The 72089-nt window shown below is 42.6% G+C and overlaps 1 long non-coding RNA gene across 1 annotated transcript; it reads right to left on the bottom strand.

Annotated features, from left to right (window-relative positions):
- Nucleotides 1-24281: 24281 nt before the first annotated feature.
- Nucleotides 24282-45554, bottom strand: LOC133559863 (uncharacterized). Its single transcript, XR_009808298.1, has 3 exons — nucleotides 45419-45554; nucleotides 31306-31392; nucleotides 24282-24420 (listed from the first exon to the last, which is right to left on the bottom strand). It is a non-coding gene; the product is annotated as an uncharacterized LOC133559863 (long non-coding RNA).
- Nucleotides 45555-72089: the final 26535 nt, after the last annotated feature.

The raw sequence follows: 72089 nt of genomic DNA, 5'->3' as shown, positions 1-72089 counted from the left end.
TACACAACAATACAAATATTAACCAAAGATTAGGTAACATACTTGATCAGATCTGGCCAATCACCACAAGGCACACATTCTACCTAAGGCTTGGCGGTAAGTGGAGGAAGCAAAAATAGTACCTGCCATTCAAAATGTATTAAAAAGTGTCTCCACCAGAAAACTTCAACATCACACCTCTGATGAAGCACTTGATTTTTAGAAAAATGGATTCTAAAATATTAAGCAGCTTTTGCTGGTGGGAGAAGTTCAACAGTTTCCTCCCCACAAGGTGTGGCGATGCATTACAGCCCAAGTTGCTCTTTGCCTGCCCTTTCTCTGATGCACCCCATGAATGTTGGATGTGGCGCTTCTTAGACTGCTGATGCCCACCCCACCCACACACACACACAGGGACGCCTATTTGTGTGGCTTGCATGATTTCGAGCCTACTTAGTAGCTCCCCTCTCCATATCCCGTGTGGGTTTTAAGGGAGGATCGGCGGTGGCAGGGAGGACATGTTGAGGCTTATGCCGCTAAAACAAGGAGCTGTCCTAATAAGCGCCACAGGGGGCGAGAGATCAAGCAGGAAGTCTCAGTGGGATGACAGGAAGCTTTTCTGGAGTCTCCTCTAACAGGCAAGTTAGAATAAAAGACTGTCTCGGCTCTGTAAACCCACCAGCCACTTTATTAGGTACAACAGCGTCCGGTGCATGTAGTTATTGTTTATACAACATTTAATGTAGTCATGCTATACAGTTAGAATATGACATTTGTGGCTCCTCCTAGAGCTTGTCATAATGCTTTGTAATACATACTAGCATACATTCCACGCATACACAATATGGCCAAAAGTATTTGGCCACCTATCAAAATGATGAGAATCAGGTGTCCTAATCAGTTGGCCCGGTGTATAAAATCAGGCACTTAGACATAGTGACTGTTTCTACAAACATTTGTAAAAGAATGGGCCTCTCAGCGATTTCCAGTGTGGAACTGTCGTAGGATGCCACCTGTGTAACAAATCCAGTCGAGAAATTTCCTCACTCCTAAATATTTCAAAGTCAACTTTATTAAAAGAAAAGTGAAGAGTTTGGGAACAACAGCAAGTCAGCCACCAAGTGGTAGGCCATGTAAACTGACAGACAGGGGGTAGGGGATGCTGAAGCGCACAGTGCAAAGACTTTCTTCACAGTCAGTTGCTACATAGCTCCAAACTTCATGTGACCTTCCAATTAATCTACGAACAGTACAAAGAGAGCTTCATGGAATGGGTTTCCATGGCCATGCAGCTGCATCTAAGCCATACATCACCCATCCAAAGCAAAGCGTCGGATGCAGTGGTGTAAAGCAGGTCACCACAGGACTCTAGAGCAGTGGAGACGCCTTCTCCGGACTGATGAGTCACACTTGTTCATCTGGCAATCTGATGGACCAGTCTGAGTTTGGAGGTTGCCAGGAGACCGCTACATTTTGGACTGCATTGTGCCGAGTGTGAAATTTGGTGGAGGAGGAATTATGGTGTGGGGTAGTTTTTCAGGAGTTGGGCTTGGCCCCTTAGTTCCAGTGAAAGGAACTTTGAATGCTCCAGGATACCAAAACATTTTGGACAATTCCATGGGATGGCACTTCAAGTTCATGCTTTATCATCATTTTTATGTTATATCATCTGGAGCGGTGTGGTTCGATTGGAGATAGGCCCCAGCGACCCCCCGCGACACCAACATGGACGAGCAGTAGAAAACGGATGGATGTTTTGTTGGTGTTTTGCAAATTATTCCTAAAAAATAATAATTTTGAGTGCGCTTGTTGAAACAAGCCTAGTCAACAACAAGAAGATCCATCAAGTATCATCCAATAAAAGCAAAGTGAGGCTCTAAAAGGCCTGCAGACCTTTCACACTAAACTCTCGATGATTTCCGCCAAGAGTTACTTGACCTCGACTTTAACAAGATTAATAGAATCAATGATGACACCGTCGGTCCAAATCTCAAACCTCTTGTTCCTTGGGGCCGAACCAAACGATTCTTCAGCTACAAACATCTCTTTCAACTGCGCCCTTGTGTCCTGCGTGGGAGGTGCCGAAAAAGAGGCCATTCCACTCCATTTCAACCAACACTTTTTTCAAAAAAGGACATTTCTCTCGCTCTTCTTTTTCCGCCCCTCGCGTCGGCTTCAAAGCATTTCTCCCTTTGTGTCTTCTTGTCGAGAGGGCTTTTAGCTCGCTTCGATGGCCGGCAAACGTGCCTCGCGCGGTGCAACCCAAACAAGAAAGGGCGCTCCATAGGCCCACGCGGAGGTGTCACATTTGTGTTAAGAGCACCCTCGACGCCGCTCTGCACTCTCGTAAATATTTGACGACCTTTTGACCTCATTGGTCATGATGGAGAGAACACTCGTATGTCTTAGTCACTCACTAGACGTACAACTTTGTGTGTGAGTGTGTGTGTGTGTGTGTGTGTGTGTGTGCGTGCGTGTGTGCGTGTGTGTGTGTGTGTGTGTGTGTGTGTGTGTGTGTGTGTGTGTGTGTGTGTGTGTGTGTGTGTGTGTGTGTGTGTGCGTGCGTTGGATCAGAGTCACGACGTTGCTTCAGCCCCTGACCTCTAGGCAGGCGTTGTTACGACCGCCTCTCGCTTCAACAAAGGCCCTTTGCCAGAGGAGAAGTCAATATGGAGGACTCAGAAAAAAAGTATAGGGAGTTATTTATAGGTCCACTCTGTCCCTGGGCTCCTATTGACCCCACAAGTCGTGCTTCCTCGCAGCTGAATGTCACCTCCATCTGGGTCAGGCAAGCCGAGGTGAAGCAGCTAACGGATAACATTTTTAAAAATATGGCTATGCAAATGTACCTGCCCTTCAAATACAGTGGAACCTTGATTTAGCAATTTAAATAGGTCTTGAAGCGAAAAGATTGTATATTGAAGCAGAGTTCACCATAGGAAGCAATGTAAACTAAATAAATGGTTCAAGCCTCGGCAAAAGTCCCTATTCTCCCTACTTTGAAGACACTCTTGTCAGAGTTATTTGGTGACGAACCCCAAGATCCAGAGATGGAGGCAGGCATTGAATGAGAAAACATGATTTAATTCAATACTAAGACAAAACCAAAACCAAAAGGGTACAAACACAAAGCGCGCATGAGGCGGATAATCACACAAAAGGAGCTAGCCTTGGAGCTAGAAAATAACGAACATGAGCTTAGCGTGTAAGCTAGCGGGGAGCGAACAGGCAAACAGAAGTCGTACTTGTATAATGAAAAATAAAACGGAAGCAGGGAACAAAAAACAGTAAGCTACAAACATCAACTGAATATAGCTTACCGCTACACTGCAAAGACAAGGTACGACACGACAGGAGCGATAACACATCACACAAGAGCGACTAGACGTGACATCGACAAGACAATACAATGATCCAGCAACTGACACAAAACAAAGCAGGTACAAATAGGTGCGGGCTGATTGGCAACAGGTGTGGCTAGGTGCCAATCAGCCGCAGCTGAGGAGGAACACAGCACTCAGGGAACAAGACAGGAAGCTGACAAAATAAGAGCACTAGACAGGAACTAAGGACAGGAAATACTAAACACAGAAGAAACAGACAAATGTAGAGGAAAAAACTAAAACATAGACAAACTGTCAGGGGAAAGCCTGACAACTCTGTGAATATACAGTCGTGGTCAAAAATTGACATACACTTGTAAAAACACATAATGTCATGGCTGTCTTGAGTTTCCAATAATTTTTACAACTCTTATTTTTTTGTGATAGAGTGATTGGAGCACATGCTTGTTGGTCACAAAAACATTCATGAAATCTGGTTATTTTATGAATTTATTGTGGTTCTACAGAAAATGTGACCAAACATGCTGGGTGAAAAGTATACATACAGAACTGTTAAAATTTGGTTACATGTCCCTTGGCAAGTTTCACTGCAATAGGTCGCTTTTGGTTGCCATCCACAGATTCTGGTTAAATTTTTGATCACTTTGCTTGACAAAATTGGTGCAGTTCAGCTAAATTTGTTGGTTTTCTGAAATTGACTTGTTTCTTCAACATTGTCCACACATTTAAGTGATGACTTTGGGAAGGCCATTTTAAAATCTTAATTTTATTTTGATTTAGCCATTCCTTTACCACTTTTGACGTGTGTTTGGGGTCATTGTTCTGTTGGAACACCCAACTGTGCCCAAGACCCAACTTCCGGGCTGATGATTTTAGGTTGTCTTGAAGAATTTGGAGGTAATATTCCTTTTTCATTGTCCCATTTACACTCTGTACAGCACCAAATCCATTGGCAGCAAAACAGGCCGAGGGCATAGAACTACCACCACCATGTTTGATGGTAGGTGTGGTGTTTCTGGGATTAAAGGCCTCACCTTTTCTCCTCCAAACATGTTACTGGGTGTTGTGGCCAAACAGCTTAATTTTTGTTTTATTTGACTACAGAACTTTCCTCCAGAAGGTTTTATCTTTATCACTGGGATGTCAGAAGCTTGTGGATGACTACAATATGTGCCTTATTGCAGTGAAACTTGCCAAGGGACATGTAACCAAATATTAACATTGTATGTATACTTTTGACCCAGCAGATTCGGTCACATTTTCAGTAGACCCACAATAAATTAATTAAAGAACCAAACTTCATGAATGTTTTTTGTGACCAACAAGTATGTTCTCCAATCACTATCACAAAAAAATAAGAGTTGTAGAAATTATTGAAAACTGAAGACAGCCATGACATTGTTCTTTACCAGTGTATGTAAACTTTTGACCACGACTTTATGTATATACTCATATAGTTAAGTCATTATTTTTGACGGCCCTAATGTCACATACATTTCTTTTGTCACCTATAACACAAAGCTAACATGGATGTTCTGTTCAGCTAGCTTAGCATACGTATATTGACCTACATTGGTTTGCTTTCAGCATCATTGATGTGCAAAATGTATCGATGTGGCCCCTGCATCCTTCGTTTTTACTGAATATGGCCCGGTGGCACGTACCCTCAAGTCTCAGTTAGCAACTGGAGTCGCCACTTCAAAATCTGGCTGAAAACAGAATATTCCTCGCAGTGGGAGTGGCGCAGTGGGAGAGTGGCCGTGCGCAACCCGAGGGTCCCTGGTTCAAATCCCACCTAGTACCAACTTCGTCACGTCCGTTGTGTCCTGAGCAAGACACTTCACCCTTGCTCCTGATGGGTGCTGGTTGGCGCCTTGCATGGCAGCTCCCTCCATCAGTGTGTGAATGTGTGTGTGAATGGGTAAATGTGGAAGTAGTGTCAAAGCGCTTTGAGTACCTTGAAGGTAGAAAAGCGCTATACAAGTACAACCCATTTATCATTTATCATTATTAAATAAGTTTCAAAGAGTCCGTCCACTTCCCACAGCTTTGCGTGTCAAAATGAAGCTTGTTAAATGAATTCATTAAAGTGGACCCCGACTTAAACAAGTTGAAAAACTTATTCGGGTGTTACCATTTAGTGGTCAATTGTACGGAATATGTACTGAACTGTGCAATCTACTAATAAAAGTATCAATCAATCAAAATAAGTGAATTATATTTATATTGCGCTTTTTCTCTAGTGACTCAAAGCACTTTTACATAGTGAAACCCAATATTTATTTTACATTTAAACCAGTGTAGGTGGCACTGGGAGCAGGTGGGTAAAGTGTCTTGCCCAAGGACACAACGGGAGTGACTTTGATGGCGGAAGCGGGGACCGAAACTAGAACCCTCAAGTTGCTGGCACGGCCGCTCTACCAACCGAGCTATACCGTCACAAATAACAATTGAAAAAATTCAAACTGGTTCAAACACTACGGCTGAGTGAAAACACTGCAGGATAGTTCCATTAATCAGTGTTCTTCAGAACACAGATGCAAAACAAAAGTTACTGCAAGTCAAAAGTTCCTATCTACCTTATTTCTCTCTGATGTCAAGTATTTTGGAAAAGTAGATAGAAAAGAAGAAATGCATAAATTAAAGCATAGCCGCATACTGTAATGGCCGCGGAAATTTTGAACACAAAGTTTTAGTAACGCTGCAAACGTGTTTAACCAATCAGTGTTCGACAGCAGAGCCTGCTCCTCAAGTTTCTCAGGAACTTTTAAAACTCCCACTAATCAACTACAGTAGGAACTAAGATAGTTCCTGTGTCCACTTTATTTACTCTGATAGTTTTTGGCACAAATGCAGGAGGTTATTTCATTTATAAGGGCAAATCGTAAAGTTCCTGTATACATTCCTAAAGACGATCTTCATTCTGTTTGTTTTATTCTATGTAAAGTTAAAGTTAAAGTACCAATGATTGTCACACACACTCTTGGTGTGGCGAAATTATCCTCTGCATTTGACCCATCACCCTTGATCACCAAATGGGAGGTGAGGGGAGCAGTGGGCAGCAGTGGGTAGCAGCGGTGCCGCGCCCGGGAATAATTTTTGGTGATTTAACCCCCAATTCCAACCCTTGATGCTGAGTGCCAAGCAGGAACCCAATCACGACTCGGGATAATTTAGTGTCAATTTCTACAACCATGAGTTTTACATGCACACAAACAGGGTTGAAGCTTTGCTTTCTTTATTTAATCTTCATTTTTTTTCCTCGTGACAAGAGGACACAAGTCAGGAGTAATTTTGTATTAAAATAATTTTGCAGCAAGTGATCGGCATTAAAAAGACTGGAGCATGGTTTTCTCTGAAAGATAAGCAAAATATTTTAATCAGGCTTTTTACTAATCATTTTAAACTCTTGGAATTTTAATTTATATTCTCTTGTCTTATACTTTGTATATTACTATCAATACTATTATTATTATCATTATTATTATCGTCACTACCATATTTATAAATAATTGTTTTTATATATATTGTATTTATTATCCACTTTAAAACTAAGGGACAAGCGGTAGGAAATGGATGGATGGATAATGCTAAGTTTCTGAATTTTTACAGTGTGAAAGTCTTAAAGATGGCATTTTGCTCAATCTTTAGTGCCCTGCTAAGTTTTGTTATTGTCAATAGTGTTGCGTGAGCATGCGTGTACAGTATGTGTTTATTTTTGTTTTTAAAGTGGTTTACAGTTTTTTTTTGCAACAAGCCTGTGCATGAAAAGTGCTGTTTGAATAAAGTCTGATTGATTTATTTTTTGTTAGTTTTTCTTTTAGCTACAAAACAGGAGGAGAGGAATAACAGGTGATAGAAGTGACAACACAATCTTCAAAGTCTCATCAGGTTTTCAACAGAATTTAGGAACAAATTCCACAAAAAAGTACAGCAGATCTAATTTGTTGAACACCTCTAGGTTTGTGAAAGTGAATATGAATATAAATCATGCCTTATCTCACCTTGATAGTAAAATAATGAAGACATCAACTGAGAAGTTGGTCAACTCTAACTGCCAAAGACCTAGAGATGGCAAAAAAGACGCTGGTTTGCACCCTTTGCGAGGAATATGAGTCAATCTTCATCTAAACGGGAATATTAAACATCCCAACAGCTGGCATCCTAGAAGATGAATTAGTCAGTGTTGGTAATAACGGTGTTAAGAATATAAACGGTGTTACAATTTTTTCTCAGTAACGAGTGATCTAGTTAATTACTATTACTATTGTTACAACGCCTTTGCCGTTACCACAGTTTGGTTGAATGAAGCGCAAGGTGTCTGGTTTCGACCACACATCAGCTGTTGATGATTGGCTTGTTGGGCGGAACCTTGGGGTTGTGTTTGATCCGTCAATGTCTTTGGAGGGTCACTGTCGTCCATTGACTAAGAACTATTTTCATCACCTGGCAACACCTGCTGTCTGACTTTTGACCGGTGCACCCAGGGCAGTCCACATTACCTCCATTCTATCCAGTCTTCATTGGCTCCCAGTCAAATTGCATATTGAGTTTAGGATTTTAGTCCTGACTTTCCATGCGTTGCATGTTGGGCCCCTCAATATATCGCTGATTTGTTGTGCCCCTACACACACGGTCTTCAAGCCAGGGTCTCCTAAGGACCCAAAAAACCCATTTTAAACCTTTGGCAACCTGGCATTCCAGACTGTCGCCCACAGACTCTGGAATGACTTGCACTAGTCCCTCCCTGAGCTTGACTGTGTTGACTCTTTTAAAGAAAACATTTGAAGACTTTGCTTTTTAGTAAAAAAGTTAATGAACCCTTTAACTATCTGTTTTACATCCACTTTATCCTTTTTATGATGTTGCCCCTGTCGTTTAAATTTAATTGATGTTTTAACTCATCTATGTTTTGTGCAACACTTTGGGATTTCTATCGCTAAAAAGCACTTTATAAATAAAATGTACTTACTAAACTTCTTTCAGGCTGTATTTTGGTATCCAGGTGCAGAGAATTGCACTAATTAAAGGCCAAATGTTCCTTTGCGTGTTTTTACCTACGTTTACATATTTGGTACCGTATTGAGTTTTGTACTTTTAATATTTAATGGTGTTACTTTACGAAATAATTTTATTTATTTTTATGCATATTTCATGACACATTGCAATCTACTGAGCTCAGATAGATGCTAAATGTTGTAAAATACTGTAAATAGTTGTATTCTTCAATTAGTTAATATAAACATCTTTGACTTTAAAGATGTTAAACGTAATAGTGTGAAACGCAAAACTATGTGCTGCCGCTAGGCAATATTAAAGGCAAATATGGCGTTAGCGTTCACTGTTATGCTGATTATACCCAACTCTACAGGCCCCTAAAGCTGACCAACATGTCATATTGTAGCCATCTGGAGGCGTGTCTCAATGAAATCAAACAATGGATGTCCGCTAACTTTTTGTATCTTAACGCTAAGAAAATGGAACCATTGATTATTAGTCCTGCTAAACACCGGCACTTATTTAATAATACTACCTTAACATTTGACAACAAAACAATCATACAAAATGAATCGGTGAAGAATATCTGCATTATTTTTGACCCAACTCTCTCATTTGAGTGACACACTAAGAGTGTTACTAAAACGGCCTTCTTTAATCTCCGTAATATCGCTAAAATGTTTCCTGTTTTGTCCACCAGTGACGCTGAGATAATTATTCATTCGTTCAGTACGTTCCATCTCGATTACTGTAACATTATTTTCGGGCCTCCCTATGTCTAGCATTAAAAGATTACAGTTGGTACAAAATGTGGCTGCTAGACTTTTGACAAGAACAAGAAAGTTTGATCATATTACGCCTATACTGGCTCACCTGCACTGGCTTCCTGTGCACTTAAGATGTGACTTTAAGGTTTTACAACTTACGTATAAAATACTACACGGTCTAGCTCCATCCTATCTTGCTGATTGTACTGTACCATATGTCCCGGCCAGAAATATGCGTTCTAAGGACCCAGGCTTATTAGTGATTCCCAGAGCCCAAACAAAGTCTGCGGGCTCTAAAGCTTTTTCTACTGGTAACAGAGATGCCACCTCAGTAAAAGCATCTTAAAACTCATTTGTACATGCTAGCCTTTGAATAAACTCATTTTTAGACTAGTTGATCTGCTGTTTCTCTTTTCTGCTCTACCCCACGTGCGGTAGAGCACGGATCAGTTTCTACGAAGGAGGTGCTAACTCTATCACCTGGGGTGGACCACCCCTCTTTGCATCAGTTGGTGACGTCTATGCGCTGCCGACTTGTTCACATGCAAGAGGACCCTCCTGCTGCCGTCCCTATGAACTAAACTCTCACATCATAAACCGTACCCACTCAGCATCCATTGTAAATCTGGGCTACTATTTGGGAGCACGGTGGGGGAGGGGTTAGTGCATTTGCCTCACAATACGAAGGTCCGGGGTTCGATCCTGCGCTCGGGATATTTCTGTGTGGAGTTTGCATGTTCTCCCCGTGACTGCGTGGGTTCCCTCTGGGTACCCCGGCTTCCTGCCACTTTCAAAGAAATGCACCTGGAGATAGGTTGATTGGCAACATTAAATTGGCCCTAGTGTGTGAATGTGAGTGTGAATGTTGTCTGTCTATCTGTGTTGGGGTGGTGAATTGTCCAGGGTGTACCCCGCCTACCGCCCGAATACAGCTGAGATAGGTTCCAGCGACCCCCCGCAACCTCAAAAGGGACAAGCGGTAGAAAATGGATGGATGGACGGGCTACTATTTTGAGGTCTATGATTTCCCTACTGATTATCTGATGAAACAGACTGAAGTGTCCGTTCAACCATCAAAAGATTGCGTAACAGAAACCCCTGGAAACGGCTGCTGTTCCTAAAAGTGGCGTCTGCTGTGTGTCAAAGTGTCTATCAGGGACAACAAGAAGACATGCACTTGTAGATTGCTGACTCCCCTTTACCACCCACCCGGCGAGCCCTAACAATGTTAACGTCAAAAACATGTTCTTCAGAGCACGGTGATTGGCGTAACATGGCAGGAAAAAAAGAGAAGAGATGTTTGTTGGAGCAGAACCAAGGGCTAAGTGGATTCCATCGGTTCATGACGAGGTTATAGTATACATCTAAAGTGGACATGGTGGCAGGCTGCAATGAGTGCAGACAGCCTTGGGGACGCAGTCTTATGACACCAGCTCGCTCTCTCTCTCTCTCTCACTCTCTCTCTCTCTCTCTCTCTCTCTCTATGGTTCTGCTGCGCCCTTCAACACATCCTCTCAACTGTGCATCATCAAATGTGTGCAGAACAAAGTTTACAGGCAGGGCAGCCTCTTATGAATAAATTAGAGTGAAGATGAGCAGTCACACTAAAATGCCACATGACAGTCTCTACAATTGATGCAAGCTACAGCTGACACCACACACAACATTATTATTATTATTATTATTAGTATTATTAATATTATGTGGAATGTTTCACCTGCAAAATGACTAAAAACGTGATCATATGCATGCAGTGCCAATAGGCACTTCATATTGATAAAAACGGTCTAATGTATGTTACACCATCATGACAGTCAGTCAAGTGCATGTTGCACCTCGTCGAATTTGAGAATAATCTGATAACGAATATGTGAAAATCAGGGGTGTGAGGATAGACTCATCTCATGAGACAAGACCATGCACAATATTGGGTTCCCAAAAACAAGCAGAGATTTTAACAATCTTTAGCACGGTATAGTTGGGACAATTCCAAAGGACCCTGGCTGACAGGGTTTTTCCCTCCATTGTTTTAAGAAAAAACTGATAAAACATATGACTGGGAAGGAAACCTTTGTATTTAGCTGGGTCACAAAACCCAAACAGACACTAGCATGGAGTCAGTGATGGGCAGTAAAAAGCTAGATGTAGCCTAACTACATTTCCCGGTAGCTTGGCGGTAACTTCACTACTTTTTAAAACAAATAGCAATTCTAGTAGCTTAGTTATTTTTAGATCAAGTAGCTCGGTAGCTTTCATCAAATCTACAAGCGACAAAGAAAGAAAATGGACAGCGAATCCCGGCCAAAAAAGTACAAAAAAATACAATGACCTGGATGAATGAGAATCAATCGACGTTTATTTATATAGTCCGAGTGTCTCAAAGGGCTGCAATCAGATCCCATATCAAGGCTAGAGAAAACTCAACCCCATGGGATACAATGAGATACCTTGGAAGGAACGTCCATTCATACAAAACGGAGAAAATCCATGATGATGGTTGGTGTTTGTATGATAAGCTAAGGTTAGGGCAAAACATTTTAAACTGACCAATCAAAGGCACGATAACTTGGGTCATATAAACTGGGAAGCAAAATCACAACAGGCACACACTCATGTCACATGATGATGAGGGAATCGGAGACAGAGGGATGCTTCATGCTGACGACTTAAAAAAAACAAAAAACAACAACATAGAATTCTCTCCCGCAGATTAGATTTTTCCTTTAGTGATAAAGACAACACCCAGGAAACGTACAATAATGCCCGTCCTTGGCCATTTTTAAACAAATGTATGCGTTTAGAGAAAACAATGCCCAAAACCTTAGTTTTTAGTTGTTCACTCTGTAAACCAAACTCATAACTGCTCTCCTCATCTAAGACGCGCAACATACATTTAGGAACACACATTAAGATGAGAAGAGTTCATGAAAAGTTTTACTGCACATAACCATTACCAACTGTTTTTTGTTAAAATATATATACATTCAAGCCATTGAAATAGGTAATATAGTTCAAGGCTTACGGTAATTTGAAAACAGCACTGCATATCATAATGGTCGCAGTTTCGATGTTGAAGGTCTAAAAAAATATTTGGAAATGTCCGGCAGGCCTTTTTTTGTCAAGGTCTGAGCTAAATGGACTAAATAACTCCACTGTGAAGTTTTGTTGAATTTACCAAACTGGAACATTACAAAAACATAGCATTGAAAGTTTTTAATACTAACACAGACCCTCATAATCGGTTAGCATATTCGCTTATGTAAATGTTGCTAGCATAATTACATTATGGTAGGACATAAAAATATGCATGAAAATACTGCTACAGACATGACACATGGGACGGTTTAGTAAGTGTAAATTTTTTTAGTTATATTGTAAAACTTACAAACGTTACATGGAGTGCTGAATGAAGAATCCATACGTGTACAATGCCTATGGATGACTAGAGGACAGAAGGGTAATTGTACTTCCGGTAAAAAGCACTAAACAGAAGGAAATACTATGGTTGTTCAACCCGCAGCACCTACAGTGAGCGAACTCATTTAAATGGCCATAGCACAAAAAATAACACAGCTTTTCAGTGTTGGTGAAAAAAATGTTTTGATTTCAAAACATTACAGCTGTTAGCAAGGAAAAAATAAAATTTAGCCGCACCATTTTGTGAGTCGCAGGGTGCAAAGAGTAAGAAAAAGGTTACGCCTTACAGTCCAGAATACGGTAAATACATATGTATACATACATGTACCGCTACAACCCGAATATATAAATTAACCACACTGAATCACATGCTCCATGCTAACAAACGGTTAAAATAACTTTGCCAAAACAGCTCCTTTTACTTAAATATGTTATAGCTGTTGCCATGGGCTTCTTTACCCTTGTGAGATTCTGGTTTTGCCTGCTGGACTTCCCGCCCAAAGTGACTGACATTAGCATCAGAAAGCAGCCAAGCGCTACTCGACTTCCTGGCACTCCTCTCAGCCTCATCTGGCCTCGTGACACCAAGCAGCAGCACACTTTTTTAGGGTTAGCCAGAGCAGACGTCCAGCTGGGCTTTGGTTTGGCCTTTGACTTCTTGCAAATCCGCTCTTTGGGAGACTTAAGGGACACCGCGGGTCACGGTCATCCCGGTTCGAATCAAGGCCGCGGATTTGATTCCTCAGTGAGGGCCAATAAAACCGAGGCAAAACATACAGAAGGATTGCAGACGAGCTTGCATGAGGATCCTCTTTACAAAGACGCAAGACCAAAAAATGACGTCTTTATGTGAATAAACTTGTAGTTTTACATGGATACATTTCAGTTTTTTAATTGCAGTATGTAAAATTTCTCACACAACGCAGCAGTCTGAGCCCACCAGCAGCTGTGTCTCTCGAGAAAACGGTTTTAATTAGTGGATGATATTTTTTTTCTCCCCTATTACGCTGTTGATGATCCAACTATAAAGTCCACTCCATGTGTTGTTTTTCTCATTGGGAAAAGACACACAGAAGAGAAACAAATGATGATATGCTGTTAATGTGCCAAAATATTCAGTATTACAAACCCCGTTTCCATATGAGTTGGGAAATTGTATTAGATGTAAATATAAACGGAATAGAATAATTTGCAAATCAACCCATATTCAGTTGAATATCCTACAAAGACAACATATTTGATGTTCAAATTGATGAACCTTTTTTTTTTTTTGCAAATAATCATTAACTTTAGAATTTGATGCCAGCAACACGTGACAAAGAAGTTGGGAGAGGTGGCAATACATACTGATAAAGTTGAGGAATGCTCATCAAACACTTATTTGGAACATCCCACAGGTGTGCAGGCTAATTGAGAACAAGTTGGTGCCATGATTGGGTACAAAAACAGCTTCCCAAAAAATGTTCAGTCTTTCACAAGACAGGATGGGGCAAGGTACACCCCTTTGTCCACAACTGCGTGAGCAAATAGTCAAACAGTTTAAGAACAATGTTTCTCAAAGTGCGATTGCAAGAAATTTAGGGATTTCAACATATAATAATATAATCAAAAGCTTCAGAGAATCTGGAGAAATCACTCCACGTAAGCGGCATGGCCGGAAACCAACATTGAATGACCGTGACCTTCGATTCCTCAGACGGCACTGTATCAAAAACCGACATCAATCTCTAAAGGATATCACCACATGGGCTCAGGAACACTTCAGGAAAGCACTGTCACTAAATACAGTTTGTCGCTATATCTGTAAGTGCAAGTTAAAGCTCAACTATGCGAAAGCCGTTCATCAACAACTTTCAGAAACGCCGCCGGCTTCTCTGGGCCCGAGCTCATCTAAGATGGACTGATGCAAAGTGGAAAAGTGTTCTGTGGTCTGACGAGTCCACATTTCAAATTGTTTTTGGAAATATTCGACATCGCGTCATCCAGACCAAAAGGGAAGCGAACCATCCACACTGTTATGGACACAAAGTTCAAAAGCCAGCATCTGTGATGGTATGGGGGTGCATTAGTGCCCAAGGCACGGGTAACTTACACATCTATGAAGGCACCATTAATGCTGAAAGGTACATACAGGTTTTGGAACAACATATGCTGCCATCTAAGCGCTGTCATTTTCATGGACGCCCCTGCTTATTTCAGCAAGACAATGTCAAGCCACATTCAGCACTGGTGGCTTCGTTAAAAAAGAGTGTGGGTACTTTCCTGGCCCGCCTGCAGTCCAGACCTGTCTCCCATCGAAAATGTGTGGCGCATTATGAAACATTAAATACGACTGCGGAGACGAATGATGATATGCTGTTGATGTGCCTGTTGAACGACTGAAGCTCTACATAAAACAAGAAAGGGAAAGAATTCCACTTTCAAAGCTTCAACAATTAGTTTCCTCAGTTCTCAAACCTTTATTGAGTGTGGTTAAAAGAAAAGGTGGGTTAACACATTGGTGAACATGCCCTTTCCCAACTACTTTGGCACATGTTGCAGCCATGAAATTCTAAGTTAATTATTATTTACACAAAAAAATAAAGTTTATGAGTTTGAACATCAAATGTCTTGTCTTTATAGTGCATTCAATTGAATATGGGTTGAAAAACATTTGCAAATCATTGTATTCCATTTATATTTACATCTAACACAATTTCACAACTCATATGGAACGGGAATTTGTATTTCACTTTAGTTTCCTATTTTATATTAGCTCCATTCATATTATTGCACTTGTAGAGTTAAACTTCCCTCTCTTAAAAAATGCCTTGACCTATTATCTCACATGCATTAGACTCAGCTTAAGTTGCTCATGTCGACATGACCAACTCATCAAGTTCTGGTTTACCGTGTTCATATTACTAAACTGTGCCTGCTTAAGTTGACATCACCATTTATGGTTGACCGCTTTGTCGAAATAACATTTCTATGAAATGTCAACATGTGGGCCACAAATATGGAAGAAAGCTTTTTATAGCAAGAAAACAATTCACATCATGGCAAGATTATCCTAAAAAGAGTAAATAATTCAATATTAACCGAGACTCCATATATAAACACCATGCATCAATGCAACAAATGACCATATTAGTGGCGGATATATGGAGTAAATAAATATATTTCAAGATGCAAAATGAGTGGTACCTGGTTCCATTATATAAGTGGCCGCTATAGACAAGGTTTACAACATTATTCTTTTCCCTGCAGGGGAAATTTCAGTGGCCGCTAACACGGCTTCAATTGTATTTGGAAATTGTGGAGTGAAAGGACAGGAATGTGCATGAATTGTGACTCTTGTGCTACCAATACTACATCCAGTCTCTCAAAGCGCCTACAACGGCTGTCGCCCCGTCCCTGAGCAATGACTCAAGCTTAGAACAAGACTCCATTTTGCAAGGAAAATGTTGCCTGATTCTACAGTGGAGTCACATCAAAGGGCCTGACTTACTGGAAACCCCTTGTGCTAAAGAGCGTGTGTGAACTATGCAATGGCGTTTAGTTTTAGTGGGGGTGTTCTGTGCGATTTACTAAGACTGTTGGAAAGTGGTGCAGACCGAGGGTTTTGCGTGTACTCTACAGGGCATCACTATGAAGACACTCTTTTACTGCAAAATCATGTTATCATGCTCCTACCAATGACGTTTTGTTATGTTTTCAGACATGCAGGAGACATTTTTTATGGGCATTTTAGAAGCAGTCCTGCATTGCATCGAAAGTGAAACCATCCATCCATCTTCTACCGTTTGTCCCTCTCGCGGTCCCGAAGGGTGCCGGAGCCTATCCCAGCTGCATTTGGGCGAAAGGCGTTGTACACCTCGGACAAGTCGCCACCTCATCGCAGGGCCAACACAGACAGACAGACAACATTCACATTCACATTCACATTCACACACAAGGGCTAGTTTTAGTGTTGCCCATCAACCTATCCCCAGGTGCATGTATTTGGAGTAAGCCGGAGTACCCGGAAAAAACCCACGTAGTCACGGGGAGAACATGCAAACTCCACACATAATGACCCCAATCCTGGGATTGAACACAGAACCTTCTTATTGTGAAGCACACGCACTAACCGCTCTGTGCGATGAAACTTTTTTCTTTTTTACAGCCGAAGGTGAGCTCATTGTAGAGAGGCAAAAAAATGCATACTTAATGAAGTTTTTTTATTAATATATAATCTAGGTGGAAAAAAACACGTTATTAAACATACTAAAGGACACCAAAATACAACAATTGAATTTGTTTTAATCAGCTCTTCTAGCAGCTATAAAATTATTAAATGATGTTGAGGAATAGATGAAACGTCTAATATTTTTTATTTCTGATCCTCCAAAATGTTGACACACACACCCACCCACGTAGGACTGAGGATTCTCATCTGTCCAACAACTTGGGGGTCTCGGGTTCAATCCCCGCTTCCGCTATCCTAGTCACTGTTGTCTCCTTGGGCAAGATACTTTACCCACCTGCTGCCAAGGCCACCCACACTGGTTTAAATGTAACTGAGTTAATGGGTTTCACGATGTAAAGCACTTTGAGTCACTAGAGAAAAGCGTCATATAAATGTAATTCAATTCACAAAATGGTGGTGAGTTTTGATAAATCACATTGCGTATACTAAATAATTATATTTGCAACTTCTCCCACTATTGTGAGCATTGTGATGATCAGCTTATATTTTGCATATTAATGAAGACAGCGACGCAAAATGAATTGCACGCCTTATTTTACTCACTTAACAGGCGCAATCCACTTTGCACACATTTAGTAGATCAGCTTTGCGTGTGCTATCAGGTTTGCACGTGTTTTAGTACACGCAAACCTCTGGTAAATCAGACCCAAAGTGTTTAATTAAAGTGTTCATTGCTTATTGGACATACAGCGCATTTCAGGTGACAAAGGGATACTTATTGATACAGCATAATTAAAAAATGTTTTTTAACCTAGGAGTGCAACTCATTACTTTTAGAAGTGATTACTTGTGTTTGAGTAACTACCACAACACTGGTCAAGACACAACAAAGTATAAAATATAGGAAAGCAGAAGAATCTAATTAAATACGCACAACAAACCTTCTTTGAAAAGGTTCCATTTTCCTTACTTTTCTGGTTTGTGCTCTGTATTGAATTACTTCTGACCATACATTTCTACAATTCGATAAAACTGCAACAAGAGGTATTGAGCGGTCATTAAGGGACATGATGGTGTCACGTGATCAGCCATGTAATTATTTCTAATGAATATTGACATCTAACAATTATTAAGCAACCAATCAGAGCCTCTTTATGACTACACAGCCTCCTTAATTATATTATGTTCAACAACAACAATGCAATGCGTGTCTTTCCAACACCTTCTGTGGCTTTACTTAACTGCAACCTGAGAGAAGAGTGATACAAGAAAAAAAAGGAGCACGCCTTAAGGCACAGCCCTTAGTTGATGTTGGCTTAGGCAACGCTGTTGACATGGGCGCCCTGCAGCCACTCGGCCTGCAGCTCCAGGCTAAAGAAGGACCACACTGGCCTTCAAATTGGCGGCGCACAGCTGCGGGAGAGGACGCATGCTGGTGTGTGATTAGAAAAACATTTGCTCTACTGGTGTTGTGGTTTGTAATCTATTAAAGATGAGAAGATGGTTCTATTATTGATAAGGTAGCAATAAATAATAAAAGGTTGGAACTTACAATACAATATTTAGCCTTACAATAACTAACACGTGATGGTCAAAGCACTGCGAAAAATAAAAATAAAAATAAAAATACTTAAAATCAAAGATGCTGATTAAACAGCAAGATTATTGCACAGGTGTGCCTTAGGCTGCCCACGATAAAACGCTACTCTGAAATGTGCAGTTTTGCTTTATTGGGAGTCTGGGGTTGGAGGGTGGGGGGTGGGGTGCAGGCAGGGGCGCCGCTAGGGATTTTGGGCCCCATGAAAATAATTTTTACAGTGCCCCTATATCTTTACAGGACCCCTCTGTATTATAATTTCATCATCATTAGGGTCCTCTCTGGGCCAGGGGCGTCGCCAGACATATTTCACAGGGGCACGTGCCCCACTGTTGATCTTCAGTGCCCCAGTAAAAATTTCACCAATAAAAAAAAAACGCTTCAGAGTTTTAAGTCCACATAACATAGACAACAGCGCACATACTACTTAGTATGGTAATTGATTGCTACTGTATTCCCTCCACGAAACAGTGAGCACATGGCTACTTAATATGGTAATTTATTCACGTGTGGATCGAGACTTCGGTTGAGAGAGAGAGAGAGAGAGAGAGAGAGAGAGAGAGAGAGAGAGGGAGGGGGGATTCGAATCACTGCGTGAGGCAGGTAACTTTAGCCAACAACAATTTGTAAATTATATTATTTTGATTTTGATTTGACTCAAACTGTAACTCCTAGATGGATTTAAAAAAGTTATTCGCGCGCAGCAGGGAAGAAGAAGCGAGGAAAGAGAGATGTAAGTGAAGACCTAGCTAGCTAGGCAACATCATTGTCTTAAGTTGATGCTAAGTTAGCTAACGTTCTTGCTTGTATCAAGACAAACATATTCATTTGCTGTACGAGCTGTCGGCAGAATTTCCAATGAACATGAAACATAATGTTGGTTATTGTCTGCTGGTTCTGCATCAATGATGATTTGGAGTAAGCATGTGTGAGTTGAGTGCTTCTCAAATGGTTTATCTTCAGGAAGAAAAACATTTTTCCATATCATCAAGTCGTGAGCCAAATTTTTAAATCATTCAAGTTTATTTCACAGAAAAATAGCACAGTAGACTTGTCTTGTTAATCGGTGTGACTTTGACTAAAATAATCTTGTTTTGTCACCAGAAAAATGGCTACAGCTAAAGCATCTGGTTTTGTTTCCAGAAAAAATAGTAACATTTCTGTATTTGTTTTCAGAAAGATGGCTGAAAATATCGGGTTTTGTTGCCCCATTTAGATTTTTTTTAAATATATTTCCATGTCTGTCCTGAGTCGTCCTCCAACTTGTTAGTTGGTTTGCCTTTTGCTAAAATACTCACTAATAGTCACTAAAAAAAAGGCTAAAATAATCTGGTTTTGTTAACACAATTTGATTTTTTCCTCCTTAAACTTTTTTTTTTTTCATGCACACATCTGACTGCGACTCACTGAAAATGACACACAATCCACTTTTATGTCACGACCCAGCAGTTGGGAACCACTGGTCAACTGTATAACAGTTACTGTAATATTTCCATGTCTGTCCAGAGTGATTGACTACTTTGCAAAAATGAAAACGAGACGTTACAGTTTACTTCTCAGAAAATGATTCCCTGAACAGACACACACCAGTTGTTCATTTATTCTACTACTGTGGCTTTATTGTTTTGTGTATATTTTCTAGTTTTGTGTATCTGAAATAGGATTAGCCACATTGCCATAAATGGAAATTAAATAATATAAAAGAACCCAGAGATGTAGGGGTGCTTTATTTTTTGTTTTACTTTTGTAGATGTTAAATTTGCAGATGATTACTGCAATAAATATTTCAAAAATATTCATTGCTCTTCCTTTTTGCTTTTACCAGTAGCAGTTTAGAAGTCTGGAGTAAAAAAGTGCACAAGTAGGTCAAATGCATTAGTTAATTTGAGGTGGTTAACAAAAGATCCATACAAAATAATCTGATATGATTTCATAGTTTAAAGCACTATTTATGTATTTTTTATGATAAAGAAGTGCTAAAAATGTTTTTGCTTGCGCGCTTTGCACGCTCACATGAAGTATTTGTGCCCCAGGTGTGCCCCAGTACAGTATTAGGTCTAGTGACGACCCTGCTCTGGGCCCCTAGAATCCGTCTCCTTTACCCCCCCTTTTCGGCGCCCCTGGGCGCGGGGAGAAAAACAGTCATTATCTAGTGTGACCACCGTTTACTGTACCTCACACAGTGCAACACATCTTCTTTGCATGGACCTGATCAGGTTGTTGATTGTGGCCTGAGGGATGTGGGTCCACTCCTCTTCAGTGGCTTTGCAAAGTTGTTGGATATTGGCAAGAATTGGAACACACACTGAAAAAAGTAACTTTTTGGTGCTGTAAACTCTATTAGAGTAACTGTCATAATTTAAACCTAATATTTTTAGCATTCAGTAAGAACTAGAGTTTCTTAAGTAAAATTAAACATTTTATTAACGTAATACATGAATTATGGGGGAAGAGTAAGTTTTACTTATGTTTCTTCATACTATTTAAATGTTTAATAGTTGTACATACATAAACCTAAAAATATTACATTAACTTTACTCTGAAAATCTAGTGTTTTGAAACGCATGCACGACGACGCATGCGCACAGCACAACAGGCTCTGGCCGACTGGCTCTGCTCCGGCCGTTAGGATTACTTCACAGAGCACTGCAAGGTGGCATTACGGGTAATTCTTATCTTGCGTCTATAATGTGTTACAGAGTCGATGTTCTCCAGAAATGTATTTGGTGTGGGTTCACAGAGTGTGGCGCATATTAGTAAGAAAGTTAAAGTTGTTTATATCACAACCGTCAGTGTAAAAGGTAAGGCTGTTGACCAAGTATGCATTGCAATCTTGTATAGGATGTGTCGTATGTGTCCTTCCGTCACGTAGACATTATGGTGTAGAAGTGGGCACGATGACATGCTGAGGTATAGTGGTCCCCAACCACCGGGCCACGGCCGCAGAATCATTTTTTATTAAAGTCTTTTTTATCACACTCAATTTTTTACTGCACGCCATTTATAAGCGCAGGAGTGAGAAAAGGTATTAAAACAATTAGCGCTTCGATGGCTATGCAAGGAACTACGGTATATAAAATTTACTTAAAATTTTGAGTAAAATGATGTCCCTGCCGATGAAAAACAAGTAGACTTTACTTAATTTGTTTAAATAAATCTACCTTAAAACTTGGATGTAATTAAGTAACTGTTACTTAATATCTTCACAACTGTTATGTTATATGGTAAGTAGAATTTACTTGATACTGGCAAGTGAGTGTTACTTGATTTGCGTGCAAATACTTACAATAATTTTTTTAAGTAATTCTTATGAGTTATTTTTTTCAGTGCACTGTCATAAGCACCGATTCACAGCATCTCATACATGCTCAATGGGCAGTGCTGGGCAAGCAGCTTGTAAAATGTAGTAAGCTAAGCTACAAGTTACTCTCGCTTAAATGTAGCTAAGCTACAGGGGAAGCTATCCTCAGATAATTGTAGCAAACTACACTACAACCTGCCCAGCAAAAGTAGCTTGCTACATCAAAGTAATATTTAACAGAATTTATATCTATAAGCCCACATGTGTCATATCAATGTTAATGTAACTGAGAGTGCACCACAGGCGATTGCTCTAAGACGGCAAGGGAAGCTCAGCTTCCCCTAAAATGTCAAAAAATAAGTGATTAGATATATAGTGTTGTGTGTACATGTTTTTGACTAAATATGCGCTACAACACGCTGTTTTGTTCAGAATCAGCTTCTTATCCCTGGTAACGACACGGCTTTCCTCTCTCATTCCCGCAGCTTCACGGTGCTTTAAAGAGTGTAGGAGCTGGCCGTCCAGAGTTTAATGGGCAAGCGAAACGAGACGGGTCATTGGATAATTGCTTGGCTTCGTCCCACCCATCGGACGCTCGATGTCTCTGGGGGTCTGTGGGTCAGTGGACTTCAGCATAAAGATTGGATGATCGGTCTAAGGCTGATTCCCTTTTTGATTGACAACGAAATGAGCGAATCATCGATCTTGTGTTGTAAACATACATGCGAGCATTTTTCAACATTCATTCTGTTGTTCTGAGTTGAACCGGAGACTTTCCTGATCCTCTTAGCGATATTTTCTTTGTTGAAAATGACTAGCGACGATGAAAACTTTCATTTCTGGTGGTTTTTTTTGTGTTTGGAGACTGATTTCTTTCACTCCGCAGTTTCTGTGCCTACCGAGCAGCGGGTGCTGCTGAGTCCCTCCACCGTGTCAAAACACTCGGCGGCCACACTTTGCACTAGCTTCGCGGCAGTTTCAGCTAGCAAGCTAGTGAGGTGGCAAACTGCACATAAGGGCAGATAATTTGAATGTTTTGGACCGGATTTTGGCAAACACATTTGATGGTCTTCTTTATAAAGAAAAACAGGAGGGCAGATCAACTCCTCGGATTAAAAAGGAAAAATCTAATCTGAGGGAGAGAATCCTTCTGACAATTTCAAGTATGATTTTTATTTTATTTTGAGTCGTCAGCTTGAAGTGTCCCTCTGTCTGACTCCCTCGCTGTCATGTGACATTAGTGCTGGACAGTTATGATATTGCTTCCTGGTTTCGATAACCGCTTTATATTGCCTCTGATTGGTCAGTCTGTAATGTCAGCCAATTATGACTCATCATACGAACACCAACCCATCATCCTGGATTTTTTATAAGTATGATGATCTCATTCATCCATGTTCTCCATTTGTTGGGGCGGTCCGGATTTGCAGACCATTTTCTCTCTTTGTAGCGTGTAGCTTTGATATAAGCTATGTCGCTGCACGGGTAAAAGAGTAGCACATTTTACTTTGCTTTTAAGTATACACAGTTTCAAAGAAATATAAGCTGCAAAGGCATTTTCTAACAAGACATCCACATTTCGAGCACTTGGGCTCTTGAAACTGCCTTCCTCTTCATTATGTAGTTGAAAAGCCCGGCCAAGTCCTACAATTGTATTACATTGCCAATGCCTCTGAACATCGCATTTACTCGTTTAAAAAGTAGCGAAGCCACACCCAAACTACTAGGAAATGGAGTTAAGTTTGGTAGCTTTGCCGCTTGTAACAAACTACTGCCCAATACTGTATGTACCGCACATATTTTATTGTGTTATTTTACTTAAGTACCTTTATAATTACAGAATGCTACTCATGATGTAAGTTGTTTATCTGTAAAATTAAACCTCGATTTACCCCTCATTGTTTGAACTTTCCGATTTAGAAACTACAGACCACAAAATACATGATTTAGTGTAAACGTTTCATTCACCGATTGTGTGCCTGCAGCGCAGCCATTTTGTGCCCGGCAGCACATCCATCGTTAGCGGGCTGATAGCTCTCTGGTGCTCATTCAGTGTGCTGCAGTTAGCTACTTTGTGTGCCTTTTAAGTGTTTTAGCCATTTTACGAATTGTTCTGGTTTTGCTAACTCAATACAAGTCCAAAGAAAGCAATGGATAAGTGATGTGTGGTTTGAAGCATTCAAGAAGTATCCACAGCGTTGTCTACACCTTCTACTCCTAGTTCCTACTTCTGATGCACGTAAAGAAGATTAAGTTAAGTAGATTAAATGTTTTGTTTTTAGTCATTGTAGTGGCCTGGCTATTAAAGTTAAGGATGTTTGTGATTTCAAACTGAGTGCACCACAGAGTTAGTGTGTGTGCGTGTCTGTACATGAGGACAGCTCAGCTCGTTATTGTCCTAGCTTTGTTATTATCTAGAAAGTTGATCCATCACCCCCTTGTTAGGCTTGTTTGATATACAGTACTGTATTATGCATTATATGGTGTGCAAAGTGTACAAGAATTTACTAAAATATGAAGTTTTGTTGAGGCTGGAACCCATTTTTCATGTTTACATTGTTTCTGATGGAGGAACTTGCTTCACTATACATGTTTCTATTTACGAACAATATCTACAAAATCCAGGTTGTAATGTGCATTCAACATTGTATTCCAATTTCTATTTTTACCCTTTAAGGAGCAGTACCTTCAGTAACTAGGTATCAAGGCCCTTTGACCACCATTGCAATGCAATACTTTGCTTTATTGATATGTCAGGTGTCAGTGTGTCATCCTCATGTTGGTAGCCAAAGTCTTCCTCCAAAAAGATCAGAAGGTCTGCGTTCTCCTCTCTCGCTTCCTCAGACCTGAGCGGGTAACATGCCAAAGACAATATATATAACTCAACGTCGGGAAAAGCCTGAGATTAGTTTAACCACATGTTTCGTATGACACCGCTGACAGCGGTCATGAATGGCTGTAAAAAGAAAAGTCTTCTCCACACATTATAGAGGCAGGCCCCCTGACATATTCATCGACTTTAGTGGATCTTTGCAACCATGACCTCATGCAGCCTGCTTCTAGGGGGAATTTAGTAGGATTTAATATGAAATGTACAGCAGTGTCAGAGTCAGCTCCCAGTGGAATAGTTTGCTAGAATATTTTTACTATTATGAACACTGTGAGGGTAAAGAAGATTTGTTGTCGGGCTATTTGTGAAAAGGGGTTAGTACATTACGCAGTGGTTTGTGTTGTGGTTTGTGCAGCCCTTTGAGACACTAGTGATTTAGGGCTATATAAGTAAACATTGATTGATTGATTGATTACATGAAAAAAGGGCCTGGTGTACTCCGGTTCAAATACCACACGCCAAAGAGCATGTGCAAACTGTACAATTGCATGTACTATTAGTGGGCGTCTTGCGGGTGGTCTAACACTATGGGCTTGATTTACTAAAATTTAAATACCCTGCGCTAAACAGCTTGTGCAATCTATAAAATAGCGTGTAATATTAGTGGGTGAGTTGCGGGCGATCTAACACAGTGTGTGCAATTGAAAAGTGTTGCAGACCGCCTTATTTAAATGAGAATTTTGGTGTACTACACATACAGTGCCTCAACCCTCACTTAAAGTGTGAATGAAGAATGTGTGAAGAATGCACAACCGACCTGATGAGACCTGATAAGCCCAAAAGAGAAAGAGGTGATACAGATGTATCTGCTCCCAGAGGGTATCTGGTGGATTTTCGAGCACACTGCAGCTAGTACTGCATGGTCCCACTCCTTAATGCTTCAGTCACATGCAGGATTCTCACAGGAATGAGGTAAAAATACAACTTCACCTACCGTATACAGGGCATTACCAAAAACACACGCTCATTTACTGCAAATTCATGATATCATGGTCATACTGTACCTGTGATGTTTTGCTATGTTTGCAAAAGACCAGGAGACGTATATCACTTTAAACGATCGTCATTAAAAAAACACATACATTTAATTTGTTTTAATCAGCCCCTTAAGTCATCTAGCAGCTCTGAAATGATACAAGGATGTTGCTAAATTTACAATGTGTCTAATATATATATATATTTTTTCCAACCGCCCACATAGGTCTTTGCAACGCGTGTGGAAGTGTGTCAATTTGACAGTGTGCGTCCTTTTCAAAAGGTGCTAAATAAAATGCAAAATTGTGCTCTCAAAATGGTGATGAGTGTTAAAAGTCATCACTTTACGTCTGACGTATGATATATCTGCATATTCTCCCATTGTTTTGGGAGTTTTGATGATTAGAATATATTTTGCACATGAATGATAATAGAGACGCAATCCACTTTGTATGCTTTGACTTTGTACTATCAAGTTTGCACGTGCTTTAAAGGGGAACGTTATCAACATTTCAGAAGGGTTAAAACCAATAAAAATCAGTTCCCAGTGGCTTATTTTATTTTTCGAATTTTTTTTCAAAATTGTACCCATCATGGAATATCCCGAAAAAAGGCTTTAAAGTGCCTGATTTTTACTATCTGTGAAGCCACCGTCCATTTTCCTGTGACGTCATCCAGTGATGCCAATACAAACAAACATGGCGGATAGCACAGCAAGATATAGCGACATTAGCTCGGATTCAGACTCGGATTTCAGCGCCTTAAGCGATTCAATAGATTACGCACGTATTGAAACAGATGGTCGGAGTATGGAGGCAGATAGCGCAAACGAAATTGAAGAAGAAATTGAAGCGATTGAGCGAATAGCTATTGACGCTATTCAGCGATCGCTTTCTAACCAACGATTGAGTGTCGCAGGATATCCATACATCCCTGTGCCATGTCTGCCTTAGCATTGCCGGTAAAATGTGCCGGAGCAACTTAAATCCGTCAATTGGTAAGTGTTTGTTTGGCATTGAATGTGGGAGGAGGGAAACGCTGGATGCAAATATAGCTACAAATGTACATACAGCTAGCCTAAATAGCATGTTAGCATTGATTAGCTGGGAGTCATGCCGCGACCAAATATGTCTGATTAGCATATAAGTCAATAACATCAACAAAACTCACCTTTGTGATTTTTTTGACTTTATCGTTGGAATTGCATCTGCAGAATATCCATACATATCTGTGCCATGTCTGCCTTAGCATCGCCGGTAAAATGTGCAGACCAAACGATCGGGACTTTCGCATCTTGTGACACTAGTGCAACTTGAATCCATCGATTGGTAAGTGTTTGTTTGGCATTACATGTGGGGGGAGGGAAAGGCTGGCTGCAAATATAGCTACAAATGTACATACAGCTCGCCTAAATAACATGTTAACATTGATTAGCATGCCGTGTTAATCGATGCACACTCCACGTAAGTCAACTTGAATCCGTCCCTGATCATGTTGTTACACCCTCCGACAACACACCGACGAGGCATGATGTCTTCAAGGTACGGAAAACATTCGAAAAAACGGAAAATAACAAGGCTGATTTTACTTGATGTTTGTAATGTGTTAGAGAAAATGGCGGTTTGACTACCTATGTGACGTCACGAGTGCGAATAATAGAAAGGCGTTTAATTCGCCAAAATTCACCCCATTTAGAGTTCGGAAATCGGTTAAAAAAATATATGGTCTTTTTTCTGCAACATCAAGTTATATATTGACGCTTACATAGGTCTGGTGATAATGTTCCCCTTTGAAAAAACAAGCAAACCTTAAGCAAATCGGGCCCTAAGTGTACAATTGATAACAAGTGCAAACGTGATGCAGACATACCTATTTAATTGAGGGTTTTGCATGTACTTCTGGCTGTGTCCAAGGAGACCCCAATTTCCCTAATGACATCTGATGTGTGAACCTATGTTGTTTTTTTATGTTGCAAAAAATGCAGCAAACACCACCTTTTCTGAGAGACATACTGTATACATGTAATCTAGACAAAATAAACTATTTTTAACACGCCAAAAGTGTTGTGATAGTGTGTTTGGAATGACCCAGAAATGCATTTAAAAACACATAAAAATGTATGTTGCAAGAAATATTTCATATAGGAGATATCTCCGATATGAAAAACAGGCAAAAATTAATAATTTGATTTTTTTTTGTTGAGCCAAATTGCTCATAATTCACACACTTGTGCTTTTAAGTTTGTAAATAAGTGTGGACCAAATGTAGTGGTAATTCCACAAAACACATTTTCAAGCGACAGTTGGTGTTTTGTTGAGCTGTTTGACAAGTCAAATCAATCCGACTTAAAAAGGAGATGGAATTTTGCCTCTCGCTCACATGAGAAAGAAGAACACATTTCTTTTTCTTTGTTGTGCATTCTAAAAACAAAACAAAAATTGGTCCTAGACAACTAAAAATGCAGCCAATGGGATTCATCTGTTAAGCCTACAAAGCCCTCTAAAAAATGTTCCAACCATCGCCAAAATACTGTATTTACATGTTGTGACCTGAATATTAACCAGGTTTAGCACCATTGTTATTATAAGACCTAACACAGAAGAACTTTTTATAGTAACATGGCGCATTAATCACAGAGGTAACATAGCTAATACACTTTTTGACATACCGAGCTGCTGTGTCGCCTCTGAGTTAGTAAAAGCTTGTGCTAAATTAAAAATCATGTCTCACAAGGGTGTGGCCATAAGCTGAGAAGCATAGCTCATCATTCAAACAGGGAACGCAAATATTGTGCTGAAAGATACAAACATCCCATCAATCGGCATCCCAGTGAGAGCAGTCATTGTACAGTGAGTGATTGTTTTATTGCGTTCGTACTTTGTTTTTCTTCCTTAGCACTTAGCAATACTGCTACATGAGGCTTAGTGTTTCACTCTGGCTGGATCTGCTAATCACGCAGCTTCTAAAACTTGTAGCTCGTCCTCTGTATATTCAGGTTCAAATAGACAAGGTTCTGGATCATCATTTGTCCTAAAGTAGTTGTCGTTGACTCTCATGAAGTCTGCTTGAATGAAGTAGTGTTCTTTGCAATGCGCCCGCCCCCCCCCAAAAATCAAAGTATGTAAATATTACATGTTATCAATGTGCTTAACTTATATACTTACAGTGTGTATATAAAACTCAGAAGGGGTTTTTTGGATATTTTCAGAGGGCTTTACAGGCAGAACAGATCAACTATCCCCATTACCTGCATTGTTAGCTGCCTCTTGCAAATTTTTTTCCAATTTAGAATGTAAAAAAAAGATAGAGACATACATTATGTAATTTTGTCTCACATATTGATTGTAATTAATAATTCACCGGGATTAAAATTCTAAAAAAATTGCAGTTCCCTTTTAATGGCGTCAAACTTTGAGTTGAATAACAGTGCCAGCTTGTAGTGTATTTGTCGGAAAAATAATAGCACTGGAAAAACAGAATCTTCCATATTTTGATTGATTTTAACCTTTTTGTAATGTTTTCCAGTAAATTCTAATAACCGTTCTAATTACTCATTGAGTAAACATTAGAACTTGTGATTGGGACTTCTTTCTTTATCTCAGTTGAAGGTTGTACGGATGAATCCTGCTGTTGTTGTCAGGATGTCATAAAAAAAGTCAAAAGAAACTTATTTTGACCTTGCACAGCAAACTTTTTGCGTTGACGTCTGTCTGGCATTTCCATCAAAAAGTTGTCTTTGGAATCCAGTCAATTACCTCAAACCGGAGGACAATCAATGTCTCCAGTCAAAGGTAAAATGTGAAGGACGGAGCTAACCTGTGGTTGTGTCATCTTTCTCCCCCTACCTGCATTGTTTGTCTAAAAGGGGAACGTCTCCATTTAATTAATTAGAGCGGGCTGCGACTCCCTGACCAGCTCTCTTTTATTTAAAACAACGATGGCTGTCAACAGCTTTCTCTTTACACTCTTTTTCTTTCTTTATCCACTTACAATAAACACCCTGCCCTAAGCTTTCTCTCTGTTTGGATATACTACTTTGTGAATGCAAGATTTTCTTACTATTAAATGAAGAAGTAACTGCCTTTGTTTCAGCTCAATGGTAGTTAGTACACTGGTCTCTCGCACAGGTGATGTGGGTCCAAGCCTCGCTCGGAGCAGTGGGACAAAACAAAGCAGTGGGGAAAAAAAAATCACACACAATCGCTAGACGAAGCTGAGCTGTTTTCGATTGGCAGCTGTAAACACCAATCATTGCATTCTGCTTTCAAAATTGGGGCTTCCTGATTGCGTGAGGCCCCTGGGCTTCAGCCCAGGTAAGCCCGGGTATTAAGTCGGCCTTGCCAGTAAGTTTACCCAGCAGGCACAAGACATTAAAACAACATTGAGAACGTGTTGAATTAGGTCATGACATTGAGCAACTCAAACATAACGTTGAAACATGCTTTTTGACGACGTCTAATCAATGTTGGGTTCTGACGTTTATTTGACCATTGAATTTTGGCCGTTTCCCAACCAACAGTGTGGATCCAACGTTGGATTTCAACCTTGTCTCACTTTATGAATACAATTATTTTCCAACGTTGTTTTAAAGTCAATTTTAAAGTACATATCAACCAACGTATCAATGTCTTGTGCCTGCTGGGTAGGGTACGTTTACAACCACCTACAATGCAGGAGTGCTTGATTTGTTTCACCTTAAAAAGGGAATTGCCCTTTTTTGGGAATTTTGCCTATAATGCACAATCTTCATGCCTTACTTGTAATTAAAAGTAATCTTACAATGGAGTCAATGGGAGGTCCACTATTCCGCCCATAAATCGAATAAATAACCATCTAAAACCTGCCAACATTTATATCACGTAACCTGAATATTAACCAAGTATTAGTGATATTGTTATTATAAGCGCTAACGTTAAGGATGCATTGTCAAAGAGCGCTAAATAGCTTGTGCTGCTGTACTGACATCATCAGCTGGTAGCACACTTCCTCGCCTCGACTAATTAATTCTAGGTTCTAAATAATGTCTCTCACTTAAATAGTAAAGGGATTAGAACATCATCCAAGAAGTTGGTCAACGTTGACATACAATTTAGATCCGGAGGTGGCAAAAAATACCAAAAAAAATACGCTTCGTTCCACCCCCTTTTTTCTTCGAAAGAAATTATGAGTAAATCTTCATCTAAACGGGAATGTATCAACATCCTAACAGTCGGCACCCCAGTGGGAGCAGACGTTGTACAGTAAGTAATGTTTTATTGTGTTTGTTGTTGCTCATGAAGTCTGCAGTGAGTAGTAATCAGTGATTTTGTCGGAAGGAAAAATTTAACATTGTGATGCGTTGCCGTATGCCTGAAGTCAACAAAATACGTAAATATTATGTTACAGGCCTACTGAAATTAGGTTTTCTTATTTAAACGGGGATAGCAGGTCCATTCTATGTGTCATACTTGATCATTTCGCGATATCGCCATATTTTTGCTGAAAGGATTTAGTAGAGAACATCCACGATAAAGTTCGCAACTTTTGGTCGCTAATAATAAAGCCTTGCCTGTACCGGAAGTAGAAGCCGATGTGCACGTGACGTCACCGGTGTGAGGGCTCCTCACACCCGCACATTGAATACAATCATTTCCACCAGCAGCGCGAGCGATTCTGACCGAGAAAGCGACAATTTCCCCATTAATTGGAGCGAGGATGAAAGATTCGTGGATGAGGATAGTGAGAGTGAAGGACTGGAAGAAAAAAAAAAGACGACGGCAGTGGGAGCAATTCAGATGTTATTAGACACATTTACTAGGATAATTCTGGAAAATCCCTCATCTGTTTATTGTGTTACTAGTGTTTTAGTGAGATTATAAAGTCATACCTGAAAGTCGGAGGGGTGTGGTGACCGCCAGTGTCTCCGAGGGAAGCCTTGGAGGAGCCAAGACAGTCGCAGCTGCCTCTTTGACAGCTGCAGGAAGAAGGACACAAGTTCCGCTCATGTTTACGGTAAGAGCCAATTTATTACCACAATTTTCTCACCGAAACCTGACGGTTGACATGTTGTAGAGAAACATGTTTGCTTGATCGCTCTGTTCCATATTAAAGCTTCACAACAAACAAAGAAACACTGGCTGTGTTTGTGTTGCTACAGCCGGCCGAAATACACCGCTTTCCACCAACATCTTTCTTCTTAGTAGTATCCATTATTAATTGCACAAATTGCAAAAGATTCAGCAACACAGATGTCCAGAATACTGTGTAATTATGCGATTAAATCGGACGACTTTTAACCATGAGTGGTGCTGGGATAAAATATCCGCTACAACCAATAACGTCACAAGCCAGCGTCAACATAAGCATCATCACACCGCGACGTTTTCAACAGGACACTTCTCGGAAATTTAAAATTGCAATTTAGTAAACTAAAAAGGCCGTATTGGCATGTGTTGCAATGTTAATATTTCATCATTGATATATAAACTATCAGACTGCGTGGTCGGTAGTAGTGGGTTTCAGTAGGCCTTTAATGCGAATGTGTGATGTGCTTGTAGATAAAATATTACTAGAGGTGTTTGGATGTTTTTTTAGGCACTTTATAGGCAGAATAGATCAATTTCCAGAGGCGCCATTGTAAGCTAACTTTTGCTCGCATTTATTTACAAGTTAGAATGCATAAAAACAGAAAATCATGTGTTCTTGTGAATGATAGGCGAAATTCTGAAAAAAAGTGCACTTTCCATTTAAACTACTTCCAGACCGTAGAAGTAATCTCACCACATTTTTTTCCTAATCCGTTGTTGGAGTTATGTCTTAATGCTATTGGATTTATTGGTGTGACATCATACAGTAATTCCAAATAGACTGATAGTTGTTGTGCATTCCTACTTCCCAGGATGTTTAATTTAATACTGAAGTCTGATATTGAATAATAACTTTATTAGATTATTCTCACCTTTTCTTTCAATGACTTTCTTCCTGTGTCTGGTCCATATCAGAATCAGACATCAATCAATCAATCGAGCGGGTCTAACCTGATACTGTGATAGTTCAATCCATAGTGGCTCCAACACAGCCGCGAGAGTTCAGTTCAAAGCGGATCCAAGACAGCAGCGAGAGTCCCGTCCACAGGAAACCATCCCAAGTGGAGTCGGATCAGCATCGTAGAGATGTCCCCAACCGATACACAGGCGAGCGGTCCATCCTGTGTCCCGACGAGCGGTCCATCCTGGGTCCCGATTCTGGACAGCCAGTACTTCATCCATGGTCATGGACATACTTTACTAATCCCCGAGGGGAAATTAAAATTTTCAGCACAAGATCAGACAAACATTACAGGGAGACAGAACAAGATGGCTAACGGGTCTGCCAACTTTCGGCGCCCCTTACAAAAAAGGTGAGACACAGGTAAACAAGTGGGGGGAATGGGAGAAAAAAAATAAATAAATAAATAAAATAAAATAAAATAATCGGTGCCAAGTGCACATATGGACACCCTTATGTTTAAACATGGTGTTTGTAATGGACAAACTGTGACGAGCACAAAAGTCCAATAACAAAACACCACTCGGGTTCAGATCCGGGCAGCCATTCTTCCCAATCACGCCTCTCCAGGTTTCACTGTCGTTGCCAACATGAGCGTTGAAGTCCCCCAGTAGGACAAGGGAATCACCCGGGGAAGCACTTTCCAGTACTCCCTCGAGTGTACCCAAAAAGAGTGGGTACTCTGAACTGCTGTTTGGTCCGTAAGCACAAACAACAGTCAGGACCCGTCCCCCCACCCGAAGGCGGAGGGAGGCTACCATTTCGTCCACCGGGTTGAACTCCAACGTACAGGCTTTAAGCCGGGGGGGCAACCAGAATTGCCCCCCCTGCCCGTCGCCTCTCACTGTCGGCAACGCCAGAGTGGAAGAGGGTCCAGTCCCTCTCCAGAGAAGTGGTTCCAGAGCCCTTAAGGTGCGTCGAAGTGAGTCCGACTATATCTAGCCGGAACCTCTTCCACTTCGCGCACTAGCTCAGGCTCTTTCCCCCCCAGTGAGGTGACGTTCCACGTCCCAAGAGCTAGCTTCTGTAGCCGAGGATCGGACCGCCAAGTGCCCTGCCTTCGGCTGCCGCCCAGCACACATTGCACCCGACCTCTATGGCCCCTGCTATGGGTGGTGAGCCCATTGGAGGGGTGACCCACGTTGCCTCTTCGGGCTGTGCCCGGCCGGGCCCCATGGGGACAGGCCCGGCCACCAGGTGCTCGCCATCGTGCCCCACCTCCATGCCTGGCTCCAGAGGGGGACCCCGGTGACCCGCGTCCGGGCGAGGGAAATCTGGGTCCATGTTTTGTCTTCTTCATAGAGGTCTTCGAGCTGCTCTTTGTCTGATTCTTCACCTAGAACCCTAGGCCGCAGTTCCATGATCGACTTTGTAGTTGTGTCATCGGATTTGCGGCCTTATGTTTTGGACACTCGGGTGAAGAGAGGGGCGGAGCTTTCTACCGATTACCACCTGGTGGTGAGTTGGCTGCGATGGTTTGGGAGGATGCCGGACAGACCCGGGAGGCCCAAACGCATTGTGAGGGTCTGCTGGGAACGTCTGGCAGAGTCTCCTGTCAGAGAAAGTTTCAATTCCCACCTCCGGAAGAACTTCGAACATGTCACGAGGGAGGTGCTGGACATTGAATCCGAGTGGACCATGTTCCGCACCTCTATTGTCGAGGCGGCTGATCGAAGCTGTGGCCGCAAGGTAGTTGGTGCCTGTCGGGGCGGCAATCCTAAAACCCCTTGGTGGACACCAGCGGTGAGGGATGCCGTCAAGCTGAAGAAGGAGTCCTATCGGGTCCTTTTGGCTCATAGGACTCCGGAGGCAGTGGACAGGTACCGACAGGCCAAGCGGTGTGCGGCTTCAGTGGTCGCGGAGGCAAAAAATTGGACATGGGAGGAGTTCGGGGAAGCCATGGAAAACGACTTCCGGACGGCTTCGAAGCGATTCTGGACCACCGTCCGCCGCCTCAGGAAGGGGAAGCAGTGCACTATCAACACCGTGTATGGTGCGGATGGTGTTCTGCTGACCTCAACTGTGTATGTTGTGGATAGGTGGAAGGAATACTTCGAAAACCTCCTCAATCCCACCAACACGTCTTCCTATGAGGAAGCAGTGCCTGGGGAATATGTGGTGGATTCTCCTACTTCTGGGGCTGAGGTCGCTGAGGTGGTTAAAAAGCTCCTCGGTGGCAAAGCCCCGGGGGTGGACGAGATCCGCCCGGAGTTCCTTAAGGCTCTGGATGCTGTGGGGCTGTCTTGGTTGACAAGACTCTGCAGCATCGCGTGGACATCGGGGGCGGTACCTCTGGATTGGCAGACCGGGGTGGTGGTTCCTCTCTTTAAGAAGGGGGACTGGAGGGTGTGTTCCAACTATCGTGGGATCACACTCCTCAGCCTTCCCGGTAAGGTTTATTCTGGTGTACTGGAGAGGAGGCTACGCCGGATAGTTGAACCTTGGATTCAGGAGGAACAGTGTGGTTTTCGTCCTGGTCGTGGAACTGTGGACCAGCTCTATACTCTCGGCAGAGTTCTTGGGGGTGCATGGGAGTTTGCCCAACCAGTCTACATGTGCTTTGTGGACTTGGAGAAGGCATTCGACCGTGTCCCTCGGGAAGTCCTGTGGAGAGTGCTCAGAGAGTATGGGGTATCGGACTGTCTTATTATGGCGGTCCGTTCCCTGTACGATCAGTGTCATAGCTTGGTCCGCATTGCCGGCAGTAAGTCGAACACATTTCCAGTGAGGGTTGGACTCCGCCAAGGCTGTCCTTTGTCACCGATTCTGTTCATAACTTTTATGGACGGAATTTTCTAGGCGAAGTCAAGGCATTGAGGGGTTCCGGTTTGGTGACAGCAGGATTAGGTCTCTGCTTTTTGCAGAAGATGTTGTCCTGATGGCTTCATCTGACCGGGATCTTCAGCTCTCACTGGATCGGTTTGCAGCCGAGTGTGAAGCGATCGGAATGAGAATCAGCACCTCCAAGTCCGAGTCCATGGTTCTCGCCCGGAAATGGGTGGAATGCCATCTCCGGGTTGGGGAGGAGACACTGCCCCAAGTGGAGGATTTCAAGTACCTAGGAGTCTTGTTCACGAGTGAGGGAAGAGTGGATCGTGAGATCGACAGGCGGATCGGTGCGGCGTCTTCAGTAATGCGGACGTTGTACCGATCCGTTGTGGTGAAGAAGAAGCTGAGCCGGAAGGCAACGCTCTCAATTTACCGGTCGATCTACGTTCCCATCCTCACCTATGGTCATGAGCTTTGGGTCATGACCGAAAGGATAAGATCACGGGTACAAGCGGCCGAAATGAGTTTCCTCCGCCGTGTGGCAAGGCTCTCCCTTAGAGATAGGGTGAGAAGCTCTGCCATCCGGGAGGACCTCAAAGTAAAGCCGCTGCTCCTTCACATCGAGCGGAGCCAGATGAGGTGGTTCGGGCATCTGGTCCGGATGCCACCCGAACGCTTCCCTAGGGAGGTGTTTAGGGCACGTCCAACAGGTAGGAGGCCACGGGGAAGACCCAGGACACATTGGAAAGACTATGTCTCCCGGCTGGCCTGGGAACGCCTCGGGATCCCCTGGGAAGAGCTAGACGAAGTGGCTGGGGAGAGGGAAGTCTGGGTTTCTCTGCTTAGGCTGTTGCCCCCGCGACCCGACCTCGGATAAGCGGATGAAGATGGATGGATGGATGGAAAATAATCGGTCTAAGCCTGGGCCCCTGGACAGGGGCTCCAGACCGAGGCCAAGGGAAAAACACAACTCATAGCCATAGTACATATCCCTCTTACATGTGTGGAAGAGGGAAACATCAGACATCAAAGATGTCTGATGTTTATACAGCTTTTGTTTTCATGGTGTATCGACTTTTTCTATATAATGTTTTTTTTTCTCCCCACAGTGAAGAAAAGCATGTTGTGAATGTGTGCAGCTGATGGCTATCTTTTGGAGAGAACTTTATTGATTTTGTCCAGGGGTATATAATCGGCCGGGTCTACAAGCTGTCATATTCAGGCTGATTGCTGAGCACTGGTGGTCTTGAGGAGTTATCTTCCCCAAATATCCCTCCCTGATCCTTCTTTAGCCTCCTTACCTTATCTCTACATTTATTGATCGGGACGTTTTCCTCCCTTTATTTTGGCTTTTAATGACAGCCTGTTTGCACGTTATCTTCTTGCCCTTGTTTGCTTTTTTCCTGCAACTTAAAAAAAGAGTGGAATAAAGAACGAGGACATTTGGAGGGGTCAAAACCGTTTCTCTATTCAGTCCCTCTTGGATTTTTGTGGGCTTTTTTTGAATCTTCGACAGCATTTTCAAACTGTTGCACCAAAAGTAGCAATGTTTCAAGGCTTGCTTTTTCATCAACAATACATCCCTTTGTGATTTTATGAATTTGTGATCCGTTTTTTACATGTTTTTTTGTAACCCTAACCCAAAAAAGCACAGGATTTCAACACATCTAACAGAATATTCCATATTTGTATCTTAAATTAAACGTTTTTCAATATTGACAGCAATCTAGCAGTGCCCTGAGGATCTTGCAGGCCTGTTTTAATAGTCCCGAGTTTAAAGTTTTCCCCCAAAAATTGCAATGTAAAGTGCAGTTTTTTGCAAAAAACTTTGGAGCAACACAACAGAAACTTTTTTTTGAAAATCAATTTAAAAGAGAAATGAAAAATGTTGATCTTTAATACTTTACGAACTTAATTGGTTCTTGAACATGGTTTGTAAACTGAAACTTTTGTATAGCAAAACAGCGTTCACCATAAGAATCGATTTAAACATGAAGAATTGCTTTTAGCGTTGACAAAAGTTCCTAGTCTAGTAAGTCTCTTTGGTGCCTTTTAAAACGTTAACAAACACGTTGCTACAAAAAAAATAAAAAAAAATGAAATTCACCTTATACTTTGTGCTGCCAAATATTTGTGGCATTTTTGAATACTCTGGGATCATCTTATTGTCACCGCTACCAAAAACTAGCATGTATGAGGCGATCCTTCATCAGCTTGTGTCCCGGTAGTGCCTTCTGCTTTGGGTAAATAAAGGTCCGCTGTGGCATGTTTTATCCAATAACTACTAAAGACTTGCTGCAGTACAAATACCCATTCGCTGATAAAATCCTTGTAATGAAGGGGCCACAAGCCACAGACTAACTAGCTAAAATGCTAGGTTCCCTAGCAATCCAAAGCTATACTGCTAGACTGAGAGAGTAAAGGTTTTCTGATCACACAAAGTGATCTCCAAAACAGGCTGACAACTCTGACCAGCATAGGGTACGACAATTGCAGAAATAAACAAGTTTGAAGTGCTGCAAAGCTAACAATGCCAAATCAGCAATACGTTTGTAACTGGGGCCAGCCAGAGTGGTTGCAGCTACGTTTACCAGACAACTTCCAAGAGTATACTAGCCGCTGTGTTTGCAGCACGAGCTTTAGGCTAGCACACTTATCTCACAATCGGGCAACGGTCATTACACAACATAGAGCATTACATGTGCACCATTGCCATACTCCTCGATGATAGTGAATCCCTCCTTGTTTCCAGGCTGGTTTGTTGACTTTTGTGATAGATATAACTTGGTAAAATGGCAAGAAAAGCCTCACGCTGAAGCACTTGCAAAGTGATGATTGAGGGATGACTGTGTAAACAGGATGTGACATTGGGCGCCCTCCTGTTCATTATAGCTATGCCCGTGTCTACTGGATGTGAACAGGTTGGGACGTAGGGGGCACCGTCTCTTCATTTGTTTTTTTATTTGAACAATTGACTTGTCCGTACCCCCTTCAACAAGTTCACTTATATATTCACAAATGTCTCAAAGGGCTGCACAAGGCACTACGGCATCCACTATGACAACTCAACCCAATGGGAACAACGTGAAACAGCAGATGTTTCACCCCCCTTTGGGTGACTGATGCAAGGAATGCCGACTGGATACGGTTAATAATGTAAAGTCCAGTACAGAGTGAGGCCAGCAAGGGATACTTAACATGATTTACATTTGGACTTATCTAAAAAAAACTTGGGCTTCACGGTGGCAAAGGGGTTGGTGCATCTGCCTCACAATACGAAAGTCCTGAGTAGTGCTGGGTTCAATCCCAGCCTCGGGATCTTTCTGTGTGGAGTTTGCATGTCCTTCCCGTGACTGTGTGGGTTCCCTTCCTCCCACTTCCAAAGACATGCACCTGGGGATAGGTTGATTGGCAAAAATAAATTGGCCCTAGTGTGTGAAAGTGAGTGTGAATGTTGTCTGTCTATCTGTGTTGGCCCTGCGATGAGGTGGCGACTTGTCCAGGGTGTACCCCGCCTTCCGCCCGATTGTAGCTGAGATAGGCACCAGCACCCCCTGCGACCCCAAAGGGAATAAGCTGTAGAAAATGGATGGATGGATAAAAAAACTTAAGTTTCCCCAACAAAGATCATTTAAGGGCGTTTCTAATTTTAACCATTTTCGAAGATTTTATAAAAAATTGGAAATCTGAATCAATATGAATTTTTCTTTATCGCGCCTCTTCAAAATTGCCTGCCTATACAGGAAGTGATTTTGTCAAAATGGCAGTGCCATATGGCTTCCAGCGGCACGCAAAAGAATGAATGAAGCGCTCGAACGCTGAGACATGGTTCGCACACAGAGACATCTGCCACAATGTTAAAAGTCTGTAAATGGAAAGGGTTGCAACTAGATGTTTTTGTAAATCCACCCTACTATCCTTGGCATCGATGCCATCAATATTTGAATCAGCCCGACCCTACTTTTTAGCGCTATGCTCACAGAGCCAAACGCAGAGGTCAAAGTTGTGTTCTGTCAGGCTTTAATGGCAAACAATCATTATAAAAAAAAACACTTTTCCCTCATTGTGAATACTGGCTGTCAGCTTTAAAAGGTATGACGTCATTCTAAAAACTTTTATAATGCTATAAACCAACACTTTCTACAGCTGATTGAGTTCACACACCATGTAGTTAAAAAAAAAAAACTTGTTTTGATCACACTTAAGAGTTGAAACGCATCAATTTCCCCCCCGCCAAACTTATAGTTTGTTATGAGAAGCTTTCATTGCAGTTAGCATGGTTGAGACGTTCAGGCGAGTCGGTAAACTAGAGAACTTCCTCCGTGCCAGCTGCCACCGCCTGTCTGCATCTCCACAGCTGTGAGTGAAAGCACGGCGACAAAGTAGTGTGGATAAAAGCTTGAATAATTAACGGTAAATTCACTTTGTTGTTCATCGCAAGAGTATCGAGTCTATTAGAGAAAGTAAATTCTGTAGACTGTAATTATAAAATGTCATCATCCCCACGGTTTACTGTTTTGCGGAGTGAAAGGAGACAGACAGTTATAAGGTTGCCATAGAGGAGGCGGAGGGAAAGAATGTACACAATGAAAAGTTTATGACTGTGGGAACTTTAGCTGTTATTTGCACTCATGAAAAAAAAAAAGTTTATAGCAAAGAAGGAACTCATTGGGCTTTTTATATTGCTTCATGTTGATTGCAAAGCACCATGGCTACACTCTCCAATGGTATAGTTTGTCTACACTAAACATTTACATTTGCAGTGTTCTGGAAACTGTCCAAAAATGAGTACGAAGCAGCCGATTGTATTTGAAGGGGAACTGTACCTTTTTTGACACTTTGCCCATTATTCACAATACTTATGTGGGATATGTTCTTTTTTCTGTGCGTTTTAAACCATTGCATATATAACCCTCTTCAAAACATGCAAAAAAGGCCAACACCGCTCAATTTACATGTCTTCACCTGCTTATTACCAAGCTATAGCAACATTGTTATTGTAATATTTAACGCAGAGGAACTACTTACAGTAACACGACTCCTTGCTTACAGCTAACTACTCTGCTGCTGCTGAATCGCATCCGAGTTTGTAAAAGTTAGTTTGAGATAATAAATCATATCTCACACCTGTATAGTAGCAGAACGTGTCCATAGGGCAAGATGTTGGTCAATTTTAAAATTCAATTTAAAAGCAAAGACGCTGCTAAGAAGGCACGACAAGATGCTTGTTTGCGCCCAGATTTTTGTATTTGAGGAGTGGGGATTATAGTTAATCATCCAGATATAAATCTTGTGCTGAAAGATATAAACATCCCATCAGTCGGCATCCCAGTGAAAGCAGAAATTGTACAGTAAGTGTTTTTTTGGGGGGGGTTCGCAGATTGTATTTTTTGTTTAGCACATAATGCTGGGATATGGTGCAACCTGCTCAGTGGCTTTGTGGTTCGAGTGTCCGCCCAGAGACTGGAAGGTCTTGAGTTGAAACCCTGGCCGAGTCATACCAAAGACTATAAAAATGGGATTCATTGCCTCCCTACTTGGCACTCAGCATCAAGAATAGGAATTGGGGGCTAAATCACCAAAATAGTTCCTGAATGCGGCCACCACTGCTGCTTACTGCTCCTCTCACTTCCCATGGGGTGAAAATAGGAATGGGTCGAATGCAGAAGATCATTTCACCACAACTAGTGTGTGTGTGATTATCGTTGGGACTTTAACTAAGCTCTTCTCTGAGCTGCCACCTTAACGTGGTAGAGGAGTTTGCATGTCCCAATGATCCTAGGAGCTATGTTGTCCGGGGGCTTAAAAGCCCCCTGGTAGGGCCTCCCAAGGCAAACTGGTCCTAGGTGAGGCATCAGACAAAGAGCAGCTCGTAGATCTCTATGAATAACACAACAAAAGGACTCAGATTTCCCTCGCCGGGACGCGGGTCACCGGGGCCCCCCTCTGGAGCCGGGCCCGGAGTTGGGGCACGATGGCAAGCCCGAAGAGGCAACATGGGTCCCCCCTCCAATGGGCTCACCACCCATAGCAGGGGCCACAGAGTTCGGGTGCAGTGTGAGCTGGGCGGCAGCCGAAGGCAGGCCACTTGGCGGTCCGATCCTCGGCTACATAAGCTAGCTATTGGGACGTGGAATGTCACCTCACTGGGGGGGGGGGTAGAGAGCTTCCAGCTGGATATAGTCGGACTCACCTCGACGCACAGCAAGGGCTTTGGAACCACTCCTCTCGAGAGGGACTGGACTCTCTTCCACTCTGGCGTTGCCGGCAGTGAGAGACGACGGGCTGGGGTGGCAATTTTTGTTTCCCCCCCGGCTCAAAACCTGTACGTTGGAGTTCAACCCAGTGGGCGAGAGGGTAGCCTCCCTCTGCCTTCGGGTGGGGGAACAGGTCCTGACTATTGTTTGTGCTTATGCACCAAACAGCAGTTCAGAGTACCCACCCTTTTTTGATACACTCAAGGGAGTACAGGAAAGTGCTCCCCCGGGTGATTTACTTGTCCTACTGGGGGACTTCAACGCTCATGTTGGCAACGACAGTGAAACCTGGAGAGGCGTGATTGGGAAGAATGGCCGCCCGGATCTGAACCCGATTGGTGTTTTGTTATTGGACTTTTGTGCTCATCACAGACTGTCCATAACAAACACCATGATCAAACATAAAGGGTGTCCATAGGAGCACCTGGCATCGGGACACCCTAGGCCGCAGTTCCATGATAGACTTTCTAGTTGTGTCATCGGATTTGCAGCCTCATGTTTTGGACACTCGGGTGAAAAAAAGGGCAGAGCTTTGAACCGATCACCACCTGGTGGTGAGTTGGCTGCGATGGTGGGAGATGATGCCGGACAGACCTGGCAGGCCCAAACGCATTGTGAGGGTTTGTGGGGAACGTCTGGCAGAGTGTCCTGTCAGAGAGAGTTTCAATTCCTACCGCCGGAAAAACTCTGAACATGTCACGAATGGACCATGTTCCGCGCCTCTATAGTCGTGGCGGATGATTGGAGCTGTGGCCCGGTAAGGTAGTTGGTGCCTGTCGTGGCGGTAATCCTCGAACCCGTTGGTGGACACCGGCGGTGAGGGATGCTGTCAGGTTGAAGAAGGAGTCCTATTGGGTTCTTTTGGCTCATAGAACTCCGGAGGCAGTGGACAGGTACCGACAGGCCAAGCGGTGTGCAGCTTCAGTGGTCGTGGAGGCAAAAACTCGGACATGGGAGGAGTTTGGAGAAGCCATGGAAAACGACTTCTGGACGGCTTCGATGCGATTCTGGAGCACCATGGTGCGGATGGTGTTCTGCTGGCCTCGGCTGCGGATGTTGTGGATCGGTGGAAGGAATACTTCGGAGACCTCCTCAATCCCACCAACATGTCTTCCTATGAGGAAGCAGTGCCTGGCGAATCTGTGGTGGGCTCTCCTATTTCTGGGGCTGAGGTTGCTGAGGTTGTTAAAAAACTCCTCAGTGGCAAGGCCCCAGGGGTGGATGAGACCCGCCCGGAGTTCCTTAAGGCTCTGGATGCTGTGAGGCTGTCTTTGTTAACAAGACTCTGCAGCATCGCGTGGACATCGGGGGCAGTACCTCTGGATTGGCAGACTGGGGTGGTGGTCCCTCTTTTTAAGAAGGAGGACCGGAGGGTGTGTTCCAACTATCGTGGGATCGCACTCCTCAGCCTTCCCGGTAAGGTCTATTCAGGTGTACTGGAGAGGCGGCTACGCCGGATAGTGGAACCTCAGGTTCAGGAGGAACAGTGTGGTTTTCGTCCTGGTCATGGAACTGTGGACCAGCTCTTTACTCTCGGCAGGGTCCTTGAGGGTGCATGGGAGTTTGCCCAACTAGTCTACATGTGTTTTGTGGACTTTGAGAAGGCATTGGACCGTGTCCCCCGGGAAGTCCTGTGGGGAGTGCTCAGAGAGTATGGAAAAGGGTGGAGTGCCATCTCCGGGTTGAGGAGGAGACCCTGTCCCAAGTGGAGGAGTTTAAGTACCTCTGAGTCTTGTTCACGAGTAAAGGACGAGTGGATCGTGAGATTGACTTGCGGATTGGTGCGGCGTCTTCAGTAATGCGGACGCTGTATCGATCCGTTGTGGTGAAGAAGGTTCTGAGCCGGAAGGCAAAGCTCTCAATTTGCTGGTCGATCTACGTTCCCATCCTCACCTATGGTCATGAGCTTTGGGTCGTGACAGAAAGGACAAGATTCCCGGGTACAAGCGGCCGAAATGAGTTTCCTCCGGCGGTTGGTGGGGCTTTCCCTTAGAGATAGGGTGAGAAGCCCTGCCATCCGGGAAGAGCTCAAAGTGAAGCCCCTGCTCCTCCACATCGAGAGCAGCCAGATGAGGTGGTTTGTGCATCTGGTCAGGATGCCACGCAAACGTTTCCCTAGGGAGGTGTTTAGGGTACTATGTCTATGTCTCCCAGCTGGCCTGGGAACGCCTCGGGATCCCCCGGGAAGTGCTGGACGAAGTGGCTGGGCAGAGGGAAGTCTGGGCTTCCCTGCTTAGGCTGCTGCCCCGGCGACCCGACATCGGATAGTCAGAAGAAGAAGGATGGATGGATGGATGGACTTTAACTTTAACTCAGTGTTTCATAGTAGCTGGATCTGCTTATCACTCAGCTTCTAAAACTCGGAGCTTATCCTCTGTATATTCAAGTTCAAACAGATAAGGTTCTCTATCATCGTCGTCGCTCACATGAAGTCTGCCATTGTTAGTAATGTTTGTTTTTTAGAGTGCTCTATAATGTTCACTATTTCGAACACACAGAAAAGAGAAAGACTTGTCCCATTTGAAGGGGAACTGCACTTTTTTTGGAATGTTGCCTATTCTTCACAATCATTATGAGACACAACAACAAATGTCTTTTTTTTAGGATTTTAAAAATGATGAAAAACGCTGAAACGATGTAACTAAAGCGAGTCACCTTTGCAGCCCTTAAAGCCCTCTAAAACAACTTCAAAACCCCCATCAACGTTTTACATACACACTGCAAGTATACATGGCGTAACTACCATCGAGGACATCGAGGTCATGTCCTCTGTATTTTTTTTAAAGTGACAAAAAGAAGACGATATGACTGACTGAAAATGTACTTTGTGTAGCACATCGTGTGTGCTGTACATCAGCATGTGATGGATCATCTCTCAATATACGATATTTGGTCATACACATTTGGCTACAACTCCAACAACATACCGCAGTGAAGTCCACTTTTACTTAAAACATCATCCGATCCAAAATCTGCAATCAACGTAACGTCAAAATTAAATTATACTGACGTAACTAATGTTGGTTTCACCTGAATGAAATTGATTCGAAACGCTGTCGGTATAATACATGTCAGTCAGGTTTTCTTCAAAGAGATCAAGCCTGCCCCACCCTAAAAGCATACTGTCGCATGTCGTCGCAAGGCGATGTGTTACTACGCTAGAAAAACAGTTCCTCATCGTTTGCTCTAACAAAAATAAAGTTGCTACTGCTCGGTTTTCATACAGGTTACGGAACGTAAATAAAAGCATTGTTGGCGGTTTTTAAATGCATGGGCGGTATAGCTCGGTTGGTAGAGCGGCCGTGCCAGCAACTTGAGGGTTGCAGGTTCGATCCCCGCTTCCGCCTTCCTAGTCACTGCCGTTGTGTCCTTGGGCAAGATACTTTACCCACCTGCTCCCAGTGCCACCCACACTGGTTTAAATGTAAAAATTAGATATTGTGTTTCACTATGTAAAGCGCTTTGAGTCATTAGAGAAAAAGCGTTATATAAATATAATTCACTTCACTTTTTAAAGTGATTTAGTGGCAGAATAGTTTGCTCCCATTTCCTTTTAAAGCATTTTTAATGGAACAAAAAATATTATGTCATAAAGTGTTCACATTTTAAGATTTTTAAACTAAATGAATATCAGAATCAGAAGTACTTTATCAAACCCCGCGGAGAAATTGAGGGATAAGATACAAAACACCATTCAATAAAGTTTTACCATTTAACAAAATTGTAGCGTTTTTACTCTGTATTCTATTCTTTTAGTTTCCCAAACTCAAAAATGACATATCTTAATGAAAAACTCATTTAACACTAAATCAATGACGTAAATGCTGCAGTGCAATCATTCACAAATCACGCAGCATTCAAACACAAACCTGACATTATTAGGCAACATTTTAAACCCCATGAAAGCAATGAAAACATTTCACTGACCATTGGCGTTTTTAGACTGAAGTCATGTGTAGACATGGGGCTTCTTTCCTCGGAAGTTTCTTTCTTTGACTGACTGAGCTTTCGCCCAGTTCGCCCCAGGTGCTCTACATCAGTGATGAAGACTGATTAGGTGACAAGGACCTGTTTGCTGCTACTGGTGCACTCTTGGAAATAAAGCAGGGGTGTCAAACTCATTTTAGATCAGGCACCATATGAATAAAAATCTACTCCCAAGTGGGCCAGATTGGTAAAATCAAAGGAGGATAACTTAAAAATAAAGACAACTTCAGATTGTTTTCTTTGTTTGAAAATAGAACATGCACATTCTGAAAATGTACGAATTAGGGCTGGGCGATATATCGATATCACAATATATTGCGGGTTTGTCTCTGTTCGATATAGAAAATGACTATATCGTAATATTCGAGTATACGTTCTCACGCAGTTGCTTTTAGCTGCGGGCATTACACTACAGGCTATTCTCACTCTTTCCTGCCTCTCCTTTTCACAGACAAGCAGGCGCACAAACTTACACACGTCACATACTATCATGTCATACGTCACATACGTATACGCCCTCGCTCAGCAGAGAGGTAGCAGACTGGGTAATGTTAGCTGTGATGCTAACGTAGCCGTACGTGTGGCAATACGAGAGAAAGAAGGTGCAAATCTGGTAACAAATGAAGGAAAACTTCATTCCCAATAAAAACAGCAGGGGGTCCATCGTTTGGTGGTGGTTCAGTTTCAAGTGGGAATATGTCAAACAGACAACCGTAATTTCTTAAGTGTAGGGCAAAAGCGTTGCTATAAAAAGTAGCATTACTGCTAATATGTAGCATCAATTGAAAAGTCACTCGCTAGAGAATGAAGAGAATTTCATAATAGTAGTAACCTACCACATAGTGAAGGACAGATACCATTTGATTTCCTATTATGCAGCTCATTTTTATTTGACACTTAAAATGTCTCTGACAATCTTGGACTTTTTGTTTTGGAAATGACATGAATTTTTGTGCCATTGCTTAACAACTTTAATAAATACACTTTTGGTCAATTGACTTAGTTGTGATTTCCCTCTCTGCATGAACGTTTAAAGTAGCATATATTAATGCAGTATGAAGCAGAATGTTTTAATGTAGACATATAGAATCATCATACTGCTGTGATTATATGCATCAAGTGTTCATTCAATGCCAAGGAAAATATTGTAATATTTATCGTATACCGCGATATGGCCTAAAAATATCGACATATTAAAAAAAGGCCATATTGCCCAGCTCTAGTACAAATCATAATGTTATGACGGCGTGGCGCAGTGGGAGAGTGGCCGTGCGCAACCCGAGGGTCACTGGTTCAAATCCCACCTAGAACCAACCACGTCACGTCCGTTGTGTCCTGAGCAAGACACTTCACCCTTGCTCCTGATGGGTGCTGGTTGGCGCCTTGCATGGCAGCTCCCTCCATCAGTGTGTGAATGTGTGAGTGAATGGGTAAATGTGGAAGTAGTGTCAAAGCGCTTTGAGTACCTTGAAGGTAGAAAAGCGCTATACAAGTACAACCCATTTATCATTTATCATTTGTTTTTTTTACACTTACATGTTGCGGTTAGTAGTATTTGATCTTTATTTGTCATTATTTATATTTTCTTAATAAAGTATTTGAGAATGTTAATCAGTCAACGCATTGGTGTTTTTTTTTAATCTATAAAGATAAAAAAAATATATCAAAATCAAATTACATGATGTTATTTATGTAATTTGATCATTTTCCTTGACTAATGTACTAACATAATGTGGTTTATTTTGTAGATATGTAGCATCATTTACAAATATACAAAGAATTGCTATTGTGACATCCAGTGGATACATTTAGAACAGTTGCTTCTGTTGCGATCCGCTGCTCGGATCGTTCCAGATTGTTGTTGTGTTCCATTTTCTGTATCACATTTCGGTAGTTTGACCTCCTTATTTCCTGTTTAGTCTGTCACCATGGTTACATATTATTTCCACCTGCTACTCTCGGTTCCGGCACACCTGTTTTACTAATCATCATCCTTATATAAGCCAACCCTTTCTACTCAGTCATTGTCGGACTCTAATTTGCTCTCATGCAAGACTTGATATCGTGTGTTTCATTCTATTTCCCGCTAGCTCTCGCGCTGCAGTTTATTTCATTCCTAGCCTTCATGCTAGTCATTTTGTTTTCCCTTTTTGTGCCTTCGTGCCAATTTTAGTTTTTTCTATTTATATTCCTAGCTTCCATGATAGCGCCATTTGTTTGCCTTTCTATTAACACCAGTGTTTTTGTTCTAGCCTGTTTTGAGTTTAATAAATCTTTATTTCTTACCTCACGCTGTGTTTTTGCCCGACGCATTCTCGGAGGAACAAATTCATCGCTATGCCGCACAAGCTTTACAGTTTCTTTCATTCAACAACTTCAGGTTAATTTTTATACTTAGCAAACTCATTGTGCGGGCCACATAAAACCTGTTCGCGGGCCGTACGTTTGACACCCCTGAAATATAGTATACAGATTCATGTACAGGGATTAACCCCGGAACTTGGAAGTCGGAACTCGGAGCTCGGAATGGCGTCACAGCAGAGTTGTGAGTGTTCAAGTTACCAGGTCGAAATATCAAGATGGCCACATCCACAAAAGCTATTTCTGTGCTTGCCTCGTCTGAATATAAACAACTTATGAGAAAACATGGACTCTCTCAACAACTTTCAAGCACGGTGGATGCAGTGGAAACAGATACACTATTGCTGGCGACGTATGTAAAACATGAAATAAATGTAGTTTACATAACAGTAATGTTAACATATTTAAACATCCAACAATAAATCGTGTATGACTGATTTACTGCGACAAAAACTAATCAGAACGGCTATTAATGGATTTTATAGAAGCGGACGTGATTGTTTACATCCAGAGCAGCCATCTTTGCAGGCAGGAACTCTGTGCTCTTGTGTCATCTTTTTGTGTTCCCGATGTTTCCCTCTTGTTGTCATGTATTTCTTATTTTTTTTTTTGCCTTTTGGTTCGGGACCCTTTGGGACTGTGTGACAAGGGCTGGCACTTTCGTGACTTCTGCTGTGCTTTTTTGTGGACTTTTGGATGTGCCTCCCGGGAGCCTTTTGGCAATGGAGACCAGCTGCTGGGTCTCTGCCACACCAGAGTCCATTTGGAGAGACTGGAAGAGATGCGAATGAAGAGACAGGACAAGCTTCACAGTGTCTCAGCTGAATGAGCAGGTATCGGACACCTCGGTCTCCTTGGACTGGACACCGGTTGCTTTGTTGGGTCTACTCCTGTCTCTGTCTATGCTCCCTGTACCCCAGCAGACGATGGGGCGGAACACCGCAGAGGCCAACACAGTGTATATGTTTTGTTGTTGTTGTTGTGGTTTTACTTTTGTGGTTGTGTGTAGAAGTGGCTGGTTGCATCAGCTCTGCTCTTTTAATGTCTTTAATGTCCTTTGTGTTCTTTGATGTGTCCTTCTTACACACATGTTTATGTAGGGGCGGCATAGCGCAGTGCAGGCCTGGCCATTTATTTTGACTCGGGGGCGAAGTTTTAGGAAAAAAATGTGTGTGGGGGCCGGTATATCTATTTTTAGGAAAACTAATAAAAAAACTCACAATAAAGTCTGATTGAATGCTAACAATTTTATGACAGACCACCTTAAAAACGGAATGGTATTTTTTTTTCGATGAACGATAAAACCCTGAATATTGAGAACATATGAACACCCCCTCACACCCCCTCTCAATCGACATATTTTACAATCAAGCCAAATGCAACAAACAGGGCAAAATATGAATGTGAAGGGTAAAAAAACATTAAACACATACAATCTTACATATGTGATATATCACTAAGCTTTACAACTTTCTGCCACACATTTTCGATGGGAGACATGTCTGGACTACAGGCGGGCCAGGAAAGTACCCTTTTACTACGAAGCCACGGCATTGTAACACATGGCTTGGCATTGTTTTGCTGAAATAAGCAGGAGCATCCATAATAACGTTGCTTGGATGACAACATATGTTGCTCCAAAACCTGTATGGACCATTCAGCATTAATAGTGCCTTTACAGATGTGTAAGTTACCCATGTCTTGGGCACTAATACACCCCCATACCATCACAGATGCTGGCTTTTGAACTCTGCGCCTATAACAATCCGGATGGTTATCTTCCTCTTTGTTCCGGAGGACACCACGTCCACAGTTTCGAAATATAATTTGAAATGTGGACTCGTCAGACCACAGAACACTTTTCCACTTTGCATCAGTCCATCTTCGATGAGCTCAGGCCCAGTGAAGACAGCACCGTTCCTTTGTGTTGTTGATAAATGGCTTTCGCTTTGCATGGTAGTGAAGTGAAGTGAATTATATTTATATAGCGCTTTTCAAAAGTGACTCAAAGCGCTTTACATAGTGAAACCCAATATCTAAGTTACATTTAAACCAGTGTGGGTGGCACTGGGAGCAGGTGGGTAAAGTATCTTGCTCAAGGACACAACGGCAGTGACTAGGATGACGGAAGCGGGAATCGAACCTGCAACCCTCAAGTTGCTGGCACGGCCGCTCTACCAACCGAGCTATTCCGCCCGTTTGGTAGAGTTTTAACTTGCACTTACAGATGTAGCGACCAACTGTAGTTACTGACAGTGGTTTTATGAAGTGTTCCTGAGCCCATGTGGTGATATCCTTTACACACTGATGTCGGTTTTTGATGCAGTTCTGCCTGAGGGATCAAAGATCCGTAATAGTATCGCTTACGTGCAGGGATTTCTCCAGATTCTCTGAACCTTTTGATGATTTTACGGACCGTAGATGGTAAAATCCCTAAATTCCTTGCAATAGCTCGTTGGGAAATGTTGTTCTAAAACTGTTCGACAATTTGCTTACAAAGTGGTGACCCTCACCCCATCCTTGTTTGTGAATGACTTAGCATTTCATGGAAGCTGTTTTTATACCCAATCATGGCACTCACCTGTTCCCAATTTGCCTGCACACCTATGGGATGTTCCAAATAAGTGTTTGATGAGTTTTCCTCAACTTTATCAGTATTTATTGCCACCTTTCACAACTTCTTTGTCACGTGTTGCTGGAATCAAATTCTAAAGTTAATGATTATTTTACACACAAAAAAAGGTTTATCAGTTTGAACATTAAATATGTTGTCTTTGTAGCATATTCAACTGAATATGGGTTGAAAATGATTTGCAAATCATTGTATTCCGTTTATATTTACATCTAACACAATTTCCCAACTCATATGGAAACGGGGTTTGTATGTTGTATTGTTCAAAACTTATTGTCATTTGAAAACATCACTGCACATCATAATGGCAGCTACACTTTCCATCTTAGAGATCTAAAAAAAATATTTAGGAATGTCCGGCAGGCCAGTTTGAAAAGCTTAACGATCCGCATGTGGCCCCCGGGCCTTATTTTGCGCAGAGCTGGCGTAGTGGGTAGAGCCAGAAACCTGAGGGTTACAGGTTAGCTCCCCGCCTCTTACCATCCAAATCGCTGCCGTTGTGTCCTTGGGCAGGACACTTGACCCTTTCCCCCAGTGCTGCTCACACTGGTGAGTGAATAATGAATGATAAGTGGTGGTCAGAGGGGCTGTAGGCGCAAACTTGCAGCCACTCTTCCGTCAGTCTACCCCATGGCAGTTGTGGCTACAAATGTTGCTTACCACCACCAGGTGTGAATGAATGATGGGTTCACACTTTTTTGTGAAGAGTTTTGAGTGTCTAGCACCATATAAATGTAATCCATCATTATTATTATTATTATGTGTGCTATGGCTATGAGTTTTTTTCCCCTTGGTTTACAGTCTGGACACCCTCTCCAGGGGCCCAGGCTTAGACTGACTTTTTGTTTCTCACCCCGATGCCCAGTGTTTACCTGTTTCTCACCATTTTTGTATGGGGCGCAGGACGTTGACAGACCTGTCAGCGATCCTGTTCTGTCTCCCTGTAATGTTTGTCTGATCTTGAAAGGGATTGTGCTGAAAATCTTAATTTCCCCGCGGGGATTATTTAAGTATTTCTGATTTCTGATTCTGAAAAACTCGGAGGTGGTGAGAATGCTCCAACTTTCTGGGTCTGAAATCCGACCTCGACAAGGATGTCGGAAATTCTGACTTCCCAGTAGAAATCATCAACTCAACATGCATAATTGGTGTCCTTTAATGGAGGCTTAGTGTTTTTGTTTTGGATCAGTTCTGTGTGCCCTGCTGGCCACTGCACAATTATATACAGCCAGCCAATGGAAAATGTAGCTGCCACAAGTGGAGCCCAGGCCGCATTTTGGAGAGTGCCGCCATAAGTGTTCGCCCACCACTCAGTGCATGTGTGCATGACTCCATCTGGTGTGCACAGCCGATTTTGGGGGTCTATCACTGTGAGCGCACTCATCTTCCCCCATGTGGGAGGCGGGGAGTGATCTGCATGATGTGTCATCTTAAATAATTAAGTAACAAGTGTCCAGACTGTCTCCCCTGTTGTCATGCCGAACAGCTGTGCCTGCAGCGCTCCACTTCTTTGACGGGCGCCGCTCGTTTCAGAACCCTTGCTTTTGTGACGGACCAGTCAGTGTTTGGGTAAACGCATCCATCTGGGATTCTCGTCAGGGGAGACCACGTGCCAAAACGTACTCTTTACAGCGCCGATCTAAGGCGTCAGCGTGCCCTTTAAACAGCACTATTATTAAAGATGGAGGAGTCAGACAAGGCTGTCAAAAGGAGCTTGACTCATCACCAGTCCAAAGAAATAGCTTATTCCCCATTTTTCTGATAACTTGTGAGGAAAAGTCATCTCCCATCTCTGCTTTACAGTATTTCTATGGCTGCAGAGGCAAGATGTGTTAAATATATCCTGCACGCGCTTCTTTTGTCGCACTTGTCACTGTCTTTTTTCTTAACGCTTTTGTCATTGTTTATCAGGCGCCTCATCTACCGCCATCTCCTCTATTCCTCCAACAAGACTGCTTATCAGTCTTCCTTCCAGTACAATTTATCATTATAGTTATTCCTATAAAAATGAAAGACACAACATACTAACACACAAAATAATGCATTTTTAGGGAACACCATAATAATGACATTGGGACACTGATGAATGGCAATATCAACAATATCATTATTATGTTTCCTCAATTGATCCTTCTTTATAGTTTTTTGGCATATCTATAGCCAGCATTTATTGATGAATTACATTTCTGTCAGGTTTGTATTACTCTGTCTTTTCCTTTATTCTCTTATTTAACATAGTTTATTTTTTATGTATTATTAATTATATTTATTTTCTGTTATAGACTTTTAATTATTTTTTTCTTTAATTTGCAATCCTTTATTTTAACATATTTTATTTGCTTTGTTTTTCCTTGATCACTAAACTTTATATTCTGTAAAAATGTTTGTACTTTATATACTATCTATTACATTATTGTTATTTAATTTTTTTCCCCATATTTTATTTTCTTGATTGTCTTTTATTACTGCACAAGCTAGAGTATATACAAACCCCGTTTCCATGTGAGTTGGGAAATTGTGTTAGATGTAAATATAAACGGAATACAATGATTTGCAAATCATTTTCAACCCATATTCAGTTGAATATGCTACAAAGACAACATATTTGATGTTCAAAATGATAAAAAATGTTTTTTTGCAAAAAATCTTTAGAATTTGATGCCAGCAACACGTGACAAAGACGTTGGGAAAGGTGGAAATAAATACTGATAACGTTGAGGAATGCTCATCAAACACTTATATGGAACATCCCACAGGTGTGCAGGCTAATTGGGAACAGTTGGGTACCATGATTGGGTATAAAAGCAGCTTCCATGAAATGCTAAGTAACTCACAAAGAAAGATGGGGTGAGGGTCTCCACTTTGTAAGCACATTTAGAACAACATTTCTCAACGAGTTATTGCAAGGAATTTAGGGATTTTACCATCTACGGTCCGTAAAATCATCAAAAAGTTCAGACAATCTGGAGAAATCACAGCCAGTAAGCGATGATATTACGGACGTCTGATCCCTCAGGCGGTACTGCATCAAAAACCGACATCAGTGTGTAAAGGATATCACCACATGGGCTCAGGAACACTTCATAAAACCACTTTCAGTAACTACAGTTGGTCGTTACATCTGTAAGAGAAAGTTAAAACTCTACTATGCAAAGCCAAACCCATTTATCAACAATATCATAAAACGCCGTAGGCTTGGCTGGACCCGAGCTCACCTAAGATGGACTGATGCAAAGTGGAAAGGTGTTCTGTGGTCTGACGAGTCCACATTTCAAATTACATTTGGAAACAGAGGACGTGGTGTCCTCCAGAACAAAGATGAAAATAACCATTCCGATTGTTATAGGCGCAAAGTTCAAAAGCCAGCACCTGTGATGGTATGGGGGTGTATTAGTGCCCAAGGCATGGGTAACTTACACATCTGTGAAGGCACCATTAATGCTGAAAGGTCCACACAGGTTTTGGAGCAACATATGTTGTCATCCAAGCAACGTTATCATGGACGCCCCTGCTTATTTCAGCAAGACAAGTGTTACAACAGCGTGGCTTCATAAAAAAAGAGTGCGGGTACTTTCCTGGCCCGCCTGCAGTCCAGACCTGTCTCCCATCGAAAATGTGGGGGGCATTATTAAGCGTAAAATACGACAGCGGAGACCCCGGACTGTTGAACGACTGAAGCTCTACATCAAACAAGATTTGTAAAGAGTTCCACTTTCAAAGCTTCAACAATTAGTTTCCTCAGGTCCCAAACGTTTATTGAGTGTTGTTAAAAGAAAAGAAGATTTAACACAGTGGTGAACATGTCCTTTCCCAACTACTTTGGCACGTGTTGCAGCCATGAAATTCTAAGTTAATTATTATTTGCAAAAAAAATAATGTTTATGAGTTTGAACCACAAATATCTTGTCTTTGTAGTGCATTCAATTCAATATGGGTTCGCAAAGATTTGCAAATCATTGTATTCCGTTTATATTTACATCCAACACAATTTCCCAACCCATATGGAAACAGGGTTTGTATCATTGTTACCCAAACCGCGGCCCGTGGGCCGAATACAGTCCACCAGCGTCCAAAATCCAGTTTTGTTTTTATTTGTCCAACCGCTTTTATGTTAGTTACCTCTCTTTGTTTATAATTTCTATTTTCTGCTGGATCTTGTTATGATCCGCCGCCCAGATCATATATTATTTTGGTTTTTGAGTCATTTTGTGTTTTTTGATTGTTTTGGAATCTTCCAGTTCCGAGTTGTGCACTTACTTGTTTTATTCTTGTTACCATGGTTTCGTATTTGTTCCACCTGCTCTTGCCTTTGACGCGCACCTGGGTTTCATTGATTGCCTTAGTATTTAAGCCTGCCTTCTACCTCAGTTCTTTCTTTATTTGTTGTATGCTCTATGAAACGCTCACGTTGGTATTTCGTCTTTGTATATACTTGTGCTAAGTTTCGCCTTATCTTCTCGTGCGCTCGGCACGTCATCTTTGGACTTTTGGACTCCATTGCTATGTTTAGCGTTAGCTTCTCGTGCGTAGGCACACACTTTCTTTTGTCTGTTTTGTACCAGTGTTCTTGTATTTTTGTATATTAAATCCAGTCTCACCTGCTATTCCTGCCTGTCTGGTCCTTGTGCATCTTGGGATGACACAATGTGCATCCACGATGCGAGCACCGCGTGACAGATTGAATCAAGCAACACATCACCTCGCAGTGGACCATCTAGAGTCTTCGCCTCGCAAAGACCCGCCGCTCCCGAAGACTTCTTCTCCGGACAAAAGCTCGCCAACAACAGCCCAGTATCCCTCTTTGAAGTTTGGTAAATTCACTTTTCGTTTTTCCAAACACTCTTCTGACTGGACTGTGAGGCCAGAGCAAACCTCCGCCATGGACATTCCTCCTCTTCCCCGTGTTGACGTCACCCCTCCCACTAAGGATGACGTCACACACTCTACATTTTTTTTAGATGCGTTTTTTTTTCCCTCTGCAAACAGCCTATTTCGTCCAGTTGGTAATCCATATGATAATCACTGGCCTAGTGGTTAGAGTGTCCGCCCTGAGATCGGTAGGTCGTGAGTTTAAATCCCGGCCGAGTCATACCAAAGACTATAAAAATGGGACCTATTATCTCCCTGCTTGGCACTCAGAATTAAGGGTTGGAATTGGGGGTTAAATCACCATAAATGATTCCCGGGTGCGGCACCGCTGCTGCCCACTGCTCCCCTCACCTCCCAGGGGGTGATCAAGGGTGATGGGTCAAATGCAGGGAATAATTTCGCCACACCTAGTGTGTGTGTGACAATCATTGGTACTTTAACTTTAACTAACTTTTTCTAAAATTAAATCTCTTCAGTCTTATGTTTTTCAAGTCCCGCCCCCAGTGAGCTTGGCCCCACTACCTGTGGTTCAAGCTCCGCCCACTCCTCGGCCTATTTCCTGCCCCAACCTCGCCAGATTTTGAAACACATCTAGAAAAGTACAGTCCTGCTTGGGTGGATGAGCTGGAGGAGCAATTCCTGGCGGCTCAGAACAATATACACCTAGGACAATCCAAAGAGGTGGAATCCACCCCACTCCTGACCTCCCACCACCCACCTTTGGGGTCAGTCTCTGACCACGGGGAGCGCATCTGGGATTCGTGTCTTGAGGGGGGGAGCTAGTGCTGGTAACTGTGCTACGGAGGTAGCACAGCTGCGTCCCGCTAAGCCCCAGCCTCCTGCTAGACCTCCTCCACTGGTTTTCCGGCCCGCCAAGCCGGAACCACCCGCCAGACCTCTACACCGGTCTTTCGACCCGCTAAGCCGCCACCACCTATGCGGCCTCCTCCACCGCAACACCCAGCTAGACCGCCTCCACCTGCACCATGGGTTACCTCATGTTAAGTAAATGGGTGACATTTTTGCAACGTTGTTGTTCTGTTGAGTGAAACCACGATGTTTTTGGGCAGGTGGAGGGGGCGTGTTTGAGGTGGAGGGACTAAGGGGTTGTTGAGGTTTGAGGGTGCCCCCCAGGTCTCCCTCAGCCCCAGGAACTTCCCTGAGGTTAAGTCGAGCCTGCTCTCCGGACCTCACAGTGTAAACTTTCATGATCCGTTGCCCAAATCACGTTTTATTTTAGTTTGACTACCTTCGTTCTTTTTTTAGCACCCCTGGGTTTGTGTTTTAGTTGCCATGGAGGCTTATTATTTTCACCTGCCTCTGATTAGTTTTCGGAATGCTCACCTGCTCCCGGGCACTAATCAGAGAGCTATTTATTCCTGCTTTTCACCTCACTTAGTCTGGCTGTCTTGTTTGCACTATGCAATAAGTTACGTAGGTATATAATTTGATTGCTGAACAAATGCTAAGTCTTCCTGTTAGCTATTCCCTTAGCTTCCCGTGCAATCGGCATGATTTTCTTGTGTTTTTTTCATTTCGCTGTATTTTTGGATTTTGACTGATTTATGGTAAATAAATCATTGTCTTACCTGCACGCATGGCCGGCTCTACGCAGGGGCAAGAGGGGGCTCTCTGGCCCCTTAAATAAATGTCTTGCCTCCTCAAATCATAATTTGAGAAAGCAAATTTTAATAAACTGACAAAATTACTACATTACAAGTTGACAAAATTATCTGCACTAGCGGAAAAATCCGCCGAAAAAGGGACACACCCGATATAGTAGTGTCGGCTTCCCTCTCCTCCCTCCCTCTGCTGTGCGTGTATTCAACATTCCACAGGCTGAGCAGCAGACACACACCCGCACACACCCCTCAGCCCTCAGTAAACATACAATCACTGTTGCAGTATGAAAGTAAAAGAAAAGGAAAAGTTGTCTACATTTATCATATACTTGTTAGGATGGGTGTATTTGTGTAGTCTTATCTGTCATAAACACGTTTATTGTCGCGGACTTTCGGTGCTACGGAGTTCCTTTTTTTTTTTTTTTTTTACAACTTGACGAGAGCAGTGACAGCGGAGGCTCTGAGCAGCAGTGGTTTGGAAGGCAGAGAGCCTCCAATGTCCCTGTAACAAGCTACAAGTCATTTATGATGCTGTTAATGACGGTAAAAATGAAACATAAGGTATATATCCTGCTTAGCAGTCCTCCTCTGCTGTCTTCTGTTCAGAGCGGAGTCCCTAGCAACGGCCCATTTTACTTAGCAACGGTCTGGCAATCGACTGCTGGAATTCTTTTTCTGTTGTTTTTCTTGTAATTCTACATAGTCAACCTTTAATGTTTCAATCTACATTTTGTAATAAACAAATTATAAGTTTCATTTGATATGACCAAGGCAACCTAAAAACAAAAACACAGCCGTTTTCATCAATTTACAAGCAAGTGGGCAACACACATATATTGGAGTGAATGGATGTTGTGCCCAGATGAGTGCCCACGTCCGCTACATGTGACAAACTGAAGACAAGTGACCTGTGTCTGACAGACCCCTACTAAAGTCCCGCCCCAGGCTGTAGTCCTGTACTGTTGTTGTTTTTCTTCATGTAATCACAGCGGGTTTTTTCTGTTGTTGTTCAAGCTTACTTATTTTCTGCTCCAGCTTCCAGCAGCTCACAAAGAGAAAGTTAATGCTCTGTAATGCATCCATTTTTCAGAGCATTTAAAAAGTCTAGTCCTGCTCCTGCATGTAATAGTAGCAATGATGCTACTGCTAGTACATCAGGGACAGCAGCTAGCAATACTGCACCTTTAGCACCAGCAAGCACTGTTTCTCCTGCACCAGCTCCCTCCGTCCCCCCAACAAGCGCTCCCCCAAAGCAGCCTGCTCAGCTAGTACCCAGTGACTTAAATGGCAACGCACTACCCTAGCCAATACTGGGTGGCTACCCAAAGCGTGCATTTGGTACAACATTAAGATCATTCAATCCTGCCTGGTACCGCACACGACCATGGCTAGAGTATTCTGTGGTGCGAGACGCCTGCTTCTGTTTCCCCTGTCGGAAATATGGCAGCGCTGTTAATATTTCCCCCCCTGAGGTACTGCCACCTTATTGTGGTCAGGGGGTTTGCGTGCCTCAGTGACCGTGAGAGCTACACCAGCAGGAGCTTAGTCTTCAGGTGGGACACCCAAGTTGGACAGGTCTGAAGGTAGAAGCCTGACAAAGTGCAATCCACTACTCCAGGTTGGGGTTGGACACATAGCTAAAGACCCACTTCAATGAAGAAAGTGTAGCCTGTATGTTACTTAAATAAAGCACTGTACAAGTATTAAGTGAACAATGAATTATATAACTGGGCTAGATCAGAAGAAACTAAATTCAGCTCTAGGAATGGAGAGTAATGAAGACTGAACACAGGTTTTAAGTTTAAATGGTACCAAATTATATTAAAGAATTATAGGAAAAATAAACAACAAAAAGACATGTAAATTCGAATGGCCATTCACATTTTCAACATAAATTACAGAACGTTCAATATTTACAATGTGATACAGTACTTGATTCAGTCCTTGTTTTTACCAAGAATGGTATAGGCGCAACACGACAGTTCATTAAACGACCTCGCAAAGTCCACGTTGTGGTGGCAGTGTCCAGAGGGGTTTTAGTGAAGGTAACGGGTAAATGTGAAAGTTCAGGGAGGACAGAAATGAACTTGTTGCGTTATGAAAAACCAAAGGAAAAAAACAGAGCGGCTGCTGAGGAGCCTCCTACCCGCCCGGCTCGGTTGGGTGGATTCAGTTCGGTTGGTTCGGTTCCAGGCATAAAGTTTCAGACTCTAGCTCGCCATCCAACATGGCCTGTACAACAAGGGCAGGACCAGTCAATTTTCCAGTGCGCGCACACAAAATACATTCAGATACTAAATAATACTACTGTATTCAAATAGCAAGCATATTTCTTAATATTGTACAATAATTCATGAATCCAATTAGAATAAATAATATAATAATTTTTATATCAAAATTTTAATTCTCTAATATCAAAATCTACCAATTGCAACCACAAATAAAGTGCATAGCAGACAGTGGTTCACTGGACTGCATCATAAAATGCATTGGATGCATAGCATTGACAACCATCAAACAATTAACGCAACCCAGAAACAAATCAGACAATTGTTGAGAGTGCTAATGTTTCATTCAGTTTACTATATTCAAAGAAACAGGCATATAAGCAGACGCTAACCGCTCCATTCAAAATGAATGTAGCGGCTAAGCTACACAGATGCAACTCACCAATTCCGCAGATAAATCACACTTAAACACTCTCGCACGACGACCCACGGCTTCAGTAGTTGGCTCCTGCAGTTCGACATTACTACATTTCAGTTAAAAGCTTAGTTAGTAATTAGTGTCAAAACCGAGTCACATACCTGCAGAAACGTCCCTCTCGCTCTTCCTGGAAGCAGCCCACTACTGGATTTTATGCTTCCCGCAATAGGTCACGTGACCGCGTGACGTAAAGACGCATGCAAAGACACGAAAATAAATAGGATATTTAATTGGGATTTGAAAGGTTATTTAAATAGAAAGGATATTTAAGTAAAATGATATTTAAATAGAAATATATTTAATTAGAAATAATATTCAATGGGGTTTTGAGAGGATATTTAAATACAATTATTTAAATAGGAAGATTTAATTACAAAGAATATTCAATGGGGTTATAAAAGGATATTTAATTGAGGATATTTAATGGGGTTTTGTCACCCAGGTTACATCCTCCCCCCTTTAGATCATGCAACCCCGGATGCATGCTAACCGTCGCAAATATCCGATTTTAAAAGGTGGTTTGCTGCATAGGTAGTGAACGCTTCACCGTAGGCATCGACTAAACCCTGAAATAGCGTCTGAACAACAGAAATGAGAGGAATACCTAATGCCGCATATTGAAGGCGATTTGGAGGTTTACGCTGACGACTAGGACGGCTGATCACAGGCGTGGTTTTAACAACAAGATCAGGCGAGTTCGCAGCTTTAGGTAGTGATTCTGCTGGACTGAGCAACGGCTCGGTTTGGCAGGGTGATGCCTCTGCTTGATCAAGGAGTTCTGGTTCATCCACAGATGGGTCTTCATCAAATAGACTGGTTAGTGGTGTTTCTACAGGCTCAGGTGGATTTTCACCAGGCTCTGGTTCCTCTTCTTCCACAAGTAAAGAAGCTTCAGTCTTAGCAGAGGACTCTCCATCGGCAGGTAAGTGCACAGTTTCTGAAACAGGATCGACAGGAATGACTGAAGGCACAGGTGAGGAATACACAGCCCTGGGCAGCGGCTGAGTGCATATGTCAGCGGAGGGTTCGACAGCGTCCGAACTCTGAAACTGAAAAGTGGTTGGCGGAATCAGAACTTGAGGTAGATTCCATTCCTCTTCCTCCAGGTCTTCAGATTGATCAATATTTACTGGCTTCTGGCTCCGGGTTACAGGGCGGTGTGGTGGTGTAACTGGTAATGGGTGTGGACCACCACTGGCTGGCAGAAAGGAGCATGGGAGGAGTAGATCTCTGTGGAGCGTACGATTGGGTCCATCTGCCCCGTTTTCAGGCCGAACTGTGTATACTGGCAGGTCCCCGGCACGCTTCACAACAATGTAAACGTCATGCTCCCATTTGTCTTCAAGTTTGTGCTTTCCACGCAGCCTGACATTTCGCACAAGAACTCTATCTCCTTCCTCCAGACTCGACGGAGTGACTCGCTGATCAAAACGAGTTTTATTCCTTCCGCCAGATTTAACAGCATTCTTCGAAGCAATCTTAAAACTTTCTTCAAGTCTGGACCGCAGGTTCTCGACATATTGGGAATGAGAGGTGGCTTGTCTTTCCCGCACAGGTAAGCCAAAGGCCAGATCAACCGGCAGTCGCGGTGAACGGCCAAACATCAGTTCATATGGCGTAAAACCGGTGACATCGTTTCTCGTGCAGTTGTAAGCGTGCACTAACGGTTTAACGTGTTCCTTCCATTTCGCTTTTCTCTTGTTCTCAAGGGTCCCAAGCATGCTGAGTAGGGTCCGGTTGAACCTCTCGACTGGGTTTCCCCGAGGATGGTAAGGAGTTGTTCTGGTCTTTACAATCCCAGCGAGTTGGCACAGTTCTTTAATTGATTTAGACTCGAAGTCGGGTCCTTGATCTGTGTGGAGACGTTCAGGTATTGCATAACAAACAATGAAGTTCTCCCATAAACACTTTGCCACTGTACTTGCCTTTTGGATTGAGGTTGGTATGGCTATTGCAAACTTTGTGAAATGGTCGGTGAAAACCAGAATGTCTTTAATATTGCTTTGATCAGGTTCAAGTGACAAGTAGTCCATGCAGAGCAACTCCAACGGACGACTCGTTTTTATGTTAACGAGTGGTGCAGATCTTTCAGGAAGTGCCTTGCGTCTTACACAACGATTGCAGGTCTTGATCTTGTTCTCTACGTCAGCTGCCATACGGGGGCAGAAAAAACGGGTGCGTACGAGGTCCAAAGTCCGCTCGATGCCCAGATGACCCATGTCATCATGCAAACTGGTCAATACTACGGACTTCAACTCCTCTGGTAACACCAGCTGAAAAGAGAATTGTTCTCGGTCATACCTCCTCCGGTACAAGATGTCCTCTTGTATTTCGAGACGATTCAGCTCCCTTAGCAACAGCGCAAGGTCCGGGAGTTCCCTCTGTGCTGTTGGGAGAACCTTTTCCCCAGTGTCCATCTGGTGAATGACCTCTCTGATAACTGGATCAGCCCGTTGCTTTTCCTTGAGGTCCAGATGTGACAGAGCGGGAACAACTGGTAGGCCATGATGGTCTTCACTGGCATAGCAGTCAGGGACTGCATCGGCTGACAGACTCAGAGACTCGACCAGGGTAATTTGACTTCCTGCGGAACTTCTAGACTGACTGGTGACAAGACAGCGGTGGCAGATGGCAGATACAATGTCTGGGTCAAGTTCTTCCACTTCACTATGTTCCACAACATGTTTTTCCTTGAATTTGTTGATCAGGTCCCAGTCTTTGTGTACTGACAGGTCAGCAGGCTGTTTGTGAGAGCGGCGTGATAGAGCGTCGGCGTCGAGGTTCTGCTTCCCGGTTCGATACTGCAGCTTGAAAGTGTAGGTGGACAGGGCAGCAAGCCATCTATCACTGGCAGCATCCAACTTTGCCGATGTTAACAGATAAGTGAGTGGGTTATTGTCAGTCACTACCACAAAGTTGGCTCCGTACAAGTAGTCATGAAACTTTTCACACACACTCCACTTCAGCGCAAGAAATTCTAACTTGTGTGCCGGATACCTCGATTCGCTCGCTGACAGGCCCCGGCTGGCGTAAGCAATTACTCTCAGCTGGACTTCTTGGTCTTGGTAAAGAGCCGCTCCAAGCCCTGTGGTGCTGGCGTCAGTATGCAAGATGTATGGGCTTTTTGGGTCGGCAAAGCCAAGGACTGGGGAACTGGTCAACTTGTCAATGAGTGTTTCAAAAGCTTGCTGGCAGGTAGGCGTCCATCGCTCTCCGAAGGGTTGTTTTGTGTCCTGATACTTTGCTGGACTTGATCTTTTTCGGGACTTGGAGGTAGGTGTATAGCCCCGCGTCAAATCATTGAGTGGTTTGGCGATGACGGAATACCCGTTTATGAACCTCCGGTAATATCCAGCAAATCCCAGGAACAACTTAAGGTCCTTCAAAGTTCTTGGAATTGGCCATGTTTTTAAAGCAAGGATTTTGTCCGGATCGGTTTCAACTCCCTTCTCTGAAACTATATGTCCCGAATACTTGACAGACGTCTGGAAAAATTTACATTTCGCAGGAGAGAGCTTCAGACAATATTCCTTGACACGATGTAATACCCGCAGCAGCCTCCGCTCATGTTCTTCTAGTGAATCTGAAAATATGATCAGATCGTCGAGGAAAACCAGAACTTCCTTTAAATGGAGATCCCCCATGCTTTTCTCCATCAACCGCTGAAATGTGGATGGAGCGTTTGTTACCCCTTGGGGCATTCGGTTGAACTCCCAAAATCCGATGGGCGTCACAAAAGCTGTCTTAGCTTTGTCTTCTTCTTTCATTTCGATTTGGTAGTATCCAGATTTTAAATCCAGAACGCTGAACCATTTTGATCCGGTCAAAGCGGAAAGAGACTCCTCCAGATTTGGCAAGGGGTAGGCGTCTTTAACCGTTTGAAGGTTCAGCTTCCTGTAGTCAATGCACAAGCGTATATCCCCGTTCTTCTTACAGACCACGACGATTGGTGACGAAAATGGCGACTCTGATTCACGAATGACACCAGCCTCCAGCAGGTCTCTGAGATGTTGTCAGACAGCCTCGATGTCATGAGGGTGAATAGGTCTGGCTCTGTGTTTGAACGGAGTTTCGTCATTCAGCTTTATGTGATGTTTTACCTTGTTTGTGCATCCAAAGTCCAGTTCACTGAGTGCGAAGACATCCGGGATCTGATGGAGTTTCTCTGCGATTCTTGCCTTCCACTCTGATGGAATAGGTGATTCTCCAAAATTGAGATTCAAATTGATGTGAGGACTGTCAGAAGGTGAGAAGCTTGTTGACACGCTGTGCGACAAGATCTGTGGTGACACGGCAAGTTCTGCGATGGTGGAGAGAGGTGGAATGGTCACATCCTGGTCCGACTCGTTACTCAGGATGACAGGAATCTTCTTGTGGGATTGGCTTGGGAGCATTATCAAATAATTTTTGACACACAGCCCACCTGGCAGTGGTGAGGTGGGATGCTTCACAAGCGTCCACTGACCGTGAAACAGCATGCTGGTGGAAGTAGAGCCATCGATGACGGTGGTGCGGCCAGCAGGGATGAGGACTGGCGACTTACTGGCTAACCTCACAACTCCGTCACAGCCTTGTTGTTGTTGCTGGTGGTGTATTTGCAGCAGTTGCAGCACTGCTCTGTAGCCATTTGCCGTCGGCTGGAAGTTGGAGAAGTCACTCCTCATATGCTGGTTGTATAACGGCTCCAGTGTATTCATGCCGATTAATACCTGGGACTGATGAGTTTCGACGTCAGGAACAACCAGTGCTAGCATTGAGACATCAAAATTAGCTCCCAGGAACTCTCTTGGAAAGGTGACCACCATCTCCACATATCCGAGATACGGAAAAGCTTGTCCCGCAGCTCCTTCAACTTGCAGCAAGTCACGCAGGGGTTTCATTGGCTGGTCCGCAAAATGCTGGTTGTAGAATGAGACTGGGATCGTGGTTACTTGCGATCCGGTGTCCAACAAGCAGTTGAATTCTTCGCCAGCGATTTCGATGTTTGCTGTACAGCGGGATCCGACCAAGCCTTTAGGTAACCGGGATGAAACAGCAGTAGTGTTTTGCGTCATTTCTTGACATTTGACATGTTTCTTCTTTGGATTGGGACATTGTGGGTCCACAACAGTTCCAGTTTGCCCCACAACTCTAGTTTAAAGGTGGTCTTGATGAGGAGTTAAAACTTTGCCAGTCTTGTTGCTTTTCTGCGAACCGTTTCTTCTTGGCAGCGACTAATGCAGAGCTCGGGGGATTATCACAGTTTGTTTTTATGTGACCATCTTCACCACACCGATAGCAGTAACAAGGCTTGGGAACGGAAGACGGGTTCTTTGGTTGCTTGCCCGCTCCTTGGCCCTTACCAGACACATTAGCAGGCATGGGTTTGAAAGCAACAGACTGACTGGATCTTGACTGGGCAGCAGTGAGTGTTGAGGGTTGCTTCTAGATGTCAGCCAGCTGGATTTGAAAGGTTATTTAAATAGAAAGGATATTTAAGTAAAATGATATTTAAATAGAAAGATATTTAATTTGAAATAATATTCAATGGGGTTTTGAGAGGATATTTAAATACAATTATTTAAATAGGAAGATTTAATTACAAAGAATATTCAATGGGGTTTTAAAACGATATTTAATTGAGGATATTTAATGGGGTTTTGTCACCCAGGTTACAAAAGCATCGTTACTATAAGCACAGAAAAAAAAGTGCTGGAGCATGATGTGTACACATGATGCCCCCTTCACATTTCCGACTGCCCCCTCATATAAGCATGCCTAGAACCGCCCCTGCCTGCACGTTACCTCCGGAGTTCTGTCTGCATCCTGGGAAAACGATCCGCGCAATAATACACGATCTCTCAGTGACAGTAAGCATACCGTTGATCGCTTCATAGTCCTAGAAGAAACTTTAATGCTCCCTCAAATCCTCTTTTTTACGGGTAAAATCTTCTGAAGCTTACAGAGTGCAACAGATTCCACAGTGCTTGTATTATGTATAGCTTAGTATATGGATTACATTCCAGACTCTGCCAGCTCATTCCAGTGACCACCTCTTCTCATAGACATAACACTAGAAGTAAACCTTTATTAAGAGGGAAAAATTGTCATCTAAAGTGTGCTAGCTTTAGTATAGCTTCTCGAGGCCTGGTGATCTGGAGTGAGATTGATAGCTCTATAAAAGAATGACATTGTTTAAACATTTTTAAAAAGTGCTTGAAGCTAAATTTATTGCGACATTATGCTTAGTACATTTAGCACACCCCTTATAGACTTAGACGTAGAGACTTAGACTTCCTTTTTATTGTCATTCAAATTTGACCTTTTCAGCACAGATCAGAACGAAATTTCGTTACATAAACTCATGGTAGTGCAGGATAAAAAAAAAAAGCAATAAGGTGCATATATAATTAAATAAATATATATAAATAATATATAAATATATATATATATATATATATATATATATATATATAATAAATAAATATATATAAATAAATAAATAGATTAGATTACTGTACAGATAAATATATTGCACTTTTTCACATGCGTGCACGTTTATGGATGTATGTTATATTGTCTTTTTTATTCCAGCGAATTAATCCATTTTGGGGGGAGTTGAGGGGCTAATTTAATTATGATGCATTTAAGAGTCTTACGGCCTGAGGGAAGAAGCTGTTACAGAACCTGGAGGTTCCGCTTCGGAGGCTGCGGAACCTCTTTCTAGAGTCCAGCAGTGAAAACAGTCCTTGGTGGGGGCCGGAGGAGTCTTTGCAGATTTTCTGAGCCCTGGTCAGGCAGTGGCTTTTTGCGATCTCCTGGAGAGGAGGAAAAGGAGTCCTGATATCTTTTCCGCCGTCCTCACCACTCTCTGGAGAGACTTTCAGTCTGAGGCATTGCAGGCTCCAGTCCAGACAGAGATGCTCTTGGTCAGTAGGCTCTCTATAGTGCTTCTGTAGAATGTGGTGAGAATGAGGGGAGGGAGGGAGCTGTGCTCTTTTCATCCGACGCAAAAAGGGCATTCGCTGCTGAGCTCTTTTAACAAGAGCTCCGGTGTGTAGGGACCAGGTTATATTGTCAGTTATCTGCACTCCCAGGAACTTGGTGTTGCTTACTATCTCCACCGCTGTGCTGTTGATGTAGAGTGGAGTGTGGCTGGAGTGGTGCTTCCTGAAGTCAACTATGATCTCCTTGGTCTTGTTGACATTCAGGACCAGGTTGTTGGTTCTGCACCAGTAAACCAGATGTTTAACCTCCTCCCTGTAGTCCATGTCATTGTTGTCACGGATGAGGCCCCCCACTGTCGTGTCATCCGCATACTTTACAATGTGGTTAGTAGTGGACCTGGCTCAGCAGTCGTGAGTCATCAACGTGAACAGCAGCGGACTCAGGACGCAGCCCTGGGGGGAGCCGGTGCACAGGGAGATGGCACTGGAGGTGTTGTTGCCCACTCTCACAGATTGGGGTCAGTCCAAGATGAAGTCAAGCAGCCAGTTGATGGTTGAGGAATTCACATTAGTTGCATAATTTTGATCTTGACCTCTGTATATATGATGAGATTATCATAGATCTTCAACATGCAACATTTTAATAACATTTGAATAATAGGATACAGAGACTGATTTGGTGGATTTAAATATTCCTTTTTTATTTATAAATGAAATTGTAAATGGGTATTTGGTGGGTAGATTCTGAAATTTATTGTATTGTATTGTATTTTGTATATTAAATTAAAGCCGCAACATTAATACGGCCACAACGACAACTCTTGCTGGCCTACTGCCTTCGGTAATGGCACCATTCCCAAAGTATGTGGGCTCTATTGATAACCTCACTAACAACTTTAACGACGCCCTGCGCGAAACCATTGATAACATAGCACCACTAAAGTTAAAAAAGGCTCCAAAAAAGCATACCCCGTGGTTTACAGAAGAAACTAGAACTCAGAAATTATTATGTAGAAAGCTGGAACGCAAATGGCGCACGACTAAACCTGAGGTGCACCATCAAGCATGGAGTGATAGTTTGATAACTTATAAACGCATGCTTACCTTAGCTAAAACTAATTATCACTCAAATCTCATCCACCGTAATAAAAACGATCCTAAATTTTTGTTTAGTACGGTAGCATCGCTAACCCAACAAGGGACTCCTTCCAGTAGCTCCACCCACTCAGCTGACACAGATATGATTGTATATACGGCGGATACTGCCCTCCAAAATAGTTTCTCTCATTTTGAAGAAAAAAACATTAGAGGAATTGTTACAACGTGTAAATGGAATAAAACAAACAACATGTTTACTTGACCCTCTTCCTGGAAACTTATCAAGGAGCTCTTTGTATTATTAGGTCCATCAGTGTTAAATATTATAAACTTATCACTTTCCTCGGGCACTGTTCCCCTAGCATTCAAAAAAGCGGTTATTCATCCTCTTCTTAAAAGACCTAACCTCGACCCTGACCTCATGGTAAACTACCGACCGGTGTCTCACCTTCCCTTTATTTCAAAAATCCTCGAAAAAATTGTTGCGGAGCAGTTAAATGAACACTTAGCGTCTAACAACCTATGTGAAAACTTTCAATCCGGTTTCAGGGCAAATCACTCTACAGAGACAGCCCTCACTCTTCAGCATCTACATGCTGCCGCTAGGTGACATCATACGCAAATACGGTGTTAGCTTTCACTGTTATGCTGATGACACCCAACTCTACATGCCCCTAAAGCTGACCAACACGTCGGATTGTAGTCAGCTAGAGGCGTGTCTTAATGAAATTAAACAATGGATGTCCGCTAACTTTTTGCAACTCAACGCCAAAAAAACCGAAATGCTGATTATCGGTCCTGCTAGACACCAACCTCTATTTAATAATACAACTCTAACATTTGACAACCAAACAATTAAACAAGGCAACACGGTAAAGAATCTGGGTATTATCTTCGACCCAACTCTCTCCTCTGAGTCACACATTAAAAGCGTTACTAAAACGGCCTTCTTTCATCTCCGTAATATCGCTAAAATTCGCTCCATTCTGTCCACTAAAGACGCCGAGATCATTATCCATGCGTTTTTTACATCTCGTCTCGATTACTGTAATGTATTATTTTCGGGTCTCACCATGTCTAGCATTAAAAGATTACAGTTGGTACAAAATGCGGCTGCTAGACTTTTGATAAGAACAAGAAAGTTTGATCACATTACGCCTATACTGGCTCACCTGCACTGGCTTCCTGTGCACTTAAGATGTGACTTTAAGGTTTTACTACTTACGTATAAAATACTACACGGTCCAGCTCCAGCTATAGAGCGTTTTCTGTTCGGGCTCCAGTATTCTGGAATGCCCTCCTGGTAACAGTTCGAGATGCCACCTCAGTAGAAGCATTTAAGTCTCACCTTAAAACTCATTTGTATAGTCTAGCCTTTAAATAGATTCCCATTTTAGACCAGTTGATCTGCCGTTTCTTTTCTTTTTCTCCTATGTCCCACTCTCCCTTGTGGAGGGCGTCCGGTCCGATCCGGTGGGCATGTACTGCTTGCCTGTGTATCGGCTGGGGACATCTCTGCGCTGCTGAACCGCCTCCGCTTGGGAGGTTTTCATGCTGGCTCCGCTGTGAGCGGGACTCTCGCTGCTGTGTTGGATCCGCTTTGGACTGGACTCTCACGACTGTGTTGGATCCAATATGGATTGAACTTTCACAGTATCATGTTAGACCCGCTCGACATCCATTGCTTTCGTCCTCTCCAAGGTTCTCATAGTCATCATTGTCACCGACGTCCCACTGGGTGTGAGTTTTCCTTGCCCTTATGTGGGCCTACCGAGGATGTGGTAGTGGTTTGTGTTGTGGTTTGTGCAGCCCTTTGAGACACTAGTGATTTAGGGATATATAAGTAAACATTGATTGATTGATTGATTGAAATGATGGTGTACAGTTTAACTGTGGGTCCCTGTCCATAAGCTGTGTGCTTCTAGGGATGACCCTTTTGCAGAACGGATTCTGATATTAAGAAAATAAACAATAATGAAATACATAACTATGCCTCTCTGTAAATAAATAAATCAATCAATAAATACATATAAAAATAATGCTGTAGTTTCAGGAGAAAAAGTTTACACGTTGTTCACAAACTAACTAAATAAGTGGGATAAAAAAAAAAACATAATATGTTATTGTGTTTACTTCAGTACTTGCTTCTCAGTGGCCTAGTGGTTAGTGTGTCCGCCCTGAGATCGGATAGGTCGTGAGTTCAAACCCTAGCCGAGTCATACCAAAAACTATAAAAATGGAACCCATTACCTCCCTGCTTGCCACCCAGCATTAAGGGTTGGAATTGGGGAGTTAAATGACCAAAAATGATTCCTGGGCGCAGCCACTGCTGCTGCCCGCTGCTGCTGCCCGCTGCTGCTGCCCGCTGCTCACCTCACCTCCCAGAGGGTGATCAAGGGTGATGGGTCAAATGCAGAGAATAATTCCGCCAGACCTGGTGTGTGTGACAATCATTGGTACTTTAACTTTAACTTTAACTTTAAAGAAACATGTTCAGTTATATAATTTTTTGTGAATGTATTGGATCAGTACTTGAAATCAGATCAGATCTAAAGTCAAAACTGATGATCAGGATGAAACTAGATATTATATTTGACTCGGACAAATTTTCAGGTACAGTTTTTAAATCCACCTTTGAGTGAGTCTTTCTTACCCTCAGCTGTGCAAAAACTACTGTAAAAATCTAAATGTAATTCATTAAAGGTACGAATAAGTTATTGGTAATAATAATGGTCTTGAGAGGCAGAGAAAAATGGTGCTTCACTCGCGTAGAATAAACAAAATAAGTCCATCCTTAAACAATAACTGCAGTATGAGAGGCTCGCACATGTAAATTATGCTGAAGCCACATGATTACTCTATAAGTACCACAACAGCAATAAAGATGAATAAAACTGGATTTCCGGCGCCAACAACCATAAAAGCAAGACTCTGCATACAACAGCCATCCATTTTCTACCGCTTATTCCCTTTGGGGTCGCGGGGGGCACTGGTGCCTATCTCAGCCACAACTATACTTGCCAACCCTCCCGGATTTTCCCGTAGACTCCCGAAATTCTGCGCCTCTCCCGAAAACCTCCCGGGACAAATTTTCCCCAGAAAATTTTCCGAAATTCAGGTGAAGCTGGATGCGTGTCCGCCCAATGACGTTATTACTGTAGAATTATCAAGAGCAAGTTTTTGTTTTTTTATGTGGGTTTATTGTTAGGCAGTTTCATTATCGTCCTCCCAGCGTGGTAAAACAACACATAACAGCAGTCCGAATTTGTCTACCTAAAGCAGTTCGTCTGCCAAACAGCAATGTGTTGTGACACTCTTAAACAGGACAATAGTGTACATGCATATGGTTGGAAAAACAAGGATGGAATATTCAACCCTCAACTCAACAATGAGTAGACGAGTGTTATGTGTGTGTAAATATGTAAATAAATGAACAATGACATTCAAGTATTTCTTATATATATATATATATATATATATATATATATATATATATATATATATATATATATAAAATACTTGACTTGGTGACTCTATGAATCTAGCGGTAAATATACTCCTCACCTCTTAACCCCGCCCCGTCCCCAACCACGCCCCCCAACCCCCACCCCCACCTCCCGAAATCGGAGGTCTCAAGGTTGGCAAGTATGGCCACAACATGTCCGATAAAAAACGTGCTGCACTTGAAATCATCATCCTCTCCCTGGAATCACTGAGAGACACACGATGTTGGCGATGCTGAGGCTGCATCCTGCTACACGACAAGTCATTGTACGCTACATGAGAGGTCTGAACCCACTAAGGGGGGGCTACCTCCTCCTGGGACCCCCCCTAAGGCAGCACATGGCAAGCAGTGTTGTCTCTAATGAGCACAGACACACATTACTGGGTTACAGTGCAGGCAATCCATGAAAAGCTGCCGCTAGGAGCCCCCCTGGGGGAAGCGTGGTGGGACGACAAAAAGCTTCCGTAAGCAGATTGCGCCGTTGGAGGATTTGTAAGTGGATGTCCTGCTTCCTTTTAACCCCCGCATCCCACCTCCATGGGCTCACCTGCACCTTCAAGCTGCCTTCTCCAAGCCCCTGTAGCAGTGATTGAGTTTCCAACAGCAGCTGCTGATGTCTTTGTGTGTTTGGTGCCAAACGTTATCAGCTTACCTGGCTATTAGGGACCATTTGTCGAGGTTAAACACCCGTGGCTTAAAGGCGAAACAGATTCCACAATCACACATATAGCCGCATTTATTTTACTCTGTTTTCCTGCCCACTTTGCTCCTGCATTTATTCCACTTCACGCTACATTAGGTCAGCTTCCCTGGCCCTCCTGTCTTGGCCTCTTTTTGCTGCATGTGGTAACAATGCATTCATCCATCTTCCTCCTCCACCTGTGGGACATTC

Source organism: Nerophis ophidion, linkage group LG10 (assembly GCF_033978795.1).
Source record: "Nerophis ophidion isolate RoL-2023_Sa linkage group LG10, RoL_Noph_v1.0, whole genome shotgun sequence".
NCBI lineage: Eukaryota > Metazoa > Chordata > Actinopteri > Syngnathiformes > Syngnathidae > Nerophis > Nerophis ophidion.
Note: the sequence above shows the minus strand (reverse complement) of the source record. Positions and strands in the feature narration are given on the sequence as shown.